The following is a 72,089-nucleotide window of genomic DNA, read 5'->3' as shown; positions in this document are numbered from 1 at the left end:
GGCTTTGGTAACTTTCTAGGACCCTGCCCACAATGTTTTTTGTTTCTCGGACTTCGAGATCACCCCTTCTTTGGAGGAAATGGCTAGATACATTGAGTTTGGCCGAGATTTGAGGAAGCAACAACTTATATTTTCGAGGGCTCCGTCGGTGCACAAGTTCTTTGACCTCCTGAATATCAGTAAATAGATGAAGAAAGCCCATGTAAAAAAGGGTGTTGTGCTTTCCATTTCTTATACTTCAGGTTCGGGCACTCAGCTGGTTTCGAAACGCATGAAAAGGGTTTGAGCAATAAACAGGATAAGGGCCTTTGGCAAATTCATCGCCGGTTTGCATTTATTGTGGCATTCTTGGGGATTATGGTTTTTTCAAATGAGGAAGGGGCAGTGGATATTCATATGGTTAGAATTGCACAAATCCTCACTACCAAGGAAGATCATACACTTGTCTCGTTGGTGCTGGCAGATATTTATCGAGCATTGACATTATGCAAAGCCGGGGCTCAATTCTTTGAAGGTTGCAATGTCCTTCTACAAATGTGGTTGATCGAGCATCTTCGCCATCACCCCAGATTCACGAGTTATGGTTTGAGCCTGGGTAACTTCATCGCTAGTTACGAGGAGAGGGTAAAGGATTACAACGTGCTAGAAGGGTTTGAAGCATGGGTCTCCCACTTGAAAGCTCTCAAAGCAGGTCAGGTCGAGTGGACTATATGATGTCTCCAGAGGACAGAAGCCATATACATGACTACTACCAAGGGCTACCTGAGGTTGATAGGTGTAAAGAGTATCTAGCCATATGCGTCGCAGAGGGTCTTGAGGCAATTGGGAAGATATCAGATTGTGCCCGAAGATGAAGTTCTAAGCACCCAGGTCATAGAGCTGCATCCAGAAGCTGCATTGCCCGAGGCCTTAGTTCAGCAAGATTGGAATAACTGCTGGTATCTGAAAAATGGCACTCAGGTACCAGATGTGGCAAAGAGGAAAGTAGATCCAAACTATGCTGTTTGGTTTGAGAAAAGGTCTTGCGTAAACAATGAGCCTGAGCCTGAGCCCGAGAGGCCTGCCAAAAGACCTCATATTCAAGCTTTTGACGACAAAATCCAAGAAAGGTTGGCATGGGGGGAAAAAGAAAAGACATATCAAGCCGAGATTCACGCCTTGAAAGAAAAGCTGAGAAACATGGAATTCGACAATGATCTCCAAGCACAAGAAGCCGAAGGTGAAAAGAAAAGGTTAGCCAAAGAAAATGAGGCCCTTCGAGCCCAGATTCGGGAAATGAAAATAGCAGTCGAAAACCCCGCCAGAAGTGCAAAAGATGGAAAGCTTATAGATAACCTTAGGTTGAAGGTGAGTGAGTATGGTTTTGATTTGAACAAGGCTGAAGGCGAACTGGCACGAGCTCGAACAAAATTGGCCAAGAATGCGGAGGAACGAGCACGCCTGGTTAAACAATTAAAAGAGAAATACGACAATGAGGTTGCAGGGTTGAAGAAAAGAGTCATCACCGTTGAGAACAAAATGATCAAGCAGGCAAAAGACTTAAGGCTGAAAGAGAACACTGTTATACAGCAATGGCACAGTTAGAAAGAGATTTGCAACAACTTCAAGAACAGAATCATGCAGGCAAACAAACTTTGGGAGCCAGGGCCTAGCAGATTGGATGTTTGTTGCAGGAAAAGTGTGTCATAAGAGAGAGAGTCAGAAGAATCGCCAACTACATCGCGGTGAAGTGCAGTACTTGTGAGGATATGACTAGATCCATGTTCTTTGCCACTGTGATGACCTTTGTCCGCCAGATAATGGAAGATCTCTACCACCTCCAAGGGGATTTAGCGCGTAGGCCCGTGGCGAGACCGAATGATGTCCCGCGGGCCCCAGGAGCATTTGAGGCATTGATATATTCATGATTTTTACTCGAGTCTGTATTTTCTTTCCGTTGGAGTCTGTTAGTTTGTTTTCGAGTCTGTATTTTCATCTTGATGTTCGAGTCCGTTAGTTTCCTTTTTGAGTCTGTTAGTTTTTGAGTCATTGTAATCAAAGCATTTTCTTTTTATGAAAACTTGAAAAATTCCAAAATGTTTTATTATTTATTTTTACACTTATCCCCCAGAACTACGCTCGGTCTGATTCATGCAGGGTCATGATACGTAGGCAATATCCATAGAATTCGACCATAACCAAAAGAGGAAAAGAGAGAGAGAGAGATAGAGAGGAAAAAAAAAGAAAAAAAAAGAAAAACAAGAAAGAAAAGAGAGAAAAATAAGAAACCATGAGGAGGAAACAATGGAAAAACAAGAGAGAGAAATGAGAGGACAAAAACAAAGAGAAATCAAGCATAGAAAGGCATGAGTGAAAAGAAAGGAGAAGAAGTTGCAAATAAAAATAAGGAAAAGTCGGGATGACGCAAGCAGCTGATCAAATGCATAATAGAAATGGTTAATTGCTTAGGTGCATTCACTCCTCAAATGTGCGGTTGCTTAGCTGTTAAAGCCCTAATCGCTAACAAGTTTGTTATTGATGAAATTAAAGTTTAGGCAGGTGGTTAGTTTGATTGGCATTCTGGAAACTCACTCCTACAACACCCGGTCCAAAAACAAGCTGAACATGGCCAACCAGAAACTTGAGGCAAGTATTGTTGATCCATCAAATGAGGTGGAAGAATCGGAGGTCAATCTGAGAGATGAGTTGTATAAGCTGAAGCAGCAGATGGCTGAAATGTACCAAGCACGGGCAAAAGGGCACCCACCGCCAGTTTACCCCGCCAACCATGCTTTTATCCTGCCATTGGCTCAGCCCGAGGAACCTCCCAATGTGAACTCATCTCCGGCCTTTCCCCTCTACCAACAATGCCACGGCACCACTTCCCATACATCACAAGCTTCACCACCCAAACAAGTCTCGTACCCTCCTCCACTAGTCACTCCTATTTTTGTGGCACCCCCACCTGCTGCATTACACCGATCCTCCAGTGAGCCTCTATTCCAAACTCATGACAACCAGTATTACCCCCCAGAGCCCACTTTCAAGGTTCCCGAACCCTATTCCTACACCCCTCATTTTGACCTCCCTGCGGAAACCGAAAAACCATCTAAAAATCCCGAATAGGAGGAGATGTTTAGGAAAGTTAAAAGCCTGGAACAATCATTCAGAGACATGTGAGGGTTGGGAGGTCAAGTAAGTGTGGCCTACAAAGACCTATGTCTGTTTCCAGATGTGCAACTGCCGGCAGGGTTTAAGATGCCCAAGTTTGATTTGTATGATGGGCACGGTGATCCAGTGGCGCATTTGAGAGGTTTTGTAGCAAAATGAGGGGAGCTGGGGGGAAAGACGAGCTGCTAATAGCGTATTTCAGTCAAAGTCTGAGTAGCTCGGCGCTGGAGTGGTACACTCAGGAGGATCACGGAAGATGGTACACATGGGATGATCTAGCCCAGGCATTTGCTTGCCACTTCCAGTACAATATCGAGATTATTCTGGATCGTCTATCTTTGACGAAACTTGAGAAAAAGCACAATGAGAGTTTCAGGGAGTATGGTTTTAGGCGGAGAGAACAGGCAGCAAGGGTTGACCCTCCAATGAAAGAAAGTAAAATGGTGGATTATTTTCTCCAGGCTTTAGAACCTACGTATTACGGTCATCTGGTATCAACTATAGGTAAGTCCTTCAATGAAGTGGTAAAGATGGGCGGTATGGTAGAAGAAGGGCTCAAGACAAACAAAATCATGAGTTATTCGGCTATTAAGGCAACCACCCAGGCCATTCAAAGCGGAACTGGGGGAGTAATTGGAAAGAAGAAGAAAGAGGATGTAGCAACGATTGATTCAGGAGCTTGGTTCGGACCCAGGGGCCCATCACATTACTATAACCAGCCTCGACCTCACCACCAAACCTACCCTCATACCCTATATAGCCCACCACAACACTACTACCCATCACCAGACCCCCATTTTTCTGTCCACCATGCCCAAACATACAGCCAACCTCCAGCCCACGCACAATGGCGTGCGCCAGTCCCACAAAATACATACCCAGCTCCACAAAATGCCTATACACCCCCAAGAGCCTACCGAAACCATCTTGGATCAGGTTTCCGGCCCAACCAAGCATTTAAGAATGAGAGGTTGCAAAAGAAGAAAACCTTTACTCTATTGGGAGAATCCTATACCAGTTTGTTCCACGGGTTGAGATAATTGGGTATGCTAAGTCCGATCGAGCCAAAATTTCCAAACCCTTTCCCGAGGAATGTCGATCACTCTATGAGTTGCGAATACTGTTCTGGTGCTCCGGGTCACGACACAGAGAAGTGCTGGCAATTGAAAACAGTTATTCAAGAGCTCATTGATACTTATCAGATTGAGGTCCAAGCTCCGGAGGCACCCAATATCAACCAGAATCCATTGTCGGCCCATCTTGAGACAAATATGATCGAGATAGTGCATAGGGAAGCCTAAGAAGCCTTCATAGACCGTCATGATGATTTGGTCCAGTGAAGTTAGGCCGGTTGAAAAGCCAACAAGTGAGAAATAAATGATCAGGTTGAGCGGGGCAAACAGTGAACCATCTACGGTAGTCAAGAAAGGGTCTTCAAGTGGCGTTGCAGTAAAACAAGAAAAAGCAAAAGTGGTGGTTCCAGGGGTGGCGAACAAGCCTGTCATAATTGTGGAGGGTGCTCGCACAGATCCTGTAATTATCAAACCTGTCACCCAATTACCAATAGTCAATAGCAAGGTTGTCCCGGGGAATTATGAACGAGTGACAGTGACTTACAAAGGGAAGAAGGTTAAAGAAGAAGCTTGTGAGACCCATGGTTTGGCTCGATCGGGGAGATGCTTTGCCCCCGAAGAGTTGAGAAAAGCTAAGATCTCCAAAGATAACCCAGTGCTGGTGAAGAAAGTTGTGACCGAGGAAGAAGTAGAGGAATTTTTGAGAAAGATGAAAGTGCAGGACTATTCCATTGTGGAGCAGTTGAGGAAGACACCGACTCAGATTTCACTATTGTCATAATTGATCCATTCAGACGAGCACCGTCGGGCTTTGATGAAGATCCTAAATAAGGCCCATGTTCCTAACCAAATCTCAGTAAACCACTTGGAAAAGATAGCTAACAAGATATTTGAGGTAAATAGAGTCACTTTTTCTGATGATGAGTTGCCCGTGGAGGGTACTGAGCACAATAGAGCCCTTTATCTTACGGTGAAATGCGGGTACTGGTCGACAATGGTTCCAGTGCGAACATTTGCCCTCTCTCCACTCTGAACAAATTGAAGGTGGATGATGAAAGAATTCACAAGAACATTATCTACGTTCGGGGATTCGACGGTGGAGGGAAAAATTCAGTCGGAGATATAGTGCTTGAGCTTACAATAGGGCCAGTTGAATTTACCATGGAATTTCAGGTGCTCGATGTGGCTGTTTCTTACAATCTACTGTTAGGTCGACCCTGGATTCATGCTGCCAAAGCGGTCCTGTCTACTCTACATCAAATGGTCAAGTTTGAATGGGATAGACAGAAAATTGTTGTGCACGGTGAAGACAATTTATGTGTCCTCAGTGATGTCATTGTTCCGTTCATAGAGTTTGAAAATGACAAGGGGCCATGGGTTTATCAAGTTTTTGACACGGTATCGGTAGAGAAAATTCCAGAAGGGAAGTGTGTTCCAACTACGAGGGTAGCTGCTACGTTAGTCATTGTAGCCGTTAAAATGTTGAAAAAATGATTTTGTACCAGGCAAAGGGTTGGGTGCATCTCTGCAAGGTATCGTACAACCGGTGACCCTCCCTAAAAACTCGGATACATTTGGTTTGGGGTCCAAGCCCACAGTTGCGGACATAAAAAGAGCCATAAAGTTAAAACAGAGGGCATGGGTCCTCCCGAAGCCCATCCCACGTCTCGCCAGATCATTTGTCAGGCCTGGCACCAAGAAACGCCCAGCAACAACAATTCCCAGTTCTGTGGTTAGTCCTAATAAGGAGTTGCTTGAAAGGTTTGAGAAATTATTCGACGGGGTGAACATGGTGGAAGCTAGAGAGGGTTCTAGCAAGGTGGATGTGCAATTTATCGGGCCCAGTGCAAAGATTAACAATTGGGAAGCTACTCCTCTCCCCACCAGGAAGGAGTTTTGGTAGTTTGCTTTAATTTTCTTTCAGTTTATCTGGATTATTCCAGGGTTGTAATTCAGATTCTATGCTCCGTCCATTTGGATGTATAAACCTTGTTATCTTTCAATTTCAATGAAATGCAATTTCCCTTTTTCATCATTTCTGATAGTTTTATTTTTGCTTTTCTTTTTCTTTCTTGTACAGTTCTTTTTATGCTGGTTTTAATGACATGACATGCATGAGGAATCTTCAGCCCAGTCTTAAAAACCAATCTAATTCTGAAATAGTAATTTATTCCGAGGAAGAGTCCTTTGAAGAGATTAGTAAAGAACTAAGCCATTTTGAAGAAAATCCCAAGCCTAACCTGAGTGATACAAAAGCAATCAATTTAAGGGACCCAGATAATATCAGAGAAACTAAGATAAGTGTCCATCTTGAACCTCAACTCAGGGAGGAGATAATTAAAGCGTTACTTGAGTACAAAGACGTCTTTGCATGGTCATATGACGACATGCCAAGTTTAAGCACTAACTTGGTGGTCCACAAATTGCCCACTGACCCAGCATTCCCTCCTGTCAAGCAGAAGCTGAGGAAATTTAAAGCTGATATGAGTGTGAAGATCAAAGAAGAGGTTACCAAGCAGTTCGATGCAAAAGTCATCCGGGTCACTCAATATTCCACTTGGTTAGCCAATATAGTACCTGTGCCAAAGAAGGATGGCAAGACCAGGGTGTGTGTTGATTACCATGATCTCAACAAGGCCAGCCCCAAGGACAACTTTCCACTGCCAAATATCCACATTCTGATTGACAATTGCGCCAAACATGATATTGGGTCCTTTGTGGATTGCTATGCGGGCTATCATCAGATCCTAATGGATGAGGAAGATGCAGAGAAGACAACATTCATCACGCCATGGGGAACATACTGCTACAGGGTCATGCCTTTCGGTTTGAAAAATATTGGGGCAACTTACATGAGAGCAATGACAACCATATTCCATGACATAATACACAAGGAGATCGAGGTTTATGTGTATGATGTGATCATAAAATCTAGAAAGCAGTCTAACCATGTCAAGGATTTGAGAAAGTTCTTCCAAAGGCTTCGCAGGTATAATCTTAAGCTCAATCCTGCAAAACGCGCATTTGGTGTACCATCTAGAAAATTATTGGGATTCATAGTCAGCTGTCGAGGTATTGAATTGGGCCCGTCAAAGATCAAAGTTATCCAAGAACTGCCACCCCCACGGAACAAAACTGAGGTGATGAGTTTATTAGGGAGGTTGAATTACATCAACAGGTTTATTACTCAACTTACGACTACTTGTGAGCCTATCTTCAAACTGTTGAAGAAGGATGTTGAGGTCAAATGGACAGATGAGTGTCAAGAAGCATTTGATAATATAAAAGGGTACTTGTCAAACCCACCCGTGTTGGTGCCACCAGAACCAGGAAGACCTTTGATTCTGTATTTGACGGTCCTAGACAATTCATTTGGTTGTGTGTTGGGTCAGCTTGACATCACCGGCAGGAAGGAGCAGGCCATTTATTATCTCAGCAAGAAGTTCACATCTTATGAGGTTAAGTACACTCACCTTGATAGGACATGTTGCGCCCTAACTTGGGTTGCACAGAAGTTGAAGCACTATTTGTCATCTTACACTACTTACCTCATCTCTCATTTGGATCTGTTAAAGTATATCTTTCAGAAGCCTATGCCTACAGGGAGGCTCGCAAAGTGGCAGATCTTGCTCACAGAATTTGACATCGTCTATGTGATCAGGATCGCGATGAAAGCCTAGGAATTGGCCGATCATTTGGCTGAGAACCCAGTGGATGAAGAATATGAGCCTTTAAAGACTTACTTCCCTGATGAAGAGGTAATGTATATTGATAAGTTGGAACAAGTTGGAGAGCCAGGTTGGAAACTTTTCTTTGATGGAGTTGCTAACATGAAAGGCGTTGGGATAGGAGCTGTATTGATTTCTGAAACAGGACATCACTACCCTGTTATGGCTCAGCTTCATTTCTACTGTACTAAAAACATGGCTGAATACGAGGCATGCATTTTGGGCTTGAGGTTAGCTACAAACATGGGTGTCCAGGAAGTTTTGGTCTTGGGGGACTTGGACCTTCTGGTGCACCAGATTCAATGGGAATGGGAAACACGAGATTTGAAACTCATACCGTATCGGCAATGTTTGCATGATCTTTGTCAATGGTTTCGATCAGTAGAGTTCAAGCATATTCCAAGGATCCATAACGAAGTTGCTGATGCTTTGGCTACCTTGGCGTCAATGTTACATCATCTGGATAAGGCTTATGTTGACCCGTTGCATATTCAGGTCCATGATCAGCATGCTTACTGTAATGTGGCAGAAGAAGAACTTGATGGAGAGCCTTGGTTTCATGATATCAAGGAATATATCAGGATAGGGGTGTATCCGGTACGAGCCACAGGCGATCAAAAGAGAACAATTCGGCGGTTGGCGAGCGGATTTTTCTTCAGCGGAGGGGTTTTGTACAAAAGGACTCTGGATCTTGGATTGTTGAGATGCATAGATGCTAGACAGGCCACAGCTATCATGACTGAAGTATATTCTGGAGTCTGTGGACCGCATATGAGTGGGTACGTGTTGGCAAAGAAGATCCTCCGAGCAGGTTATTATTGGCTCACTATGGAGCGAGATTGTATCAGTTTCGTGCGCAAGTCTCATCAGTGCCAAGTGCACGGAGATTTGATTCATTCTCTACCATCTAAATTGCACACAATGTCTGCACCATGGCCTTTTGTTGCGTGGGACATGGATGTCATTGGGCCAATTGAACTAGCAACATCCAATGGACACAGGTTCATTCTGGTGGCCATGGATTGTTTCACCAAGTGGGTTGAAGCTAAAACTTTCAAGTCCGTGACCAAGAAAGCAGTGGTCGATTTTGTGCACCCAAATATCATTTGCCGGTTCGGGATCCCGAAGATAACGGTGCTAATCTTAACAGTCATTTGATGAAAGAGGTATGTCAACAGTTTAAGATCACGCATCGCAATTCCACCCCATATCGCCCCAAGGCGAATGGAGCAGTTGAGGCAGCCAACAAGAATATAACGAAGATACTTCGGAAAATGGTAGAGGGTTCTAGACAGTGGCATGAAAAGTTGCCTTTTGCATTGCTGGGTTATCGCACTACTGTTCGTACTTCAGTAGGGGCGACGTCTTATTCGCTGGTGTATGGCACTAAAGCAGTAATACCCGCGGAAGTCGAAATCCCGTCCCTTCGGATTGTCGCTGAGGTCGGAATTGACGATGATTAATGGGTCAAAACCCGCCTGGAACAATTGAGTTTGATCGATGAGAAAAGATTGGCAGCGGTGTGTCATGGTCAGTTGTATCAACTGAGGATGGCAAGAGCATATAACAACAAGGTGCATCCACGGAAGTTTGAAGTGGGTCAGCAAGTGTTGAAACGTATCCTTCCACATCAGGCTGAGGCAAAAGGCAAGTTCGCCCCAAATTGGCAAGGACTGTTCATCGTAAAGAGAGTGTTGTCCAATAGTGCTCTGTATTTAACAGATATAGAAGGCAAGTGCGTAGAAATGGCTATCAATTCAGATGCAATCAAGAGATATTATGTATGATTTCCTTTGGTTAAATTGTGTTAATTTGTACTTGGCATGTTTTGAAGATTGGAATGACGAAGGAATTTCGTTCTGCTATCTAAACACTTTATCCTTTGTTATGCCTTTGAGCCTTGTTTATTTCCTTTCATACCCCTCTTTTGGAATCAGTAGCAAAGATCAGAAATGCAAGCATGAAAGATAAATAAAGAAAAAGAGAGAAAGGAAAAGAATGAAAAGAGAAAGAAAAAGAAGAAAAGAAAAAAAAGAAAAAAAGAGAAAAACAAGAAGAAAAGAAGATAATAAAACAACAAGAAGAACAAAAGAAAGCAAAAAGAGAAAGAAAAGAATGAAAAAAAAAAGAGAAAAGAAGAAAAAACGACAAAAAGAAAAAGAAGAAGAAAAGGAAAAGAAGGAAAAGTCACAACAACAAAGCAACTTCTATGTCATGAACTACGTTTGACCTGATTCCTTTTAAGGATACGTAGGCAGCCTCACGGTTCGGTCCCATCAAAATAAAATCCCAAAAGTCCCCAAGCAAAGAAACTGGGGCAGAAGTTGTGGTTGTTGCTAGAAATCTAATTCCAAAAGTTGTAATTTTGAACCCATTTGAATTGTTTTGAGCCTTTGATACCCTTTCTTTCTAACCCTATCCAAAAGCCCACATTACGGTCCAAAGAAAGACCTTCCGATCAGTCTTCGAGAAATGCCAAGTCAAGCAAGGAAAGGTAATTCATATCAGGGACAACACTCTGATCCAAGCAGAAAAATATTGAAAATGAGAGAGTCTTATTGGTGAAAACCCTCACGGACACTGTAAGGCGACGGAAGCTGGGAAAAATAAAAAATGAGAGAGTTTTATTAGTAAAAACCCTCACGGGCACCGTAAGGCGAAAGTGAGTTGAGAAATGAATAAATGAGAGAGGCTTGTTGGTAAAAACCCTTCAGGGCACCGCAGGCCGAACAAGGTCAAGGTTTTGGTGAAGAAATCAGGTTATGGAAATTTCGGGGAAACAAAATATGGCAACTGAAAGTTGATTGGTTGGATAGACTGGGCCGATTAATCCGAAATGCATGTCATGATCATTAGTACCAGTTGTTCCACTCAGATAAGTCTTTTTTCTTTTTCCTTGTTAGCAAGTCATCCAGTTTTGGATTTTCTTTATCCTTAACTCTCAGGGTCATTGCATTCCAGTTCTTTCAGGTTTCATTTCTCTAAGATGTTTTAATGTCAGTCTCGGTCAAGCAAATAAGAAAGGATTTCAAAGCTCACTACCAACCTCAAAAATTGCAAAGCATAGTGTGGCCAGAACATACCAAAGATAGTATGATATAAAGTGAGATATAAAGTGCCAGCGAAAGTTCCATCGGCGGAACAATTTAGTAATTTCATGGGAGATGCAGAGGTTTAGGTAAAGGGGTCAGAGATGTAAAACAACGGTTCGGGTATAAAACCCTCGGGTCATCCGAGGTCATGTGGGTTGAAAGTCAGTCAGAAAGTCAAGTGGTTCAGGGCAAGTTCGGGGAATCCAGTCAAAACAAAGCACGACAACGGAGAGACCTTCAGCAAGAATTCCATCAACTAACCACCACATTTTAAACTGACAAGATTTTTCTTTGATTGAAACAGGGGCAGAAAGTTTCGTTGGTTCGGAGAAACCCTCCATAAGGAAAGAAAGCACCAGACAGGTTTGACCGTAAACTCTCAGGACCCGCCTGGATAATGGGATTTAATTTGAAGTTCTCAGGACTCGCCTAGATAATGGGATTTAATTTGAAGTTTTCAGGAACCTCCTGGAAAATGGGACCTAGTTTAAAATTCGAAACAATCATGAGTAACATAATCTAGCATAAATGTACCCCAAAGGAATATAAGTTGGCTTCAAAGTTTGTATGTTTAAGATAGGATTCAATTAGGAGTTTTCAGGACCCTCCTAAATAATGAGACCTAGAGTTAAGATTGCTATTAGATAACAAGATTTAGCGTAGGTTCTATTGTAGGGTAGTATAATTCAGCCATAAAAGAATTGTCACTCTTAAGATAAAACTTGACTTTTGATTTTCAGGACCCTCCTGGATAATGGGGTGTAGTTTTAAAACTTGCTTGGATAACAAGACTTAGCATAAGATATACCTTCAGAAGACATAATTTAGCTTTAAAATTGTCATTTAAATAGGAGTTGTCAGGACCCTCTTGTATAACAGGATCTAGCTTTCAAACTCTTGATAATGTTTGGTAACATGATTCAGTTTAACACTCACAGATGTGCCCAGCTACCAAACTGGGGCAGAAAATTTTCTTTGTTTTGTCTATTTTTGTTGAAATCAGGCACCCACTTAGAGAATAGGGAGAAGTAGTTCGAGTTCAGCAATCAGGCGCCCACCTGGAGAGCACGGGAATACAATTCAAGTTCAGCAGTCAGGCGCCCACCTGGAGAGCACGGGAATACAATTCAAGTTCAGCAGTCAGGTGCCCACCTGGAGAGCACGGGAATACAATTCAAGTTCAGCAGTCAGGCGCCCACCTGGAGAGCACGGGAATACAGTTCAACTTTAGCAGCTAGGCGCCCACCTGGAGAGCACGGGAATACAGTTCAAGTTCAGCAGTCAGGCATCCACCAGGAGAAAGGGAAAGCATCTCAGAGTACAATTCGAGTTCAGCAATCAGGCGTCCACCTGGAGAAAAGGGAAAGCATCTCAGATTACAATTCAAGTCAGTAACAAAATAAGCTCATGGCAAGAATGCGAGTCAACAGTCCGAGGGGATCAACAGAAGTTAGTCGCAATAAGGAAAAAGAGGGGAAGGCAGGAAGTTAATCCAAATACAGAAGTTGATGAAAGACGTGGATTGCTCAAGACATGGCCGAGGTTACAAGCACCGCATGCCCGGTTTTGATCCGAAAAGCTGAAGAAGAACGAGCTAGCACCTGCAACTAGCAGGCATCAAGGTTCTAAAAGTCTGCATGAAGAACCATTCAAGACTAAAGATCAAGCTTCAGAAGACTTATATACAGGAATTTTGTAACTCGTAGTTGGTAGGCTTAGCTAGTCTTTTTCATGTTTTGATTTTTGATGTAATATCAGGACTGCGGACCGGAACCTCGGCGGAACGGCACCTCGACCAGCTCTCCACCTCGGTACACTCCATCATCTCACTCACCTTTGAACTACATGTGGCCTAATTCCTTTATAGCCAAGGATATGTAGGCAGCTCAGATACCAGCGCTCGGTCACATTCCCCTCTCTCTTAGTTTTAGTCTCTCCAAATAAGAGTCGGATCAAAAAACTTGTCTAGTCGTTCTTTGTCTGAAAATACTTCGTCTTTCCAGTCAAAGAGGGGCAGCTGTAGACATGTGATTTTTGACCCTCCCCAAGATTTTTTCATATTTAGCACGTAAATATTTAATTTAGGCTTAATATAGCTATTTCAACTCATTTTTACTCTTTTACTTTATTTTATTACAAGAAAAATGAAAATTACAAAAAAAAAATATTTTAGTATGTATCTTTCATAAATTTTTTTTAAAAAAATACAAAAAATCGTACCATATTTTTATCTTTATATAATTTTGAAAATACAAAAAAATATATAATAGTTTCATGTTAGCTTTTGCATTGTGTAGTATTTTTATCTTATTTTAAAATGAGTCAATTAAGGTATTGGATCACCATTTTTAAGAGTTTTAGAGCCCAATTCTTGGCCCAATTCGGATTAGTCCATTAAGCCTAGGGACCCTTCTAGACTCTTCTTTGGAACAAAAACAAATAAAAAAGACCCTAAGAACTTAACACAAAAAGACCTAGGGACCAATTGGCAAAATACACAAAATAATAGCCTAAACCTAGACTCTACACATAGGAACGCATAAAAAGCTGGAAAAAGCAGCCTAAATCTAGGGGATATACACACGGACCCGCCGAATACAAAAAACGAACTCCTCCTCTGTCCTTCATCTTCTTCATCAACCTGTAGGCAACTACCAACTCCAAGTCCAACAACAACATCACAGCAGCCCTTCACCAGTTCAACGAACACAGCCACCCCGCCATTCCCACTTAATCCCTGAACCTTAAAGCCGTTGGAACCTCTGTTTTCTCGACTGAACGGAACTGGCAACACCACCACCTTCTCCAACCAAAGCTCACCGGAATACGCACACACGTCGTCACGTACAAAGAACAAAACGGGGCAGAAATCAAGGGAATAATAGTGAGCCTTGAGGAACCCATTTTGCAAATCTTCATTTGTTCTTTGAAAGCCAAAAAGATACAAAAAAAAACATATTTTCTGTTTCGTTCTTTATTTTTGATTCTGGGTTATGTTCAATGATGGACTCTGATTGAAATGTGGTTTTGAATTCGGGTTTGGGTTGAGCCTTCCGGTGTTAATTCGGATCCCGTCGATTATTTGGTTTTCCGGTGAGGATTCAATCCATCGAGGTTCCGTCGTGGTCTCCGGCTTACGGTCTTTTTGTGTTCAACTACAGTGTCGTGTTTTCTTGTAAACTAGTTGGAAGATCTTTAATATATTGAAAGATTTCAGAGGTCCGTTCTTCTTTCCTTCATTGTTTAGCTCTTAATATCATGTTTTGACAACTTCCCTTAATCTCTTATTGAATGTTTGTGTTAGTTCGTAAAAAACTTAAAAGACTGTGATGACTTATACTTATATTTCTTCAGCAACCCACAGCATGAGGGTTTGGCTTATCTCATTAATTTTTGTCGAGCTTATTGTGTTGTTCTCTTTTTGTGAGTTTAGTTATTGTTGTTATTATCTTGATTTCATGAAAGTTCAAAGAAGAACCAGGCCAGTAGAGTTATATTAATGTCGTAGTCAATTTGGTATCGTGCTAATAATAATGACAATCATATGATGAGGAAAATTAATTGTTAATTAATAAGGATTAAGATCATAGTGCCACTAGTTTTTTGAATCAAACATAAGAAGGACGATTTTATCTTTCTTTAAAGAGTTAAGGTTTCTAGTTGTGATTTATTGAAGTATTCTAATTTATAATTATTCTAATACATGGATAGTGCTGAAATTTCTTTTGGCACACTTGAAAATGCATTAGCATCTTAATAATGGAGAGAGATGATGATTTAGGACGTACAGGTGATAACCATTTTAAAAATGGATTTTTGGCCTATGTACATGTTCGCGTGACATAGTTACGATTCTTTTAAAAATAAAAATCAAGGTATGCGTTGCGCAACTTTGGCCAAGCTTTTCCTAAATATGCGTTCGCGCAAATTTGGCCAAGCTTTTCCTAAATAACTAAGTGCTAGGAATTGTGGACACGTACGCGTGACATGATTTTTGACACACCGAGCGAAATGAGTACATGTACGCGTGACTCATTTCAGGTTAATTTCTTAATTAAAAGCGGTTAAGGGAGGGGATACACATAGGTTCTAAAATGAGTAATTAAACAATTTTAATAAGCCAAGTATGATCAAAGAGACCGTGCTAGAACCACGGAACTCGGAAATGCCTAACACCTTCTCCTGGGTTAACAGAATTCCTTACCCAGACTTCTGTGTTCGCAGACTGTATAACAGAGTCAATCTTTCCTCGATTCGGGATTTTAAACTGGTGACTTGGGACACCATAAATTATCCCAAGTGGCGACTCTGATTTGTTTTAAAAAATAAAATAATTCCGTTTCGATTGTCACTTAAATTGGAAAAAACTCCCTTATACCCTTTTCGGAGGTAGAAAAAAGGAGGTGTGACAATGTGTACTTGTTTCTTATTTCCTTATCTTTTGCTGGTAATTTATTTATGGTGTTCTTTACATTTCTCTACTATTATTTTGTTGTTATCAGTTACTCCCCGCAACATGTTTCCCCGCCCAACTTTAGCTGTAATTTATCAATTTTTATTTCCATTGTATATGATTTAACTGTACAGATTTTTTGATAGTCTGGTCTTAGCCTCGTCACTACCTCGCCGAGGTTAGGCTAGGCACTTACCAGCACATGGGGTCGATTGTGCTGATACTACACTCTGCACTGTGTGCAGATACTGATACCGGAGCGTTTGGACCACAGTGAGGGTGCTGCCCACTCAAGCGACCCGAGGTAGTCCTGCAGACGTTCGCGGGCCTTGGCGTCTCCTGCTATCACTTCTCTTTCTGTTTTTACTGATTCAGATACAGATTTGTGTAATTTCATTCAAACCTTATTTGTAGTATTCTTAAACAGTCCGTGACTTGTGACACCAAATTCTGGGTAGTATTGTACTTCAAAGTATATAGCAGTGTTTGATTGAATTATTAAGTTTTCGTCTTCTACATTTCCGGTTATTTAATTTATTCCGTTGTTTAATCACTTATTATTCTAAATTGTTGAATATTTTTAATAAAAAGGGTAATGATTTTATAATATTTGGCTTGCCTAGCTTTCATGATAAGGAGCCATCACGACTCCCAAGGGTGAAAATCCGGGTCGTGATAGTATGTTGCTTTTTTGGATAATTTTTTTTGATTACAATTTATAATAAAACTTGGATAGAACTACGTTATTTAGACTAAATTTTTTTATTTGGCTAAAAATAATAAAGTTTTAGTTAATGTTTTTTTGAATTTGACCTGAAAATAAAGATTTATACAGTTGAAATAAATAGTCAAGGTATCTAAAAAGTTATGAAAAATACATAGTTCGAAATTAATTATTTTGGCTATAATTTTTTATATAGCTCTAAATTATTGTGCTCTAAAAATATATATTTTTACATATTTTACCTAAAAAAGTAAAAATACACAGTTAAAATAAATAACAACAACAACAACAACATCATCAACAACAACAACAAAAAAAAAATCTAATTTGATCCCAATAGGTGGGGTCTGGGGAGGGTAGTCTGTACACAAACCTTACCCCTACCTAATGCAGGTAGAGAGGTTGTTTCCAATAGACCCTCAGCTCAGGACAGTATTTCAACTGTGTATTTTTTAATTTCTTTTTTTATGCAATAAAAAGAAATCACTTGCATTATACACTCTTTTTATTTCTTCTTTTGATGCAATGACTATTTATTTCAACTGTGTATTTTAATTTTTCAGGTAAAATCTGTAAAAATATATATGTTTAGAGTACCATAATTTAGAGCTATATAAAAAATTATAGCCAAAATAATTAATTTCGAACTGTATATTTGTTATAATTTTTTAGGTGCCTTGACTATTTATTTCAATTGTATAAATCTTTATTTTTATGTCAAACTCAAAAAAATATTAATTAAAACTTTAGTATTTCAAATAAAAAATTAGCCTAAATAATGTAGTTCTATCCAAGTTTTATTATAAATTATATTCGAAAAAATTATCCTTAACATACTTAAAAAGGTAAAAATATATTTTATTTTTAGAAAAAAACATATATACAGAAAAATTCACGTAGCAGGCGAGTGCACTCACACTCTTTGCCACATCATCGTCCAGGGGAATAGTGACTCTCAAAAGGCCAAGTTGAAGGGTAACTAAAACTACAAATAATTTAAGGCGTAACTAATAATCTGTGTCAAGTTTAGGGGAGTGTTAAGGCATTTTGCCTTCTTATTATATACAATTAGTCAATTTACACGTGCTTCGCGCGATATATTGGTAAATTTAGAAATGATCTTCTCATAAATTTAGCCAAGATTGAAGAGAAAAATTATGAAAATATTATAAGAAAAGGAAAGAAAAAAAGCTCTCAAGGACACTTGTGCCTAACAATGTGCATAAAGATTTATAAAGAAATGTACATACCTCAATTGAAAAATGGCCATAGATTCAATTTAGCAAATAATTGACAAAAAATGACCGACACAAAAAAGGGTCATCATATATATGAGGCAATAATAGGAATTGCACAATATCAAGTAGGGGTGTACAAATCGAACCGAAAAATCGCACCAAACAGAAAAGTCAAACCAAACCGACTAAAAAACCCGATTAGGTTTGGTTTGATTTGGTTTGGTATTGAGTAAAAAAATCCGAATCAAACCGACATATAAATATATAACTTTTATATATACTTTTAAGATTTTATATAGAGTTTTCTTTAAAAAAATGTCTAGAAATATTTAGGATTATCTTGCGGGATATAATATTTAATAGTATATGAAGTGTTCCATATTTATTTACCTTAAATAATGGATTGTGTGATCACTTTCTCATCAAGTGTTACTGAAATGCGTCAATCTCTTTGTTCTTCCATATTCGTATCATATGTTAAGATCTACTAAATTGTTATATCTTTTTCGAATGTAAAGTGATTATTATTATTATAATTGTTTAGGTATCATATTGATTTTTATGTTTAATTACTAAATTCGGTTAACCTTGAAAGTGTATATCAACGAAACATTATTATCAGACGACTAAAAAAAATAACTAATATATGTTACTAAGAAAATTCTCTCATAAAATATTTTAATAGATAATTTTTGTCAATTTATTATATTTTTACTAAACATATATTTACTTAACTATTATTTCAATCCGAAAAATCCGAACCAATCCAAACCGATATAGTTGGTTTGGTTTGGTTTTAATAAAAACTGAACCAACCCGGTCCATGTACACCCCTAATACCAAGTATAACACTTTACTTATCACGTCAGTTAATTATTTTGTTTTTTCATTTTACTACGTACCATATTTGATAAACTCTAATGAGATTTCTCATGGTCATCTATCTCAGAAGTCAGGATAAACAAAAAGATAAATAGGTTGATTATATGAGTTTAAATATGAAATTTGGATAAATAAAAAGCATGTCATATTTCTCAACATAAGTTTCGTAAAAGAAACTCAATTAGCCTTTCTTGAAGTAGAGACATATTACACAAAAATGAATTAAATAAATGATACCACCTCCATTAGTAGTAGGAGAGGATTCTAGTGTTCACCTGAGGCAAAATTCAAAAAGAACCAAGTTAATATTCATTACCCTGAAGAAAAACAAATTTTACCAAATTAAGCACAGACTAAATATTTCATACTTATCCACTAAAAGTTAGACCACAGTATATTTACTTTGTGCAGTAATAAATCCTACTGACTTGCAATATGTGTTACTATAAAGTAGCAGTGCTATTACTAAAAATCAAATCTACACTTTTTTCAAATATAACAATGGTTTCCCAAAGTGCAAATATAATTTCAGCAAAAAATATATAATCTGAAAACCCTTAGCACTATGTACTTCTACTATGTTGGTCACATTAACTTCCTCATGGATACTGGCATCACCAGCATTGTCCAACAAAGAAGGAAGTCTGAATCGAAAATTATGATCTTACTTCCTCTCTAGGGAATTGATTAATCTCTCCTAATTGATCAATCATATAGATGTTTATTGCAGGAAGTGAGGAAGAATATTTTTTCCCCTTGATATAAATTGATCAATAATTAAATAAGCAAGAGAAATATAATGTATAACGTTATGGTCCTTGTCTTATTGAACCAATTTTGTTTCTTGTCAACCAGAACAGGTCCGCCAAAGAAAGCATATGCAAGAAATCTCTTCTTCTTCTTTTTTTTTGCAAAAAATATAAACTTCACCGAGCATAATATGAATTAAACCAATTCTTTTTTATTTAATAGGAGTATGAACCAATTTTTATAAATAGATAAACACATTCTTTTATTATCAAATATAATACCTTCCGAATTACACCATATGTAGCTTTTGTATTTCAAGAAGAAGAAGAAAATAACCAAAAAAACAAAAGGGGAAAAAGGAAGTATTGAAGGAAAGCTCCTTATATTTTCTCACAAAAATTAAGAAAATTTGACAAACAACTGAAATAAACCCTAATAACCTCAAATAAGATTCATCTTGCATTCCTCAACTTTTAAGAATATTATATCCTCCGGTACCTCCAAAATCACCATATTCTCTATTCCATTAACACATCCTTACACTTTTCCTTAATCTATTGCAGTTATCTGCCTCATCTTACAAAGAAATGTATTAAGCATAGATAAGAGTAAGCATGAGAATGTTTCAATGAAAAAAGTGAGTTGCTAATTACAAACTGATAATGGATCAAGGGGACAATGAGATAAAAGGAGTTCCAGCAAGTGAAATGAAAAACTAAAAATACACATGAAATCAATGCTACATTAACCTATAAGCAATAAAAGGACAAGAAGAGAAAAATTAACCTTTTTGGGAAGGGGGCGGATCAATGGACAATAGAGAACTCATCAAGATGAGAAAAATATGAATGAAATAGGAGACAAACACTAATAATAACTAAACCAAATAAGATTGGATACACGAGGAAAATAACACGAAGAAAGAGGTGGAAATAGTTGAGACTTGAGACTCACCATAGATCGGCTGTTTTTTTCTAAAAAGAAAATTGGAGAAAGTGATTACTTTCCTACGGACCAGTTACGTGCGTTTGGAATTTTATGTTCACCGTAACTGTTTTCGTAATAGCAATTTTAAATGTACCACAATTATTGATGTGGGAAGTGACTTTTGATTTTCTTAAACAAGTGACTTTTAGATTTTCTAAAATAGTAGTATATAAATAGGAAAAATAGGGTAAAAGGCAAAAAATTAAAAAAAAAAAAAGAAAAAAAAGAAAATTGAATTTCTTGGTAGGTGCCAGATCAACTGTGGCCCTCTTTTATATAGATATATAGATTGGAGGAGCCCGTGCGGTGGGCGCATCTAGCGCACATATGTCCAAACACTTAAAAGCATAAGTAGACAAGTGTCTCACATGATTTCTTATTTTTCAAGTTCTTCACCCCTAGAGGAGTCTCATTTTTACATGTTGACCTTAGAGTACAACTAATTTAAAGCGCTCCCCTCCCCTAAAACTTCAATCGTAAAATTACTTTTACTTGGTGTTAAGCTTATTTGGTTATGTTCGTCAGGAATAAAAACTTTATATCCTTGAGTGTATCTTCCCAGATTAAAAAAAGATAATCATATTTATGTTCTTCATTTGGGTTGCTCTGATGATAATCATACACACGTGGTAAGGTTGTTGTTGTTGTTCTTCATTTGCTAAATTTTTTTAACATTTTCAATAGATATTTGCAATCTTTAATAATAGTTGTAAGAGGGTGAATACTTTGATAAGTTACTTGGAGTTAAACATGTGGTAGTTCCAAATCCGAGGGGAATTTATCATTTAAAGAACAATTGTGGAGGAATTTGGTAACTGTTATTTATCAGTTGCAGTCTGAAGTTGAACGTTTAGAATTGGAGCAAGTGATGGAACCAAGAAACGAGAATAAGAGCTCAATTCTCCTACTCCACAATGCTATGATCGTGACCATGGATTCTCAGAGCCGCGTTTACCAAGATGGCGCAATTGCTATACAAAACAACTCAATCATAGCCGTCGGCAAATCCGCCGAAATTCTCCCCCAATTTTCTTCTCTCTCTCCTCAAATACTCGACCTCAGCGGACAAATTCTCCTCCCAGGTATATAGTGGAGTATATAGGAAATTGTGATTTGCCATACTCTCTAGGAGCATATATTATTTTAACAATTGCAAAATGAAGTTAAAAATGAGTACAAAATTAGATATTTTGCTCCATTATAATCCTCGGTGGGTCTATTGGCCTACGATTAAGCTGGACATAACCTTTATTTAAATTATGGAAAGTGATATGAATATCTTAGTTTACTGTATTATAGCGCTTGGTACTTACGAAAATGTTGGACAGGGTTCATAAACACTCATGTTCATACGTCTCAGCAATTAGGGAGAGGAATAGCTGATGATGTGGATTTGTTGACATGGTTACATAAACGCATTTGGCCTTATGAGTCCAACATGACTGAACAAGATTCCTTCATTTCCACTTTACTCTGCGGAATCGAACTTATTCACTCTGGTGTAAGTGCTATTGAAATCATATAGGCTAAACTATATACACATTGCATATAAATATTTACTAAATTGGGTCACTTAGCAGGTAATTCCCAATGATAAGCATTTAACTGTTACCTACAAAAATTGGCAAGTTACATGTTATAACAGATTAAAATTACAATGAGAGTGTAAAAAAGTTTACACTGTTAGTGCAAATAACTTAAATCCGAATAGTTTATGTTTGTTTCAGGATTATAAGCATATTTGGTTGTTATTGGAAACAGGTGACATGCTTTGCAGAAGCAGGAGGGCAGCATTTGTCTGGAATGGCAAGTGCAGTTGAAGTATTAGGCTTGCGTGCTTGTTTGACCGAGTCTATTATGGATTGGGGTGAAGGTTTGCCAGCTTCATGGGCCGCTAGGACTACTGAGGAGTGTATTAAGGTTGGCTAAAAGTTCTAAATAAACCAGCCTTGTGTTGAATTTCAGTTGAAGATATTGTATAGTTTTCATAACTTTTACTGCACAATCTCTCATGTTTGCTCTTTACCAAAATTTGAAGTTTCACTTTTGAAGTGTGTTTGGTCAGATCTTCAAGCATTTAATTAACAGGTTATGTTGCCTTCCAACATTCCTGGAATTTATTCCTTTCTTGATTCTTGTATTGAAGTCATTTTGCTTGGAATTTATTTCAAAGGTGCTAATTTGAAAATTAACCGTGTACCTACAAGTTGTAGCCTAGAGATGTGAATGTAATGTTATTTCAAGTGTGCAGTTGCAGGAGGATCTGTTTATGAAACACCACAATACAGCAGATGGGCGTATCAAAGTATGGCTTGGGATAAGACAAATTATGAATTCAACCGATCGGTTACTTGCTGAGACAAGAGACACAGCAAAAAAACTAGAAACGGGGATTCACATGGTCTCTCTCTCTGTCTCTCTCTCTCTCTCTCACACACACACACACACAACTACGATGTAGAATAAGCTTTCTATTTATACAAGGTAGCAATTGATGAAATAAAGAGAAATTGGAATCTTTAGTCACAATCAGACTTAATTATGTTGATGCATTTGACCACATCATAATATGAGAGATTAAAAAAATGAAAACTAGTATACTGGACGAACGTGTTCAGCTTTACTGATCCTGTATGTTCTTCTCTGCTACTAATGATATTAAGGAGTTCCCAAAAATAGATATAATAATTTTTAGCTTGAGAGTTTAGCTAGTCCTTCTGCTATGGTAATGGTCGTTATTAATGGCCTTATTCTTTTTCATTTACTATCCTTTGGTATTCTGGAAATCCAAATTAATATGTTATTTCTTGTATCAAAGAGGACGAATTCCTTTTTTTATTGGGGTCATATATATATATATAAGAAACTAGGTATTACATTGCAGACTTTATAAGAGGGCGCATTCCATTACAGTTGAATGATAGCCATTTGTCCAAAGCCAACCTCAACCCCTCACCCCTGAGATTCCACTGCCCTTAAAAGGGGAAAAGAAAAAGAATGTTGTGTGCAAGGGGAATAAAGTCTTAAAAGGATTTATCAACACCACTGGAGCCTTAATTTCTCAACTATTCAGCATATTGCAGAGATTCCCCTCGAAAACCAATTGATTGTTGAAACTCGAGGAGTTGATCATGGAACTGTTACATATCTCGAGAAAATCAAGTTCCTGCAGAACAATTTGCTGGCAGCACATACTGTTTGGGTCAACGAGGAAGAGGTAAGCTTCTTCTCTTCTTCTGAGATATCTGTCTGTACTAGTTGGCCTGCTTAATTTGTGTATCTTTTTCAAGTTTGTTTATTGGTAACATGTCTGGTGAAAAGCGAGAGGAAAAAAAAAGGAATGAAAGAGAGAACAGATTGAGGGGGCCGAAACGACCACCTGCCATGTATACCAGCTTATAGGATGGACTAACATTAAAAGTAAAAACGCCAGGAACACACGCTCATAATTGATATGGTTGTATTGAGCCATATGAAGTTGCAGTAGCATAAACAATGGTTAGCTGCCTTTGAAAAAATCTGGTGAAATAGAAAAAATTTTAAGTTTAGTTTCAAAGACTGTATCACTAGACGACTTTGCCATCAACACATCCCGCCTGCATTTCATTTCTGCTAGTGCTACTAAACTGATGTACCCGATTCCTGACCTCATCAAAACTGCCACCGTCATCCCTGACAATGGTCCTGATTCAACCACCCATGATCTCTACATTTTTCCTGCCAACTCTTTGAGACTGAAGTTCCTCAATTATGGCTGCTGTAAGCTGACTTAATAAGCCTTATTTGGTTCATTTCCTGCGCAAGAGAAGTACTTAAATTACGCTAATTCAGATTTGGCTTCCGTCTTGGTTCAATGTAAAGAAGGAGAGTGAATTCTCTACTTTGCGAGCATGCCTCATTACTATATGAGAGATCTAACAAAGAAAATGATTGATGAAACACTTAATTTTAGAGTAACAAAAGCAAATTCTCAGAGCCCTTTTTTGTGAATGATTATACACTCATTAAAGATTGCTTAGCCGAACTCTATTAGAGCTCAAGAAAACTTAGAAATTTTTTACTTAGCCTGTATCCAACTGTCACGGGAAATAACTTTTATCTGACTTTTGTATGTTTGAGCTGCATTTTTTTTTTTTTTGCTGATTTTTTTTCTTCAAAAATGTTTACTGCTGATTTTCTTTCAAATAATTATATTGGATTGCTACTATAATAAGCCATTTTTTCAAATTTCTGTATGTCCGCTGCTGTTCTGTCAGGTTGATTGTCTCTCAAAGGCTGGAGTGAAAGTATCACATTGTCCTGCTGCTGCAATGAGAATGCTTGGATTTGCCCCCATCAGGGAAATGCTCAGTGCTGGTGTTTGTGTATCCTTGGGTACAGATGGTGCACCATCAAACAATAGAATGAGCATTGGTACTAATGTGGTGCAACTCTTAATATGTTTCTATTCTTCACTTCTTTATTGTAGTTATCTATACTCCCTATGGTACTGTGTTAATGCCACCTTTCAGTTTTTGATTTTCATTTGCTTTGTAATGTATAGAAATATCAACCATTTATGACTTTTCTCAGCACATCCTTCTATTAGTGAGTTTAGCAGCTTCCTGATATTCTCATTTATCTTGCGTCTCTTTAGCAGAATTCACATGCTCACTGTTATCCATCTCTTGAGCTACTACATTTGTTGAGATGCTCCATTGTTATTTTTGTGCAGTTGATGAGATGTACCTGGCTTCTTTGGTAAGCAAAGGTCGTGAAGTATTTTCCAAGGGAACCACTGATCCTACAGCTTTGCCTGCCGAAACAATCCTCAGAATGGCCACAATAAATGGTGCCAAGTCTATACTTTGGGACAAGGAAATAGGTTCCCTTGAGGTTGGGAAGAAGGTTGGACACCTTGCTTCCGCCTCGGTGTTATTTATTTGCTATATTTTCTTTTGCTCCTGGTTCTGGAAGCATGACGAGATTTTGCTTCTGTTGGATCTCTTCGTACAGGTTTACTTATAGTGAACTACTTTGCAGGCTGATATCGTTGTGGTCAATCCTTCTTCCTGGTCCATGATGCCAATTCATGACTGGTATGAGATCATTTTAATGGAGAATAAGCACAATGTGGAGAGACATTATTTCCTGTGATTCATCCATATGTACTTCTATTTTGTGATATGCATTCTGGTGGAAAGTTGCATCAATATCAGACTATTTAGATCACTCCATTATCCTCCTTAACAAGTTGACCATCTTTGATCTGATTGACACAGTTCCTCAGTTGCCACTCGTATTAATTTTTTAGGTCCTCTAGCACAAGTGCTCTTTAAGTACAGGCCTCTTTTCACGTAAAGTTGTGCCACTAAGCTAGCTTAGCCAGTGCATAAAGTTTCATCTTCCTATGTATTTTTCATCCAAGCCTATACATCAATAGCCCTTCAGGTCAGTTTTAGAAAGCTCTGATTCCAATCGTGTTGCTATTACTCTCTCTCTCTCTCTCTCTCTCTCTCTCTCTCTCTCTCTCTCTCTCTCTCTTTCTAATCTAGCTGTCAGTGGTCCTTTTTCCCTGTTATACTTTCTGTCTAGATGACTTCTCTTCAAACGCTTCCCTCTCAACCATTATGAGAATTTGTCCATATTCATAAGGATCAATTAAACATGATGTTGCATTCAAATCCTAATCATAGTTAGCTACTGTATTTTAATAAAACCCCTTCGTTTTTTGGTCTTTTTTACTTTTCCTTTCTTCACTATTGGAGAATCAAACCCCTTAGAACTTTTACCTGCAACTCTGACTAGGTTCCCTTGTGGTATTTTAAATTAAATGAAACTGATACAAGAACAATTGTGCTTGGAAAAGAACTGGCTTAGTATGAAAATCCTGGAATTGTTTTCTCATTGTCGGCTCATAAATATGAGAGCAACAAGAACTCTCCAGTGTGTGATATGTGGTTTATGTAGTAATTTGATTTTCTTTTGGGTGTCACTTCATTGACTGTCATTTCAAAACCATTTATCCCTTCTGTATTTACAATCGGATGGAATTGTACTGCAATTGGGTGAACTTGAGGTTTCTTGAACTATTGCTTTGGAATCCAGGATTCACTATTTTTATAGGTTTTTTCTTCCACTTCCTTTTTCCGTTTTCTATTTTTCTTGTTGGGGAAAGTGGGGGAGGGGTTACATAACTTCCTTCGGTATGTGAAATCGAGGTTTCTTGAACTGTTACCTTTGAAATGAAGGTTTGGCTATATTAAAAATGTTACGTTTTCACTTTCTTTTGAGGGTTCATAACGTCACCTGTGTGATAATTTTATCTTTTCCTCAACTTCTTCTTTTGAGGGTTTCATTACTTCCCTCGTCTAATAATAACATCTTTATTTCTATTTTCTTATTTTTGCTTTCTAGTTTACTTGTAGCTCTGCTAGCAATAACTGGAATATGGTTGAACTACATATATTGACTATTTTTAACTCTATCATGCTAAACTAAGCTGTCAGCAATCAGTGGATAATATTACCTTGAAAATTACTATGCAGTCTGTATGCTTGTTCTCTATTCTTGGTTTCATTTAACATAGTGTAGTTTCAATTATTCCTGTTTGATCATATCATCCTTTTTAGTGATCACCAGAATGTTACACTAGTTTCTTTTGATGACTTTGCAGCATTTCCAGCCTTGTTTATTGCATGAGAACTGAGAATATTGTCTCTGTTATGTGCAACGGCTGTTGGATTATGAAAGATAAGAAAATTATAACCATAGACGAGGTATTGATAACAACCCCTTTTAGATGCTTAATCATACTCTTTCATTTACTTTGTTAGGTTAGTTATCATTCTGTGTCAATAAGTTTGACATAGGTATTTTTTATGCACAGGAAAAAGTTCTATCGATGGCCAAGCATGCCTCTGCAGAACTTTTAAAGAGAGCAGGCATCCAGGTTCCAAGCAGAATGAATTTTCTGTAATCGCCTCATCTTGGATGAACTGCCCTCAAGATAAATGTCAGTATCTATTTCTGTTGCGACTTCCTGTGTAAAGTTGTTGTATAAATAAGAATTGCTTTGTAATTGTGTTCTGCAACTTCTAGCTGATTCCAAGGTCACTCTACTGCTTGTTAGTGCTGCAGTTGTGTCTGTGGGTAGATAAATACGAATACAAGGTTCGAACAGAAAATATGGTTGTGGTTATTAACAATTTAGCTCCGGCTCCCTTAATAGTTATGGCAATAATTAATAACGTTAAGTGTCACATTGGTTGAGGAATTTGTTGTATGGTTTTCTTATATCATATTGGGCAATCCTCCTCTCGTGATTGAGTTAAACTAAATGTCTTTCTTTTAGTTAGACTAATGTCACGTCCTTAGTAATTAACTAAGTACACGTGTGGCACTTGATAACTCGCTCACGATCTTGCACAGCTTGCTCACGTGCTTGCTATGCCAAGTCAGTCTTACTACACTCAAGATCGCTAAGAGAATGGTAGAAAGAACACAAGAGAATTGTTAAAGGAAGCTTTGTATTAGAGAGAACTTGAATTGTTTGTTTGGTGAATTACAAACGAATGGTCCCCTTTATATACTAGTCTCCTAGGGGCTAGTGTGTAAATGTCGATACTTCTCTAGAATCTTCTCACAAATGCTAGCATTCTTCTTATGTAAGCTTCCACATGGCATTAATATATGCCAAATGGCACCTATGTGGCATGATGATGTGGCGGGTCATCACATCCCCCACCTAATATTGCGACGACCGCGGCGCAATGCTGCTACATAAACTCTTGGATCTTATCTTTGAATTGCCATAAGTCTTCATATCGTTCCTATGTGGCCTCTTCCGGTGATTGCCTCTTCCAATGGACGAGGAACATAGCGGTGGCTTTTTGCCCTTGTTTTCGCCTGGCCTTGTAATCCATAATAGCCTCAACCTTCCGATTATACGAGGCGGTGATAGTGATAGGTGCTCGACTTGATTGGCCCCTACTTGGATCATCTTTATCTTCATGATATGGCTTAAACATGCTAGCACGGAAGACAGGGTAGATCTTAAGATACGATGGCATGTCAAGCTTGTATGAGATCTTGTCTACCTTAGAAACGATCTTAAATGGCCCCTCATACTTGCGAATCAGATTCTGATGCATCCCCCATAGTGCCTTGAACTGTCTTGGGTTAAACTTCACCATGACCATGTCCCCAACTCTATAGTTCGTGGGACGGCGCCTTACAGTCCGCAAACTTCTTCATCTTCTTAGTGGCCCTATCCAAGTAGGACTTAGCAGTGTCAAGCTGCTCCTCCCATCCTTTGGCCATATGATAAGCCCCCAAACTATTTCCCTCGAACGCAGCTGGTAATGAATGTGGAGTTTATGGTCGTTGGCCTGTGGCTAGCTCAAATGGTGTCTGCCCCGTGGACTCACTCCGCTGCAAGTTATAAGAGAATTGGGCGATGTCTAAGTGCCTTGCCCAATCTTTCTGATGCGCGCTTACATAATGCCTCAAGTAGCATTCTAGTAAGGCATTGACCCGTTCCGTTTGTCCATCTGTCTGTGGGTGGAAACTAGTGGAAAAGTGCAGTTACGTGCCAAGTATGTTGAATAACTCTCTCCAAAAGTTTCCAGTAAAGCGGAGGTCTCGATCACTGATAATATGTCTGGGTAAGCCCCAATACTTCACCACATTCTTAAAGAATAGCTTGGCGGCTTCCTTGGCAGTGCAACCTGGTGAGGCGGGCATGAAGGTGGTATATTTAGAAAATCTATCCACGACCACCATAATAGTACCATAACCATCGGACTTTGGTAGACAAGTGATAAAGTCCATAGTAACGCTCTCCCATGGACGCTCTGCAACTGGCAGTGGCTCCAAAAGTCCTCCGGGTTGTTGTTGTTCAACCTTGTCCTATTGACAGACAAGACAAGTCTGCACATAGCACTCTATGTCATCTCGCATGTGTGGCAATAGTAGACTGACTCAACCAAGGCCCTAGTGCGACGTTGACCTGGATGATTAGCCAACATTGTGTCATGACTCTCCCTTATGATCCCTCGTCTAATGTCTCCAAACTTAGGCACGTAGACCCGCCGACCTGTGGTAAGTAGTAGGTCGTCTTCTATCCAAAACCGTCTCGTCATGCCTTTGTTGGCTAACTCGATAAGTTGTTTGGCTGCTGGATCATGCTGCATGCCTTCTTTTATAGCCTCCTGAATGTCCCATCTTGCTGAAATGATTGCAGCAAGCTCAGCTTTCCGGCTCAAGGCATTGGCTACAACGTTACCTTTGCCCGGCTTATACTCCAGCGCATAATCAAACTCGGCCAAGAAATCCTGCCACCTAGCCTGTTTTGGTGTGAGCTTCTTCTGCATCTGAAAGTAGCTAGTAGCCACATTGTCGGTCTTGACCACGAACCTCGACCCGAGCAAATAATGTCGCTATGTACAAAGGCAATGCACAATGGCAGTCATTTCCTTCTCCTGCACCGTGTAACGCCACTCCGTCTCATTTAACTTGCGGCTCTCAAACGCTATGGGATGCTTATCCTGCATCAGGACACCCCCAATGGCGAAGTCTGGGGCATCTGTCTGCACCTCAAATGTCTTGGCAAAGTCAGGTAACGCCAAGATTGGCTCCTCTATTACAGTTGCCTTAAGGCCTTCAAACGCCTTTTGACAATGCTCTGTCCATGCCCATGGCTTGTTCTTTTTCAGCAGCTCAAGTCAATGGTGCGGCGTTTGCTGAGTAGCCACTGATGAACCAACAATAGTAGTTAACAAGGCCAAGGAAGGATCTCAACTCTGTTACCTTTGTAGGTGCCTCCCACTCCTGGATAGCACGTACCTTAGCCTCGTCCATGCGTAGCTCACCATTGCTAATGACATGGCCCAAGAAGTGCACCTTTGATTGTGCGAACTCACATTTCTCCCTCTTGATGTATAGCTCGTTCTCCCGCAAGACTTGAAAAACCTTCCGTAAGTGCTCTATGTGCTCCTCCAAGGTGTTGTTGTAGATGACTATGTTGTCTAGGTAGACTACCACGAACTGATCAAGGTAGGGATGGAAAATCTTGTTCATAAGGGTGCAAAATGTGGCTGGTGCATTGGTTAATCCGAAGGGCATCACCAACCACTCAAAGGCTCCATATCTCGTCACGCATGCTGTCTTTGGCTCATCCCCTTCCGCAATGCGAACCTGGTAGTAGCCCTTTCGAAGATCCACCTTGGTAAAGTACATGGCTTGCCCAAGTCTATCGAACAAGTCATCAAAGAGCGGGATCAGGTATTTATTCTTCACTGTGACCTTATTAAGTGCTCGGTAGTCTACGCACAAATGCAACGATCCATCCTTCTTCTTCTGGAACAATACTGGTGCCCCAAAAGGTGCCTTTGATGGGCGAATGTGATAAGTATCTAGCAGTTCTTTCAATTGTTTCCTGAGCTCCTCTAGCTCAGGCGGTGCCATACGATATGGGGCAAATACGGGTGGCTTAGCCCCTGGCTCCAACTCAATCTTGTGGTCCACCTCTCGCCTAGGCGGCAAGTGCTTAGGCAACTCCTCAGGCATGACATCTTTGTTTTCCTCAAGCAACTTCTCTATGCAAGGCGGCAATGTCTCTTGAAAACTCTTGTCTTCCTCTAGACTTGCAATGGTTGCCACGAACGTTGGATCCACCTTCTTGATCCCCTTGACAAACTGCATAGTTGAGAGTTGTGCTTGGATCTGTCCGTGTGGCATAGTCACTGTAGGTACCATGCAAGCTCCTTCTTGCTCCATAACTAAGAGACGCTGGAGGTAGGGGTCGATCAAAGTATGACAATGTATAAAGAACTCTTGCCCCAGTATGATGTCAAAGATATCCATAGCGGTTACGGTAAAGTTTGTCATACCTTTCCAAGTTCCCAATTTGACACCAACTCCATTAGCTACCCCACGAGCATTTTGTACCTCGGCATTCACGGTCTTGACACGAGAGTTGGTTGGAGCAAGCTTCAATTCTAGTCTTTTTGCGGCAGCCTCAGTCACGAAATTATGAGTTGCTCCAGTATCCACCATTGCACGAGCGGGCTTGTTGTTGATGGTGAGATCCACGTACTGATTGCCATTCTCGGTAGGTTGGATAGCTTTCTTCGTGACAGCACCACATAATCCGATCATACCCAATTGTGTGGTTTCCGAACTCTCTCCTTGCGGCTGCTCCTTCTGTTCACGGACCATGGCACTGAGGCTCTTGAGGTCGGGACAATTCCTGAAGTCGTGCGGCCCTCCGCATATATAGAATCCCTTCTTCTCGGCCTACGCCTTCTTCTCAGCGTAGCCCTGACGGCCACTCGACTTTTTGGAATCTTGAGTCTTGAAGTATTGTTGTTGTATCTTCTTGCCTTTGCCACTGTTTCCCCCACCTTTGACATTGTTAATCTTTGACTCCTTGAATTTGCCTTTGTCGTGCTTGAAATCCATCAATGATTCGGCCTCCATTATAGCTTGGTCTATATCTGCGATTTACCGGCGTTGCAACTCCTGTTTAGCCCAATTTTGCAACCCGTCCATGAAGTGGGACAACAAGTTATCATTGGTCAGGTTAGGGATTTGAAGCATAAGGATAGTGAACTCTTTGACATAGTCACGTATGCTCCTTATTTACTTCAACTCCCTAAGCTTGCGCCTTGCCTCGTACAAGACATTGTTTGGAAAGAACTGTCGCTTGAACTCGACTGTGAACTGGTCCCACGTGCTAATAGTACATAAACCTTTATCCACGTCGGCCATCTTCCTTCTCCACCATAGCATGGCAGTCTCTGAGAGATACAACACGGCAGTGTTGATCTTGGTCTCGTCGTCCCTCACTTTCCCATGCCTAAAGTAGTTCTCCAAGTGCCAAAGGAAGTTTTCCACTTCTTGTGCATCACAAACACCTTTGAACACTGGGGGTTTGGGAGCCTCGATCTTGGTCTCCCTCGTCGCCGCAACATTGTTGGCTGCCTCGGTCACGCTAGCATCGACATGCTCCTCGAGTGACTCCATCTTTGCCTTCATAGCATCGATAGTACTCAAAGCCTCCATGAGTTTGCACTCTAAGGCAGTGATAGTTTGCCTTAGTTCCATCTCGGTCTGTGTACGTCCCTCCAAGTCATTTCGGATACTCTCATTCTCTTCAAGAGTGTGCCCCTCAAGAACGCTAAGGGTGCCTTCCACCTTCCCCAAACGTTGGCCAAAGATCTCCATGGCATCCATCCCCGCGTTCATCTTCATCACCCACTCTTTACCGAGCGAGACGTCCTCGGGCAGGACCTCCACTTCATCCTCACTTGCCTCAATGGCAGATGGTTCTTGGGACGTAAGTCCCTCGTTTGGCACAATCTCGGGCGGCACCTCCTGGCTCTTGTTGGTGGCATTCCTCTTTTTGTTGCGGCCCTTCCTGTCAGCAACATCCTGGATGATGTTGGCTTGTGTGTTGGCAGCGTTAATTTCTCCGTCGTTCGCCATTCCCTTAGTTGAAACCTTCGCTCTAATATCACGTGTCACGTCCTTAGTAATTAACTAAGTACACGTGTGACACTTGACAACTCGCTCACGATCTTGCACAGCTTGCTCACGTTCTTGCTATGCCAAGTCAGCCTTACTACACTCAAGATCGCTAAGAGAATGGTAGAAAGAACACAAGAGAATTGTTAAAGGAAGCTTTGTATTAGAGAGAACTTGAATTGTTTGCTTGGTGAATTACAAACGAACGGTCCCCTTTATATACTAGTCTCCTATGGGCTAGTGTGTAAATATTAATTATTACACAAGTCCTTAATATTTACTAGATAAGGGGTTTCTCTAGAATTCTCTACAAGCCTAGAAGATTCCAAGGACTTTCCTAGCAAATCCATAAGAATCTAGGTTCTTCCAAAGGAAATGTTCATACTTCTTTAGAATCTTCTCACAAATACTAGCTTTTTTCTTATGTAAGCTTCCACATGGTATTAATATATGCCAAATGGAGCTTATGTGGCATGATGACGTGGCGGGTCATCACACTAAAGATCTATTTCTTCACATGGTAATAAAACTAGACCCCTCGATCCTTGTTCTTGTGATTGGGAGCCCAAAAGGTCATTTCTCCACAAATAATATTAGTTATCAAGTACGGTGCATATTTGATGCCTTAAGAAAATTATTATTAATTGGTGCACATTTCCTTGTGGCAATTTGAAATCACAGTCGAGAAAGATGTATACGAAAGTGCTATGATGGAGTTAAAACATAAAAATGAAGTATACTTGAAATTTCTCTTCTTAATCATTGATCAATTCAAATATCTAATTAGTATTAATACTCGCGCGATGTGTGGACACAAATATCAAATTATAATTTGTATTATATGCGAATTACTTTAAAATTTAAACCTTCCAAATAAAATTACATATAATCATTAGATGTCAATTAAGAAGCAGGACATGAAATTATTTCTCACATCTCGTAGTGGATAACATATTTTTCTTAATATCTGTAACAGCCAAACCCCTTGATCTTAGTACTTACATTTTATTTTGTGGTCAATATTAAAGAATAATAAACATATCACATTGTAATATGTCTTGTGCATGTTATTTTAATAAAATTCTGATTACTACTTTATGTTTTAAGTCAAAGTCGAATAAATCTTACCCTTCTCATTTTCACAAAAAAAAAAAAAAATCTCTTTAATCTTTGCTTATAATAATTGCATTATTCATTACTTAATATTGTTATATTATCATGTGATCATTTATTAGCTTATTAATTGATGTAATAATTTGCTTATTATCCATCTGATAATCATATATAAATAAAAATGTTTTATTCCTAATATTTAATGTAGTTTTATACTTTTATCCTCTTACTCAGAACTATTTCGTTATTTAACTCTATTAATAATATATATGAGTATTATTTAATATACTTATCCTTAATTCAAAATATATTCTGACGGTATCTTTATTTTTCTCTTTATATATTTTTACTGCTATTATGAAATTTTAATTAGTTTTTTTCTATTAATATTTTACCAAAACAAATATGTAATATCACATTTTACACTTACTATGTTTACAATGGATTTTAAATTTGTTATCGTGAGGTTTTTTTTTTTTTTAATGTGTTATCGTGGGTTGAAATCTAATTTTAAGTTTTTGAAGTTTTTATTTCTAATGTATTCTATATATGGGCTTTTCTTGTTATGCCATATGGCTGAATTAGTTATTAGTTAATACGTTATATGTGGCTAATTTTAAGGCTGTCACTTGGTTTAAGGAGAGGGTCTTTTTTTCTTTCATTTTAATAATAGATAGATGAGTGGCAAGGAATTAGTATTAAAAACAAATTATTGCCTCCTATAGCAAAGGCATACACCCTATTTATTATAAATTAAAATTATTTTAAAATATTATTTTCTGTAACTACCTTTATATTTTATAGCAAAATAAGTATTTATGGTATATACTACCATTGAGGCATAAAATAAGGCATGAAATACGCTATTTATGTTTTTTCTCTCTCTTAGACAGCTGAAAATACCTATTTTTAAGGTGATTGTCGTTACTGTATTCATGAATACATGGCGCAAATACATGTGAATACATGCGCGTACAGTTGGACTGCCCTAGTTTTAGGCACTTTTTACTGTTGTATTCATGAATACAACATCGCAAATACGTGTGAATACAAGCGCGTACAACTGGACTTCCCTTATTTTAGGCGCTTTTTGATGTTGTATTCATGAATACATGGCGCGAATACATGCACGTACAACTAGACTGCCCTGCTTTTTTGCTACTGTATTCATGAATACAGCAGCGCGACAACATGTGAATACATGCGTGTACAGTTGGACTGCCCTGATTTTAGGCATTTTTTACAACTATATTCATGAATACATGGCGCGAATACATGTGAATACATGTGCGTACAGTTGGACTGCCCTGATTTTAGGCGCTTTTTGTTGTTGTATTCATGAATACAGCAGCGCAAATACAACGAATATACTACTGTAACAACTAAATAGTAGCTATAAAAAGTAACTATGTATATAATAGCTATAGAGAGTTAATAGCCACTAAACAATAATGGTTTCTGAAAATTCCTCTATTAAAAATAGTGTTAACTTTAGGAATGAACCATATAGATTCATGGGTTTCGTCCACAACCCAATTTTGGGATTTGAGTTGATTTATGTGTTGGTTGACTTGACCATGTTTGACCTGTTTGATCAAGGATTTGACTTTGACCTAAAACACAAATTTGGGCAATGATTTCCTTTTTATTGCATTAATATCATGGACTATCATCAACCGTTTTGTTCTTGTAGTTTTTTCCCCTATTGCTTTTAGTATATAAGAAATATCAAGAAATCTAGCCTAAATAACATTTTCTTTCTTGGGAAACTTACACAAATGTCCCAAATAAGTTTCAACTTATCAACCTCCAGCCATTAGTCGTAGACTTACCAAAACTAGTCAAACGTATATAAAAATTAAAAAACCAAATAAATAAGGTTCTTTCTCTCAAAGAATCATATGCAAAAATCACTTTTAAGCATGATTAGTAACATTAGATACAAGACGGAAAGGAAATTTCATGGATGAGGTAGCAAATAAGGTGATGAAATACAAAAATAAAAATAAAAAAACATACAATATTCCAAAAATCTAAGCAAAAAAGATTTTTTTTAATGGGTATAGTTGAAATTCATTGAAAACATATAGATAAGTCAATATACAAAATTTGAGGGAGATTGGAGGTGATTTGGACTGGTTTTGTATCAAAATTCGTAATTAAATCGAGTTCAAAAAATTCTTCTGCGACACATGTATCAAACATATATCACGCATATATCTCACATACAGGTATACAGGGATATACTTGTGATACACAATCGATACAATATGATACATATGTGATACACAAATGATACACAGTGTGATACACCTATCATGTTTTTTCATATTTAGTTTTTACTTCGAATTTTCAATTCAAACCACCTCAAAACTTCACCAAATCATCCCAAAACTGAGATTCAAGCTCCTTAAGATATACTCAATCTATTTTAATAGCACTCACTCAAAAGAAAGCAAAAATTTGATATTTTTTGGCTACAAATAGCTAATTGGTTAATATTAATAATATTTTAGGAATTGACTAATTTTTGTAATGAGCTACTTATAAATGGACATAGCTGGTAGTTTCACTTTTTTATTCTTCGTTTTTTGGTTAGGGAAAGTAAGTGCTATAAAAGCTTGCGTCTAATTTAAATTACAAAAGGTCATCCTTGAAAGTGTTATAAATATATTATATTATGGATGTTCATTTAGTACTCCGTTATAAATAAGCTTCATGAAGAAGCTTATCCATATTGGACTCCATCGTAAATATGTTTATCTATTTAAGTACTCTATTGGAAATAAGTTTCCTGAAGAAGCTTATCACTTCGATACCCGGTTATGGATAAACATTACCCCCGGTAGAAGATTATCCATACCGGGTATAATAAGCTTATCCTTTCAGTACCCAGTTATGGATAAATATTATCCCCGGTAGAAGATTATCCATACCGGGTATAATAAGCTTATCCTTTCAGTACCCAGTTATGGATAAACATTACCCCCGGTAGAAGATTATCCATACCGGGTATAATAAGCTTATCCTTTCAGTACCCAGTTATGGATAAATATTATCCCCGGTAGAAGATTATCCATACCGGGTATAATAAGCTTATCCTTTCAGTACCCAGTTATGGATAAACATTACCCCCGGTAGAAGATTATCCATATCGGGTATAATAAGCTTATCCTTTCAGTACTCCGTTATGGATAAACATTGCTCTCAGTAGAAGATTATCCATATCTGGTATAGTAGCAGCTTACACAACAGCTTCCTTTCTTCTATAAATAGAAGAGATTTCAGTTCATTATGTACATCAGTTTGAATTCGAATAATATATCAGTTTCTCTCTATACTTGTCTTTACTTTATAGTCTTTATTTTATAACACGTTATCAGCACGAGACTCTGCCATCTCGAGCAAATATTTTGAAAGTATCTGAGGTAAGAACTTTCTTTTCCTAAATAATGTCAAATCTTTCTAAACTTGAATTTGTAGCCCTGGATATATCGGGCAAAAGCTACATGTCTTGGGTGCTTGATGCTGAAATTCATCTTGATGCGATGGGTCTGGCAGACACCATCAAAGACAAAAATCAGGCATCAAACCAAGACCGTGCCAAAGCAATGATATTCCTACGCCATCACCTTGATGAGGGCCTGAAAATGGAATATCTTACTGTTAAAGATCCAGTCATACTGTGGAATAATTTGAAAGATAGATATGACCACCTGAAGATGGTCGTTCTTCCACAGGCACGATATGATTGGACTCATCTAAGGCTACAAGATTTTAAATCTATCAGTGAGTATAATTCTGCTATGTTCAGAATTATTTCCCAATTGAAGTTATGTGGTGATAATATTACTGATCATGATATGTTGGAGAAAACTTTCACCACTTTTCATGCCTCGAATATACTCCTGCAGCAGCAATATCGAGAGATGAGATTTAAAAAGTATTCTGAACTTATCTCACATCTTCTTATAGCCGAGCAACATAATGGGCTATTAATGAAAAATCATGAAAGCCGACCTACTGGTTCTTGTCCATTCCCTGAAGTGAATGAGACGAACTTCCACCAGGCTAAACGTGGAAAAGGTCGTAGCCCCAGTCGTGGTCATGGTCGTGGTCGGAAAAGAAACTCTAATCATGGTAATAATAATGCACCAAAGAACACTCCTCACCACCAGTAGTGGAAAATGAAGGAACAAAAGCATGAAGCGGTGCAAGCACCAAATGCAGAAAATGCATGTTATAGATGTGGAGATAAAGGGCACTGCTCACGTACCTGTCGTACGCCAAAGCACCTGGTTGAGCTTTATCAAGCCTCCCTAAAGAAGACAGAGAAAAATGCTGAAGCAAATTTTATTTCTGAAGATAATTTAGACTTCATGCATTTGGATGTAACTGATTACCTTGCACTCCCAGAAGGAGAAACAAGTCATGTAATCGGTGGTGAATCTGTAGAAATGTAAATATTTTAATTTTTGTTATTTGTAATAGATAGTATGGTTATGTAATTGTTGTACATAAAGAAAAATTATGATTTGATAATGATGTTTACTATAATATATCTTGTTTATGTCATTTTGAAGAATATGGATAACATTATTAGATCAACTTAAACTCTAGCAGAGTTTGCAAGAAATATACAACCACAAGAAGTGGTTATATTTCGTATATCTCATTGTAATTATATTTTGTTAACTACCAGAAGTGGTATATGCCTATGATCACCAGAAGTGATAATTTAGGCTTTCTATGGTTACAATTGAAGATAAGCTACATAAATATTCTCTATATTAAATGCACGCCTCGATTTGCTCCTGAAGTAGTAAATATTTTAAAAGAGGTTGAGGCATCACAATTTGATGTGATTAATGCGCATTCAGATAATTATGTTCGATTTCCTGAAGGATGAGAACTTTTGATAATATTAATCCATTCCCTGAAGTGAATGTGACAATACTAATAAGTCGGGTAAATATGAACGCGCTCTTGATGTGAATACATTACAATTCACCTCCAGAAGAGTTAATATAATTGAGAGAATATATACTCAATATTTCGTATTTTAAATTTGCTCCTGAAGAAGTAACACAATTGAAATTGCCTCCTGAAGTGGAAAAATATTATGAAGAGGAGTTTTCGTGTGCTTAAACAATTGTTTTACATTGTTTATTTGATTGTGATTTTCTCTCATGACACCAGCAGTGTCTGAGCAATATTTGATAGTACAAAATGTATCAACAACTCCTGAAGAGCTAAATGTTTGCCTAAAGAATACATGACACCAGTAGTGCCAGATAAATATTAGATTGTGGATAATAAATGAAGGCTCTCGAAGAGCTTATATACAAATATGTCATTCATATTATATGATTATGGTCAAAACATATGTTGTAGTAAACCTGAAGTTTACTAATACAAATGGCTATCATATTGAGACTACAAATGATTGGAAGATTGATAATCTTCATGTTTCCACAATCATAGGGGGTAAAATAATATGTATGTGAGAAGTTACCCGCCTTATTCTTTAATTTGTACTATATCATGTATCACAGTAAACCAGAAGTTTACTAAAGCAAAAGTTTATGCCATAGTAAACCAGAAGTTTACTAAGAGATAGCACATGACATGATAAACTTGAAGTTTTCATTTGCCATTTTTAAATGAGCTATTTGAGAATTCAGATAAGCATATACTAAAGAACTAGAAGATTCTTCAGGAATTCTCATGTGTTGCTTGTTCTCATAATGAATTGATTATACCAGCTAAAGTTGGGACTAAGACCCCTGATTCTGAAATATATAAAAGGTGAATATGGGCCCGTTCACCTATCATGTGAACCACTTATAGGTGCATATATGAGATGGTTACATGTGTAATTATTGTCAACCTGCAGTTTGACATTTGGAATTGCTTTTCTCGATTAAGAGCATAATTTTCTGATTATGAAATCAAGACAGTTCATCTTGATAATGCTGGTTTATATCCAAGCTGGTTTAGCATTGAATTCCTCCTATTAATGGCTAAACCATTGCTTATGAGAATAAAGCTTCATGTGTTGGTCTAAGATTTTCTAAATTGCATATAGCATCATTTGTATGCATCAGATCAACAATATATGATAAGTCCTCCCTTTACAATTGGTTTAGGATCAGAAACCAAATATTTTTACTATCTTTTGTTGCGTGGTATATGATTAATTTCTCTACCATAATACACAAAGATATGTTTTCCAAAGATGATTGGGGATATATGTTAGTTTTTCTAACATTTGGGGGATGGAATAAACAGTTGAAAAATATGCTATATGAATCGAATTATCATGATCCTCACTTAGAAGATAATTCAAGTCGAATGCCAGAAGCATTTGCTGATCCAAAATTAAATATCATATTTCAGCTGCAAATGCTCCTATTAAAATTAAAGTCCCTGAAGGATAGAGTTTACTGTACGCATGAAGCGTGGTAGACCAATCGGTTCCAAAGGTAACAATCCTTGAAAAATAGTAGGAGCTAATGATCAAAATGAGGAGGAAATAAGCTCTAGAAGAGCCCACGACATAACATTTCATGAAACTCCCGAAAAAGTTCAGGTACCTGAAAATAAAGAAAGTGATGAGATCTCCACAAGTTATGTCGCTTCGGAACTGACACAAAATGATCGTCGACGATATATTTAATACAATATAGTGCACAATATTGTAAAAGATTGTGAGGATCGGACTAGCAGTCCAGACACTTGAAGATGTCATACCATTTAGATACAAGTCTTAACCTATATGACTTATTTGGCTAAATCTATATGAAGATCCTTGAAGGATTGAAAATGCCCGAAGCATATAATTCAAAGTCTTGAGAAATGTACTCGATCAAATTATAAAGATCTTTGTACGGTTTAAAGCAATCTGTGCGCGTGTGGTATAATCGCCTCAGTAAATATTTGCTGAAAGAAAGTTACATAAATTATGTTATTTGTCCATGTATTTTTATAAAGAAAATGTCATCAAAATTTGTTACACTTGCTATTTATGTTGGTGACATAAATCTTATTGGAACTCCGGAAGAGCTCCAAGAGGGTCTTAAAAATACTTTTACATGGACAAAGTGTACCCATTAAGTACACCAATGAATATTCAATCACTTGAAGTGAATAAGGATCCGTTCCAACCTCTAGAAGAGGATGAGGAGCTCCTTGGTCCTGAAATACTCTATCTCGGTGTAGATGGTGCACTTATTTATCTTGCTAATGCTAACAAAAGTGGTGCAGATCGTATTGGTAATGCAGATGCAGGTTATTTATCCGATACCCATAAAGCTCGATTTCAAACCGGCAAGCAGGGAGTGCATATGATTGAGATCAGTGATTCATTCGAGAAACATGTGGGTTGGAATGTGATAAAAGACCCACAATATTATACGGAGACAATGTTTCATGCATAACACTATTAAAAGGAGGATTTATAAAAGGAGATAGAACGAAGAACATTTCACCAGAATTATTCTACATACATGATCTTCAGGAAAATTGTGACATTGATGTGCATCAAATTAGTTCAAATGACAATCCAGCAGATTGTCTTTACCAACATCAATTTTTGAGAATATGGTATAGAAGATTGGAATGCAGAGACTCAAATATTTGAAATAAGGTTTTCTTCAGGGGGAGTAAAATGCGCGTTGTACTCTTTTTCCCTTACTAAGGTTTTTCCCACACGGTTTTCCTTATAAGGTTTTTAATAAGGCAGTCAGCAATGCGTATTACTAAATATGTGTACTCTTTTTCCTTCACTAGGATTTTTTCCTACGTGGTTTTTCCTAGTAAGGTTTTAATGAGCCACATTATCTTTTAATGAACATCCAAGGGAGTGTTATAAATATATTATATTATGGATGTTCATTTAGTACTCCGTTGTAAATAAGCTTCCTGAAGAAACTTATCCATATGGGACTCCACCGTAAATATGTTTATCTATTTAAGTACTCTATTGGAAATAAACTTCCTGAAGAAGCTTATCACTTCGATACCCGGTTATGGATAAACATTACCCCCGGTAGAAGATTATTCATACCGGGTATAATAAGCTTATCCTTTCAGTACCCAGTTATGGATAAATATTATCCCCGATAGAAGATTATCCATACCGGGTATAATAAGTTTATCCTTTCAGCACCCAGTTATGGATAAACATTACCCCCGGTAGAAGATTATCCATACCGGGTATAATAAGCTTATCCTTTCAGTACCCAGTTATGGATAAATATTATCCCCTGTAGAAGATTATCCATACAGGGTATAATAAGCTTATCCTTTCAGTACCCAGTTATGGATAAATATTACCCCCGGTAGAAGATTATCCATATCGGGTATAATAAGCTTATCCTTTCAGTACTCCGTTATGGATAAACATTGCTCTCAGTAGAAGATTATCCATATCTGGTATAGTAGCAGCTTACACAACAGCTTCCTTTCTTCTATAAATAGAAGAGATTTCAGTTCATTATGTACATCAGTTTGAATTCGAATAATATATCAGTTTCTCTCTATACTTGTCTTTACTTTATAGTCTTTATTTTATAACATAAAGCTAGTTTTTATCCCTTTTTATTAAAAATCAAGCTAAGAGAGATAAATACAATATTTTAAACCTCAATAGAGGTAAGTATTACAAAGGCAAACTTAAAAGTAGGTCTATGTAATTATACTTTTTAAAAAGAGGCACACAAGGGTTGCAACGATACTAAGGTGACTCATTTCTGTTATATAAAACAACAAAAAAGATATTCTAAAGGACAAAAATTGTTATAGTATTAATTTTCATTATAAAATCAATAAAACTTAGCATGAACCTTACTGTTAAAAGATTTTTTTTTTTGGGTAGATATTAAAAGATAGTCGAGGTCTCGAGGATACATGCTTTCGACATACTTTTATGATTTACCATTGGTATATGACATTCTTTTCTCTTCCATGAGAACACTATTTTAATTTTGAACATTAAATATACTTTGTTAAGACAAAGGGAGTACTAATCTAAGGGGACATTTAAATGGAAAACTGGAAAAAATATAGTAAAGTAATAGATTCTGATATATTAATTAAATTTACTCGTTGTGTCTTTCTTGAAAAAATCACATACAACTTGAAAAGTATAAGATGATGAATAAGAGATGTAGAACTCGTAATGGCATAGAGTAAATTTTGTAACATAATATATGTAACATGAATTGTGAATAAATCTCTTATATTTCTCATAACAAATTCTAAATTATAATTGAAAAAGTTCCAAATTTTAACATTTTGATAAATCGTGAACATTTCATCCTTTTACAGTCTCTCACCAACATTGGAAAAAAAAATAAGAAAATGTAGGAGGAGGAAACAACTACATAATTGGCTCAAACTAGCATATTTATATGGTCATTTAATCAATCCATCTCTCCGAGTTCAAACCATCGTACTTAAAATTTTCATATACCATATGTTAAGTTATTTCATTGTTAGTTCTAGAGGTGTCAATGGTTCGGGTCGGCCAGTTATTTTATAAAATTTGTACCATACCAATTTTTCGGTTATTCTATTATGTATATACAAAATTAGACTTTTCGAAACCGTCCCAATTATGTCAGTTTCTCTTCGGTATCGGTGCGGTTCGGTAAATTTTTGGTAATTTTTTTAATGTCATGTAAAAGTCACTAGTAGAAGTAGAATGCAATAACGTACGTACTTTTATAGGACTTAGTAAAACTCTCTAGGCATTTTTACAGTTTAAAAGATGATGAGTTAAGAAAATATGAAAGATGGCTAGAATATAAATCCATCAACTATTCTATATCAGCGTAAAAGAAACTAAGCAAATATAAAAATAATATAAATCACACGAGTGAAAAAATATTAACTAAGTTGGGATTCAAGAATAAAGTATAGAAAATTAAATATTCAAAAAGATAAATCAAAATCATACGAAAGAAAACATATTCAATACATTGTAGTTTGCTACTCATAGTCACTACAATACCTTGTTTCTTGCTAGTGAACATGCTGGAAATAATATAGTTTCAATAGGAGTAGCATAATAGGTTTGGGAATTAGGATTTTGAGTTTAATTACTTTTTGGCTTGTAACTGTTTCATAATTCCAAGGCCCAAGAAAAAAATTAATGCTTTATTATTTTTATCTTAATATATAGATATATTGTTCACATTATAAATATATTGTTCACATTATAAAACTATTTGGTACGGTTCGGTATTTTTTCGATTTATTTTCATAAAATAAAAAACCTACCCTAATTATCGGTACAATTATAGATTTATACAAATACCTACGATTTTATTAAAAGAAACCTAAAATTCGATTCGGTGCGGTATAGTTCGGTCGGTTTAGTCGGTTTTTAAATATCCATTGACACCCTTAGTTAGTTCAATATGGTAATATATGATTGGTCTAGGATTAAAGTAATCCCAATTGCTATGTATGACAGTGAATTATATTTGATAAATCCAATATAGATTAAGAGTCGAGGCGGATCTAGGATTTTAAGTTTATGGGTTTTTATCGAAATTTCAACTTAATATACAATAATAACTGGATTAACGGACTGAGTTTCAAGCTAAATACTCTTATACTATTAATGAATTCTTCAATACAAATACAAATTTAGACAAAAGTTACTGGGTTCACTGGAACCCGAAATTAATGCACTCGATCTGACCCTGATTAAGAGCCTATTTGGCCAAGCTTCTTTTTAACTAAATGTATTTTTTTTTGTGCCAAAAGTATTTTTTTCCTCCAAAGTTAAGGTGTTTGGCCAAATTTTTAACAGGAAAAAAAGTTGCTTTTGAATAGAAGCAAATAAAAGTAATTTTTTCCCAAAAATACTTTTTTGAAAAATACTTTTGAGAAAAATACACTTTGAAGCATTTTTTAAAAAACTTGGCCAAATACTAAATGTTGCTCAAAAACTAGTATTAGTATCCGCGCGATGCGCAGACACAAATATTAAATTATAATTTGAGCTATTGGAACTAACTTAAAATTTAAAATTTCCAGATAACATGTTTCTTTTTATTTATATTTTTATTTTATATCTGTAACAATCTAACTCCTTGATTTAATACTTGTATTTTATTTTATAGCCAGTATTAAATAATACTAAACACATCACGTTTGTGATATGTCTTGTTAAAGCATATTATTTAACAAAATTCTTACTACCACTTTATGTTTCACCGCAAATACGAGTAAGTCTTATCCTTCTACATTTTCACCCAAAACAACTCTCTCTTTAATCTTTGCTTATAGTTATTGCATTATCTATTACTTAATAATGTTATATTCATGTGATCTTTTATTAGCTTACCAATTGACTTGATATCTTGCTTATTACCCTTTTGATAAACATATATAAATATAATTTTTTTATTCCTAAAATTTAATTTATTTTTGTACTTTTATCCTCTTACTTGGAACTCTATTTTCATTTAAATCTTTCAATAATATTTTTGAGTATTATTTAATTATTTAATATACTTATATTTAATTAATTCAAAGTATAAATATTCTCACACTATCTCTATTTTCCTCTTTATACATCATCTTCCCTACTATGAATTTTTAATTAGTTTTTACATTAATATTTTACCAATAAACAAAATATATAATATCATATTTTATTTTAAGTTATAACTTTGAATTAGTTTAAAATATTAATAGATAAATTTTTTATTATTATATTTTAAATCTATTGAATTTTCTTATAATTATTTTTTCTATCACGTGTAATTAAATTTTCTTTCTCTTTTAACTTTAGGATACAAATAGACTTTAATTTTCGTTCATAAAATTACCCACACAAGATATTTATTTTGTATTTCCTTAGTTTTAATTTGTTATCCAATTTTTAGTTTTTTTATCTAATAAAACTTTAATTTTGTAGTCCTATCCATAGTTTGAGCGTTTCACCATAATTTTAATCTAAATCTCAAGTTCGAATCGTCTTTCCCTTCTATTTTTAATATTAAATATTTTTAAATTTTTGATTATTGCTATTAAGTTACCTAATATATAGTATTTTATTTTCTTATGTGGATTTCATTAACATGCCTCTTTATTTAATATCATAGTCTATTTATCCTTTAATATTATTATATAAATTGATGTATGATTTTTTAATCTTAAAATAAATATTTATTTTATTTAAAATTAATACCCAAACTTATCAAATTGTTTAAATTTATTAATAATATTTTTAATCATTATATATTTACTTTATTTTATTTTTTAAACTAATTTTTAGTATAAATAACCTCACATTATCTCTAATTTATTAATATTTTAATTTTTTAAATTTTTTTAATCTATTAAAATTCAGTTATGTGGCCTTATCCACATCATGACCATTTTTTATGATACTTAAAAAAACTTTTTTATATCAAATTTAAATAAGTTTTATCCTTTTTTGTTCTTTATGATAGAAATTTTAATTTTTTCTCTGTTTGTTTCTCATTTTGCTATTGAATACTTAATAGTATTAACGTTGTCATATGTTTTTTATTAGTTTTCTTGAATTTAATATCCACTTTTATCACATTCATTTAATTTTAATACAAATAATAAATAAAAATTATTTCAATAGTAACTTTGACTCTATTGCTCATATTCTTAAATATGAATTTTCTTATCATATTAAAAAGTCCCATCTCAAATTCAAATATATCTTATTCTTCTATGTTCTCCATTGGACCACATTTCCAAAAATCATCTTATACTTGCAAACTTAACCTAGCAATACTCAATTGAAATATTAATCGTAAAACTCTAATTGTTGCAACAATATTTTCACTATTATTTTTAAGAAATATTTATTTATGTATAAAATATTTATTGTCCGAATTGTCAACATTAATATATATATATATTAATGTTTAATTATTTTTCCTACCATAATTGAAATATACACAAAATTTAATTAAAGATACCTACAACAATGTATATTGCACCCATATAAGGTTAGATACAAAGTTTATACTAAATAAAGAATTACTATTTCAACTTAAAATTAATATGTAAGATACAAAACGAAAATTTAATTGATTCTTTCTCAGAAAAGGATACCTATCATATCTGAATTATGCACAAAATTTTAATTAAAGATACCTACAGTAATGTATATTGTACCAAAATAAGGTCAGTTACAAAACTTGATCAATTAATTAAAATTCGTCTCTACCATAATTTATTTTTCCCTACCATAATTATATAAAAAAATGTTAATTAAATTATACTACTAATAGAGATTTGTATCATAATTAAAAAATAATTCTTATTGAACTACTACTTCCATTAATTATGTTTCTATTTATAATTCAAAATTTTAATGTTGTATTAAAATTACCAAGTGATTTTTTTAATTTGGCACTTGGCTTAAGGTTATGCTTCACTGCTTTCATTTTAATATACTCAAGATAGATATAAGATATAGATTGTAAAGGGGAAAAAGCAAAAGAGAAAAGGATAACATAATTGTTCGGAATTACGCTGATTTGGCCCCTTCTGACCACCCAACACAAACCCTCACCCCTTTCTCTCTCTCTCTGCTCTCTCTCTCTCTCTCTGCAACAGTCTGTTGTTGTTCATAGCTTTGTATTCGAACCCTAAATCTCTCTCTCTCTCTTCGGCATTCAAATCCACATTAACTTCACTTCTCTCTTGTTTGCTCTTATCGATCTTGTTCTTATTCAATGGCCAAAAGCAAGCTCGATCTCCCGGACGATCTCCTTTCTTCCAAAGGTACTGCTCTTTATTGTCTATTTTTTGTTTTTAATTTTCATTTGTTTCGATTCAAAATGTCATTAATGCTATATATTAGGGTTTTATTGATCTGAGTTTAGTTGTACTTACTTTGCCGTTTGATTCTAGGGTTTCAGATCAGAATCAGACCCCCTTTTGCTGTGGTCTTTTAGGCTATCCTTCTGTAGTTATTTATTTATTTTGATTTGCTGCGTTAGATATTGAATCAATTTCTCTCTGTCAAATTAATTGCCTTGTTGAAATGAAGCGGACTTTTAACTAGTCCGGGGTTGAAGTATAGTTCGTTCATTGATGAAATCAATTTCTTTGCTTCTATTGGATTTTTGAATTCAAAGTATTGTGTTTTGCCTTAAAATATGGAGAATTCGGCAAAACTATGGGGAAGCAAGTGTGCTCAAATTGTACTCAGACCTTTTTGTTTGACTTACATTTGACTGTTTGGACGAGGCATTAGAAGATAAATGGATTTGAATTATAGTGTATATTCTTTTGTAGGACCCTGTTTGTTATCCCTTTTGCATTTTCTCACATCTGTGTCATGTTTCTCATTTTTGGTATGATTTGGCGCACAAGCTGGAAATTTATGTTCATTTTCATCTTGCCTTCTCTTCTTTTTTCTTTCTTTATTGGTGCCGGGAGGGGGGGTTGTTTTATTTCATTTTGTGGTTTCATGCTTTACATTTCTTAAGACACATCTGCAGGTAATTATGATGACAAGTCATTCTTGGTGTCGATTGACGATTCGAAAGGTAGTTCATTTCCCTTTTTAATTGTCTTTGCATGTGGGTTATGTATCTTTATCTGGGACTGTTGAATAGCTTCTTAGCTGCTTTACCATTCATGAGTTTGACCTTTTAATATGTACACGATATGCTGCTTATGTTGGTTGGCCTTTTCTTTAGATCAAGCAGTGGTGGACAGTAACATTCCTTTGTCTCCCCAGTGGCTTTATGTGAAACCAAGTGACTCTAAGATGGTGAGTTTGCATTTAAGATACTAATTATTCTTCTAGTTAACTGTTGGTCCTCTTGCTATGTAATACCTAATCACATGACACCAATCTTCAAAGGAGATCACTGTTGAGTCTAGATTTTTTTTTTTTTTTTGGAATTCTTTGGTGTCTTATAGTTGCCTCGGGCACTTTGCCTTTCCAAGAATTATTTTTGTAGTAACCTATTTTTTGGTAAATTAAGTATGTGAAGCTTAATATTATCCATTCTCAGGAAATTTTAAATTATTATTCTTTTATTATCAGTGTATATTATTCTCGGCAGATGGTTTAAAATTGGAGAAGTCAACACTTTGTGAGACCATGGAAAGAATTTGGTAGCATCTCAAGTAATGAAAACATCAACTTGGACCTAACTGTATGTGTAAGGTGTGATGAATATTAGAATGTGCTATAAAATAAGTTTTCCTTTCCCTTAGACACTCTCTAACTTTCAAAAGAAAAGGTAATCGGATACCCACTGTCCAAGTTAGTCTGAAAGCCCCTTGGATAATGAATTACTGTATTGTCAAGGTCGATAGCAGCCTGACTGGTGTGGAGATAATATTAAAGAAGCGAAGACACTGCCCACTAACCCTGCAATTTCAAGATGTCCGATCAATTTGTAAATTGTGTTTTTTGTGCTATATATTATGTAGTGGGTCTTTGGGAAGTGAATTACTTTGTTATTATGGTGCACACTCTGTGTGTCATCTTGTTTGATGCAGAGCGATATGTTATTACTGATAACCTAGCAGACTGAGGCATATACTTCAATCTTGCTATTAAAACATATATACTCGGTCTATTCAAGATGGAAGTGTTACACCTGTAATGGAGCACACGTGGGGTAAAATAGTGGCCTAGGCTTTTGATGACTTATTGATTTTGTGATATATATTATTTACAATCCATGGACTATAATAGGAATTGCTTTCTTCATGAATGTTCCTTCTTGACAGTGCTAACTTATTAAAAATTACATTTGGATATCTCACCATTGATTCTGCTCTTCAGACTATTGTATACAATAACTCGAAACTACCCCTTAAAATATTTCACAATTTAACTTTTGCTGTATTTTGCATTCCATGTTTCAGGGTTATGTTGGGTTGGTTACTGTCACTTATTTCCTTCTAGATCATTTTTGAGAAAATTCTCAATTACCATGTTGTGGCAGCTTCGGTTGTCTTAAACATATGGAGTTCTAACAATGTTCTCCACCTTCATGAACGATATTAGTCTACTTAAATATTTAAATTATTATCTTACTGCATTTGGATTTTCCATCTTCATTCTCTAGGTATTTCAAGTTTTGTTGGTTATACTTGTCCATGCTAGCTTCTCTACTGCTATTAGTTCTTCAACCGTAATCCTTTTTTTTTTGGGGTCAAACTCTATTTTGCACCACAGGAAATGCGTGCACCAAGTTCTCTCTCACTTGGAAGTTCTGCTGATTCAAATCAGAAGGATGCTTGGCGTTCAGATGTGCCTGATGAAAAAAAAGATTGGAGAAGACCCACAGCAGAGACGGAGAGTGGTCGCCGATGGCGTGAAGAAGAGAGGGAAACTGGCTTGCTTGGTAGAAGAGATCGTAGGAAACCAGATCGCCGTGCTGAAAATGCTCCTGCCAAAGAAACCACAGACGCTAGAGCTTTACCTGCTTCTGACAGATGGCACGATGTTAATAATCGCAATTTGGGGCATGACACAAGACGTGATACCAAGTGGTCCTCTAGGTGGGGTCCTGAAGACAAAGAAAAGGAAGCACGGAATGAGAGGAGGATAGATGTAGATAAGGACGAAGTTCATAATGAGGTTCAAACATTTGGTGCTAACCGTACTGTGTCCGAGCGGGAGTCGGATACTCGAGATAAGTGGAGACCACGGCATAGATTGGAGGGTAGCTCTGGTGCTCTTGGTTCCTATCGTGCTGCTCCAGGATTTGGAGGGGAGAAAGGAAGAGTCGAGGGGTCAAATGTGGGATTTACCATGGGGCGTGGGAGATCTAGCGTGGCCATTTTAAAACCTTCTGGGTGTGCAATTGGGGCTGCACAATTTGACAATTCTGTCCCTGGAAAACCAAGCATCTCAACTCACACATATTGTTATCCGCGGGGGAAGATTTTGGATATATACCGCAGGCAAAAGCTGGAGCAATCTTTTTGTAGCTTGCCTGTAAATATGGAAGAAGCACCCCCTATCACTCAACTAAGTATCACTGAACCATTAGCTTTTGTTGTTCCTGATTCTGCGGAGGAGGTGAGCTATGTGAATTACATTATTATTGGCACTCTTGCCTGCAGTTAATGATGAAGTTATTGATATTGATAACTTTAGCTTGTTAAATCTATCTTACAGGCCATCCTTAATGATATATGGCAAGGTAAAATTACTAGTAGTGGTGTGATGTACAATTCTTACAGAAAGGGCCGATCAACGGATAATGTTACAGGTAATTTTTCTTGATCGCTCTCATGTGGTGCTGCGTTGAGTGGAAGTCGTCCTTTCTGAATTTGTGTGTGTATTTTCCAGAAATAGGGGATGGCGAGTTTTCCGATGGAAAACAGGGCATTCTCTCTGCAGACATCATTGAGGAGACAGGGGATATGTTTCCAAAAACGTTAAACGATGTAGAAGAGTCAAATGTCAATAGCCTTTTCTGTGGAAATGATGTCAATGTCATATTGGGTGGTAAGTAAAGTATTTCACTTCATGTGTTTTAGAATTCTTTTAAGTGTTGCTTATCTGGATTGCTTTTCTTGTTGATCTGACAAAGCAATTTGTTGTCTCTCTAGAAGGGGATGCAAATCATGAAGTACAAAAAGAGAAAGTTTTTGAAGATATTGCTAGGGATGACACTTTGTTGACCAATAAGAGAGCTGACAACATAGGCAGCTTGAAAGATAGTAGTACTCAACTTGATCATTCTGAAATCAAGTTACCTGATTATGCAGCAACTAGGCACCCTCTCTTTGAGAGCATTGAACAGAATGTTGCTTTTGATGTCAATGCAAAGCTTCCCGATAATTCAAATTCTATATATATCATGCCCTCTGATATCAACAACTCAAGACACAGTGGTATTGAAAACCAATTAGAGAGGGATATCCCACCTGAGGAATTGAGTTTGTATTATTGTGATCCTCAGGGAGAAATTCAGGGACCATTTCTTGGAGTTGACATCATATCATGGTTTGAGCAAGGATTTTTTGGAACTGACTTACTGGTTCGTGTGGAAGGTGCTCCTGAGGATTCACCTTTCTACGAATTGGGTGACGTAATGCCGCATTTAAAATTTGGACATATGTATGCCAGTAATATGGATCTCCCTAAGGTTGATCAACCTGCTGTATTAGAGGGGAAGCTGGAGTCTGGTTTACGCAGTTCTGTTAGTGAGCTTTTTTCTTCAGCTCCCCTTGATGGATTAAGCTGGCCATCATCTGATTTTGATGGTCTTTCTGCACAGCGTTTTCAGTCAAAAGTACCTGATCTGTCATATTCTCAAAGTGAAGACTTTAATGAATTCGTTGGTCAAAATGAAGGTTTGTCAGCATTTTATCATTGAATTCCTGTTTTATTCCAGTAGAGGATTACTTCTTATAGAAAGAGGGCATCTCAATCCTTTTCCTCCCTATACAGTGCTAAGTTTTTGACGGTTGATATTTTTTGTGGATGACATCGTTTTCATAGCTGATTCTTTAAATATTCTTCTTCATTTGCAGAATCTTCGTTTCCAGGTAGACCCGGAAGTAGAGGCAATCCTATTGGAAAAACTTTGAGGGGCCCCACTGATCTTTCGAATACCAATCATCCCATTCCTAGTGAATTAATGGAGCCCGGGGCTCCGAGTCAGAAAGATAAAATGCACCCACTTGGTTTGTTATGGTCCGAGCTCGAAGGCACTTCAAGAAGGAATGATCAAATTCCAAATGTTCCTTTTAGCGGAGGTGGTCAGGATCAAATTCTAAACCCTGTAGCTGCAAGGGTTGCCCCTTTTGGTTCAAGGACCGAGTCAACTTCTACTGCAGAAATGTGGGATGCTTATAGAAGAAATGCTCCTTCTGACTTGAACTTATATCAAGATGCCATGGATGCTCACCGCTTGTCGCACATGGACCGGGAACCAAATCATTTTGAATTGGCAGAAAAGCTGTTCTCTCAGCAACTTCAACAACATCCACATAGTTTACTGTCTGCTCATAACAGCCACTTGAATGAAGCAATGCTGGAAAGAGGGGCAAGCCATAATTCAGTACACCACCCACAGGTTGCCAGTCAAATTGAGCAGGATTTGGAACGCGTTATGGCCCTTCAGCTGCAGCACCAGAGACAGCTGCAGCTTCAACAACATCAGCAAATGCAGCAACAGCAACAGTTCCATCAACAGCAGATGCTACTGAAAGAACAACAACAGTCTCATGCTAGACAGTTGCTTCTTGAACAATTGTTGCAGAGTCAAATGTCTGATACTAACCGTGCACAGTCACGTCTTGATGCTACAAGGCCTAACAATGCCCTGGAACAGGTTTTGATGAAGCAGCAAATTCTAACTGAACTACAACGCTCTCACCTTCATCCAAGACATACTGAACCATCAATTGAGCATCTCATTCAGGCTAAACTTGGTCAAATGCCACATCAAGGGCATCAAAATGATTTAATGGAGCTCGTATCACGAGCAAAACATGGACAGATGCACCCTTTGGCTCATCAAATTCTTCAGCAAGAACAATTGCATAGCAGGCAGTTGCCTGTTGGATTAAGGCAACAATTGGAAATGGAGGAAGACAGGCATTCTGGTTCTGTATGGCCTGTAGATGAAGCTGGTCAGTTTCTCCGAATCCCAACTGATGCTCATCGATCCAACTCTGGATTTGGACCATTAGATTTTTACCAACAGCAACAGGTGCCATCTCCCGAAGAACATTTAAGTCACCTTGAAAGGAATTTGTCTGTACAAGATAGATTCGCACATGGTCTCTATGACTCTGGATTATTGCCGTTTGAACGATCAATGTCATTACCAGTTGGTGGTCCTGGAGTAAAAATGGATGTTGCAAATCCACTTGTGCAGCAACAAAGTTTAGAAATGCAAGATCTGAATTCAAGAATGCATTCAGGTGCTCAGATGGCTGGGTTCTCAAATGATGTCTACTCGCAATCTCCTCACCAGCATTTGGTTCCGAACCAGTTTCATGCTTTGCATCCAGATACCATTGAAAAACATTGGTCTAAAAGCAACGGTCAGATACCTATGGATTGGATGGAATCTCGAATGAAGCAACTGAATCTCAATAGTGAAAGGGAAAAAAAGGATTTTGATGTCAAACAGGTTTCTGAAGATCCTAGTATGTGGATGTCAGCTGGTATGAATGATGACAGTTCAAAGCGATTGCTTTTGGAACTGCTTCATCCTAAATATGGCCAGCAGTCAACTGAGCAAGCAGAAATGCCCAATGGAATTTCACATGAGATACCGTCTGGTCATGTTCTTGGGACAAATTCAGCAAACCGCTCAATTAATCCCCTATTGAATCAGGATATGAGTCAAAACCAAACCTTCTCTGTAGGGTCGTTCGGTTCTACTTCAGGTATGCTACCACAGAGAGATCTTGTGGATGAGAGGTCCCATGTTCTTGCTGGTGGTGAAAGATTGTCCCACAAATCTCATTCTGGAGCGTTGGCTGAAGCTAATCCTCTCTTTTCTAGCATCAGTGATGCCTCCCAGGTATGATACCTGACTAGATGTGTTTAAATGTTGAGGTGATACAGCTGTGCTTAAATTTCAAGATGGTTTATGCAGAGGCACTCAGAGGCTCGAGAAAACACTGTCGAGCAAGCTGGTCTGACGGCTATAACAGGGGACATCCCAGTAAACATTCTCCGCAGGCCTACTTCACTTGGGACTGGAGGTTAGTGTTAGTCTGTCTTGTGCTCTATTTTCCTGGTTGGATTTTTTGTTTTTGTGGAGAAATGACAACTGTTTCAATCCGACTTCAGGTGGTAATGTTGGCTTGTATGATGACAAGATAGGTACAGGTGACTCTTTGCCAGAGGAACCTGCTAAGGAACGGTAAGGATTATCTCCTGCTTCTATCCGAGTAAAGGTCTAATTTTATTTTTGGCTTACCGTTTCCATGGTTAAACTTCTTTTAATTCTATTTGTATCAGGAATATGGTTATTTTTGTAAGCTTGTAACATAAGGGACACCAATGATCAATGGTTATTTATCCATTCTAGTAGTTTCTTCCTCTCCCATTAATAAAAAAATAAAAGAAAAAAGGTTTCCTCCTCTCATGAAATATGACATTCTTGTGTATGTATGCATTGGTGGACTACCAATCAGGTCTGTCTGGTATTGCTATATGAGATTATGTATGTGATATCATGAAGATTACCTTGGTAATGTTTGCATAATGCATCTGTTTGGTTCTTTTTTTTTTTTTTTTGGATAGAGTGTCTGCAATGACATCAAAAAGGCCAGAAAACATTTTGCTGAAGCGTCCACCTGTCTCGCGAGTGTCATCTAACCTGGAAGGGTTTTCTGAATTGACTTCTGATTCACTTGTTAGAGGGAAAAATCCTTCGAATGCCATGGTTTCTGAAGGTAGTTTATCTTTCTGCTTTTGTTGTTATTTATCTCTTGTATGGTCTGGATTTTTACTGTGGTCCCAACCTGTATTGCACCTTGAAGATGTGGGCGGAATATACTAGTAGTATTGGTCTGCTTTTCCATCATGCCTCTAGTTCTTTCCACCAGCAGTTGCTAATGCCTTTCATTTTAACACCTTTAATTTTTTCCATTAGGGGGGAAAGTAGAAGTTGGAGGTAACACAGCAAATCAAGCCGCTGACATAGTGACACCTGGAAAGAAAGATGTGCGCTTTCGGCGAACTGCCTCATGTAGTGATTCTGATGTTTCTGAGACATCATTCAGTGACATGGTTAAGAGTAGTGCGAAGAAGCCAACAGCCCAGGAGGCTCATGCTTCAGAATCATCAGATGGAACACAGGGTGCCCGTAGCGGCAGCAAGAAAAAAGGGAAGAAAGGAAGACAAATCGATCCAGCTCTTCTTGGATTCAAGGTCACAAGCAATCGCATCATGATGGGTGAGATACAGCGGATAGAAGATTAGTGGCTGTACAGTTGTAACTTATTTTTTGTCCCAATTAATTCTCTTGCTGTACAGATTTTTTAAGTCCCTGTAAAGTTCTCTCTCACCATTCTTTAGTTTTTTTTCTTCCCCTTTTTCACCAATCTGCATCCCATTAGAGTAGGGTTGACTGGATGTAGCTTGTGTCAGAAATGATAACCAGTTGGTTGGGATAAGGTAGGAAAAAGCTTGTATAGATTGTATCTTTACGGATCAAATGTAACATAATGTGTCCTAAATCCTAGTAAGTGTATATTGTTTCCAGCCTGTTAGTTTTGTTGCCTTGTTCATTTTAAATACTCAGCCGTGAATTGTGATATAAAATCTTCCTGGCCCACAGTGAGGCATGTTAAGGTTGATTTGTGCCGTAAAAGCAAGTGAAGTTGTAGCAAAGCTAATGCTAACCCTGGCGCATGCATACTACTATAGTACTATGTATCATTGAAAACGATTTGAAGCATGAAATGCAATTAGAGCCAACCCTGGCGCATGCATACTACTATAGTAAAGTACAATAACATATCGCTGGCTTAGTTTAACTAAAAAAAATGAGGCATCCAGGCTGCATTTTGGGGGGGGGGGGAGTCCAATCGGCATGAAAGGCTTTTTCTGATTTTTAAGGAACTTGTTTTCCTAGAGAAAATGTTGTGGACCAAACATGGGAAAGCTGAAACTGCTTATGCATTTAATGAGTTGGTTATACTATATACCATAGATGTATTGTTTGTGCCTCCAAGAAAAGAGGTTATAGCAGTAATGCTTACAAAGCTAGTCTTCTTTGCTCTGCTAAAGTACAACTAAGGTTTCCATGACGCGTTTGGAACTCATCAACCTGTTATTTCCAGTTATGTTTGTAGTCAACAAGTTACTACAGAACTCCATTTTCCATCAAAGAGCTGCATAATTGTTTTACCCAAGATCCACTCAGTGGCAACAGGAGGTAAATGTCCCTGCTTAGCAAGAAGATGAACTGCTTCTCTTGCTTCTTTATACCCGCACTCGGGAACAACATAGGGAAAGTCACTGTAGCATGTAAATAGATTCGGATTCAGATACACCCGATAACATTTAGCAATCTATTTAGAAGTTCTAAGGTTGATGTGCAATGAACAATTATGATGGTGATTTATTACCTTCCCCACATAACACGGTGTGCACCATAACTGGAGACTAGTTGGGCTAGAACTTGAGACAAGTCCTCATATGGATACCGATTTCTTGACACTCTGAACAGAGCACTGAATTTTACGTATACCTGTCACGCACAATGCAAATACTATCTCAGATACTAGGAAGAGATTTGTCAATAATACTTCAGAATAATGTTAAAAACAGTCAAATTATCTTCCAGCTCTTATTTTTGGTATGGAAAAGATCAGAACTAGAGAATAAATGCTGTGTGCAATGTATCTTAAAAAAGGATGATTACTGATTAGGCAGGTATCAGGCTAAAGTCAAAAAGAGAGTTTCAGTGCCTTGAGCCCAACTATAAAGGTTTAAAATCTTGAGAATGTTGCGAGCAAAGAACATCTTAATTGGTTAGTTTTTGTTTAGACAGATTTAGTTGTCTTCTGCAGGATCCAGAGCAGATGCTAAATATTCAACTAAGTGTAGACTAAAGAAATCCAGTATGACTTTCAGCAAAAGTTACCTGTGGGAATCTTGAAAGCTTTAACAGTTCTGAGAAACTTGGACTTTCTTCATCATTGCTACAAGACATTCAGGCAAATCACCTAACGTTATTCTCTATTCTCACCAACGAATGACAATTCAGAAAAAAACTTCAGCGATGACTTACTTTGGGGGCTTACAGAAAGCCAGATGATCAAGCAGAACAACAGTGGAGGGAAATTCTGTGCACAGTTCCTCAATTTCTTGCAAATGCAAATCCAGACCCTGAAAGAATCCATCTTAGTGTCATCTCATAGTCTACTATTCATTATTGTAGACGCAGAATGAGAACTTCATGGGAAAACATTGAGTTGAACAATGCTCTCCTCAACTGAAGAGCTTGTAATAGTACCACGGATACACAGTTTATGGCACATTATTACTTCAGAGTTTTATGTATTTCCTGAAGAGTTGAATGCTAGTAGTACCTTCATACACATGAAACCAACTGGAACTCCAAGCTCTCCAGCCTTAGAGAATAATGCCTTTCCGATTTCATTTGTCATCTGCTAAAAGACTCAACATGGTTAGTGGCAATTACCAAAAACAAGTCCACCCAGTTCAGCGTTACATCACTCTTAGAATTTGAAGGTATAACCAAGTACAAGACTTATCAGGTATGTATCTGATTTTCTTCTAATTTCTGGTTGGATATGTGTTCTCTTTGCATCTAGTTAACCATAAAGGAAGGAACGTATGGTTAAAAGAAAACTTCATAGGTTCTTCCAACATAATGAATCTTTTAAAGAGTTTAATGCCTCATACTCTGATAAACTTCATTGGCAATACTAAGGTCCACGGCAAAGTAAACTCTGAGATCAATATTACGGAAGGAAAGATTCTGAAACTCTGAGATCAATATTACGGAAGGAAAGATTCTGCATCAAGATTGATACCTTTTCACCAGTAGGCCAAAGATACGGATTAAAGCGAACAGCACGATAACCATCCTAGAATGAGTGGTATCTTTTGTCAACATAATACCCAAATAATGAAAACACTAATATCTATAAATATGAGTTACCAAACCTTTAAAACCAGATCTTCAAGCTGCTTTATTCCGCTCCCATCTTTTGCTGGATTTGCGAGGCAACAACCGACGAATTTTGATGGAAACTTCTTCAGCACACTGGATAAAAGTAATTATGCATAAGGCAGACAATCTCTCAAGTCAATATGACTGCTACCAAGTACCAACAGAAGATAATTAACCAACTAGAAGACCGAAGAATACACAAATAATACATTTGTACTCGCAGTTTAAGGGAAGGAGAAAAAAGAGGGTAAATAACATCTGGTGCAATATCCTCGATAGTTGAAAGACATATGTACAGATGTTAGTTTGGAATAGCCATTTGCTACTATTAGTAATGTATTGAAAACAAGCATCTTAGTGAAGACAATTGACAAATCTTCTATTATATACTACTTAAGGAACAACTTCATTCGCCGAAACCTGGAAATCTACTTCTTATACATAAAAGAAAAAGCTGAAAATTCAATATAGTGAAGAGAGAAATGAAATGACCTGGTAACATAAGAATGATCAAACTTGTGATTAATGGGTTGAACAATAAGTGCTCCATCCACACCTGCTTCTTCCATACGCTGCTAGAAACATAAACATTTGAAGGGATTTCAAATGTTGGTACAATGAAAGCATTGTGACAATCAACACTCAACAGTGACAACAAGAGAAGCATCTTTGGTATGTCGGAAGTATTTTCAACGGAAATGTTTTGCCTTAGAAAGTCATTTTCTGGATCACTTTCAAATGCTTCGTTGGATACTAAAATAGGTGATATATTATGATCATCCAAGGTGAGGAATGATATTTTTGAGCATTAAAAGTTGACACCGATTACCAAGTGTTGGATATGAAATAACCATTAGGCGTTTGATATTTATAAAAGGAAGAATTTGAAGCCATTTTTCCTCTTTCCATAAATATTATTCTTAAAGAATACATTTTAACAATTCAAGATAACCAAACCTAGAAAATGATATATCAAGGAAATCATTTTTAAAGGAAATACTTTTCCCCACACCAAACCATGTAGAAGTAACTTTCAATTTGGTAATCTTGGAGAAAACATTTGCAACAATGAAAAACTAGAACATGATTTATCACGGATAATACTAATCTAAAGATAAAAATTGCATTCGTACCAAACAAACCCAAAAGAAGAAAAACATAAAGAGGCATCTACAACATTAACAGTTGATCATTCATAATATGAAAAAAGTGAAGCCTTTAGGAGGTACCTCCAGCAGGTAATCGACATGACCAGGCAAACTAGGCACTTGGCCAGGAAAATAAGGGTACTTTTCTGCAGCCTAACAAATTCCAAAGAAACACACATTAATTAATTAATTCCTCATACTTCAACGAAATCTGCCAAACAAAAAAAGTATAAAATCTGGTGGTATGTACCTCTTGTGGGGATGCCCAGACATGCAAATGTGAGTCAATGATTTTGCTCATTATTTGTGTCTCTCTCTGATCACCTTGACTGCTTGTTAAGGGTCTTACTCTTGAATGTTTTCTTTGGCTTGATACAAAAACCCAAGGCCAGTTGAAGCTATTTAGAGAAGGAAATGGAGTCCATATCAATGCCAAAGGCTTTAGTGAGTCCACTCTCACTACTCCCATTTCTCTTGCTTCTCTGGTTCTCAATCCTAGCCGAGACCGCATGGAAATTATTGCCTCAACTGTAATATTAATTTATATAAATCTGCTGACAAGCATTTTCCATAATGGTGTCGTGGTGTAGTTGGTTATCACGTCAGTCTAACACACTGAAGGTCTCCGGTTCGAGTCCGGGCGATGCCATGATTTTTGGTTGCTTACCTTTCTTTCCTGTATCTTTATTTTTCTATTCGGATATACAATAGTTATACGATGCAATTGTATAACATAATTTTTTTTAGCTTCTATACATATTAGCTTAATTGCAATGCCGACGGTAACTTTTGAAAAAAAATAATAATGTACAAGCACGCATTAATTATAATACTAACAAAGTATTAACTTATAAAAAGATAAATGACATATTACAATACGTTAAAGTGTTAGATAATGAGCTAAGAAAAATTATTTCTACTACCCCTATTAAGTTACTAAAAGGTACTGCAAGTAAACATGTGTAATTTTCTTTTGTGAAAATGTTTCACAAGTTATTAAAAGTGTAATAATTATTCCTTCAAAGTTTACTAGAGTTCCCGAGTTCAAACTCTAAGGGTCTGTTTGGAAAGCCACCAGCTAATTGGAAATAGTGTAATTATTAGGGTAGTAATTATACAACTGTAACGATCCGACCGATCGCTTTGAGTGTTGTAGCACCGTTCCCCCATTTACTGCTTATTCCATGCTCAATTGTTGTTAGGTGACTTGCCGGGGTGGTTGGTTTGGTTCCGGAAATGTTTCAGAATGGATTGGGATACTTATTCCCAAGGTTGGAAGCCTAAATTGAAAGAGTTGACCGGATGTTGACTTATGTGTAAATGGCTTCGGAATGGAGTTTTGACGGTTCCGATAGCCCCGTAGGGTGATTTTAGAGTGTGTCCGAATAGTGATTTGGAGTTCCGTAAGTGATTTTGGCTTGAAATGGTGAAAGTTGAAAAAATGGAAGTTTGGAGAATTGAGAAACTTGGCTGAGAGTTGACTTTGTGGTTACCGAGCTCGAATTTGGTTCCGGAAGTTGAAATAGGTCTGCTGTATCATTTATGAACTGTGTACAAAATTTGAGGTCAATCGGAGTTGATTTGATAGATTTCGGCATTGATTGTAGAAGTTGGAATTTCTTAGTTTTCATTAGTTTTGAATTGGAGTGCGATTCGTGTTTTTGATGTTGTTTGATGTGATTTGAGGCCTCGACTAAGTTTGTATTGTATTTTAGAACTTGTTGTTATGTTTGGTTGAGGTCCCGGGGGCCTTGGGTGGATTCCGGATGGTTAACGGATCAAAAGTTAGACTTGAAGTATTGTTGAGATTTTTGCCTTCTGTTGTGATCGCACCTGTGAGGGGATTAACCGCAGGTGCGACGCCGCAGGTGCGGCTGAAGTGGCATAGAAGCGGAGCTGGGGCTTCCCTGGGGTGTGTCGCAGGTGCGAGGAAACTTCCGCATCTATGAGCCCGCAGATGCGAGCAAGGCTCCGCAGATGCGGAGAATGTGGAAGTGAAGCTGTCTTCGCAGAAGCAGTCTGCTGGTCGCAGAAGCGCCTCTGCAGGTGCGGATCTTGGAGCGTAGGTGCAAACCTTGTGGACTTAAGTGAATTTCTGCAGAAGTGGAGTTTTTATCACAAAAGCGATTCTGCATGTGCGTAGTTTGAGGCCGCAGAAGCGGAAGGACCTGGGCAGTGTTTAAATTCAAGGGTTCAGAGATTTTTAATCATTTTGGACTTTGCAAGCTCGGATAAGGCAATTTTTGAGAGCAGTTTCGAGTGATTTCATGAGGTAAGCCATTTTTAATTATTTTTATTCAATATTATTGATTATATATTGAATTTCTCACCTAGTTTATATGTTTTTAAGGTGGAATTTTGGGAGTTTTGGTCTAGGGATTGGGTATCATCAGCTGAATATTCGTGCTTTGGATGTTCCAAAGACGACTTTTTGGACTAAATATGGCCACTATGAGTTTCTAGTGATGTCCTTCGTTTGAAAAATACCCCGACGGATTTCATGTCCGTACAAGGATTCCAGGAGGCCATGGACCGTATGCTGTGGTTCATGGACTTTATGACGCAGGGTGGTTTATTTCCAGTAGACCCATCCACATCTCAGGTGGGAGGGGGAGCACAGACCCGTACCACTCAAACTCTAGGGCATGCTGCTGTCGTATATCAGACCCCAGGTACACTACCCGTAGGTAGGGCTCAATCAGTTGCAGCGGCTATACCAAAGCCTAGACCAGTAGCGATCAGCGAGCTGCAGAAGCTATTGGATGGATGGACTAGGCTACATCCTCCTGCCTTTAGCGGTGAGCGACAAGAGGACCCCAGGACTTTATTGATCATTGCAGGGACAGACTGCACAACATGAGAGTATTGGAGTCCTACGAGGTGGACTTTACCACATTCCAGCTGGACGGCAGGGCCCGTAGATGGTGGTAGTCCTATCTTTTCAGCAGACCAGCAGATTATCCTCCCTTGACTTGGGACCGGTTCATACGTCTCTTTCTTGAGAGTTATATCCCACCCTCTCAAAGGGATGAGTTACGGGGTCAGTTCGAACGGCTCCAGTAGGGTCAGATGTCTGTGACCGATTACGAGGAGAGATTCTCTGAGTTATCTCGCCATACATTTATGATACTCCCCACCGATGCAGAGCGAGTGCAAAGGCTTATTGTGGGGTTGCACTACGATATTCAGGTCACTATGGCCCGAGAGAATGAGATAGGGACTCTTTACGAATAGGTTGTGGAGATAGCTCGGCTGATCGAGAGTATACGTTAGCATGGTCGAGAACAGGCGCTGAAGGACAAGCAGTCTCGATATTCTAGAGGGTTCAGTGGTGCTCCGTTTGGGGGCAAAAGTCAGTTTGTGAGGGGCCAGATTACCATGCCCACGTATCTAGCACCACTGCCTTCTCGGGGTGCTCTAGTGCGGCCCTATTTCAGCGCTATTTCAGAGAGCTCCTTCCATCTACCAGCTATTCAAGGTTCTTCTAGTGGGTGTTCAGGTCCCCAAGGTCAGACTCAGGGTCAGTAATCTTCCACATCGAGAGGTTGCTTTGAGTGTAGGGAGCTTGGTCATGTAAGGAAATTCTTCCCCAGGCTTCAGGGCAAGGTAGTACAGCAGGGCTATCAGCCCATGATTACAGCACCAACTACTGTACCAACCGTCCGGCTGCCTAGAGGCAGAGGGCAAGAGGGAAGGGGTCGCCCTAGAGGTGGAGGCCAGTCAAGTGGCGCTTCAGCTAGGTTCTATGCCTTTCCAGTCATACCAGACGCAATAGCCTCAGACGCCGTGATCACATGTATTTTTTTGTCTGCGGTAGGGATGCTTCGGTACTATTTGATCCAGGGTCTACGTATTCATATGTTTTATCTTTGTTTTCTCATTTTCTAGGTGTTTCTCATGAATTCTTGGGTGCTCCTATATGTGTCCACGCTAGTGGGCAATTCTGTTATTGTGTATCGGATTTATCAATCATGTATTGTGACTTTCTGTGGTTATGAGACCAGATGGGATCTTTTGTTGCTTGGCATGACTTACTTTGAGGTTATCCTGGGCATGGACTAGTTGTCTTCGTACCATGCCGTTCTTAATTGCCATGCCAAGATTGTTACCTTGGCGATGCCAGAGTTACCTAGATTAGAATGGAAGGGTTCATCTATTAGTTCATTTAGCCAGGATATCTCTTTCTTGAAGGCTCGATATGTGGTCGAGAAGGGTTGTTTGGCTTATCTAGCTTATGTTCAGGATACCACTGTAGAGACTCCTACGATTAATTCAGTGCCCGTGGTGCGGGAGTTCTCCGATGTGTTTCGTTCTGATCTACTAGGCATTCTACCAGACCGTGATATCGATTTCTGTATTGATTTGGCACCAGGTACCCAGCCTATCTCTATTTTACAATACTGCATGACTCCGAAAGAGTTGAAGAAATTGAAATAATAGCTTGAGGAGTTGCTAGCGATGGGGTTCGTCAGACCGAGTGTGTCGCCTCGGAGTGCACCGGTGTTGTTCGTGAAAAAGAAGGATAGGACTATGTGGATATGCATTGGTTACCGCCAGTTGAACAAAGTTACCATTAAGAAAAAGTAGTCGTTGTCACGTATTGATGATTTATTTGGCCAGTTGCAGGGTGCCAGGGTATTCTCCAAGATCGACTAGAGATTTGGGTATCATCACATGAAGATTTGTGCTTCGGATGTTCCGAAGACGGCTTTCTGGACTAAATATGGCCACTATGAGTTTCTCGTGATGTCCTTCGGTTTGACCAATGCCCCGACATTTATGGATTTGATGAATCGGTTGTTCAGGCCATATATTAACTCATTCGTCATTGTCTTCTTTGATGACATATTGATATACTCGCGTAGCATGGAGGAGCACGAGCAACATTTGAGAGTTGTGCTTCAGACCTTGCGGGAACAGAAATTATATGATAAGTTCTCCAAGTGCGAGTTCTTGCTAGATCCTATGGCATTCTTGGGGCATGTTGTGTCAGGTGAGGGTATTAAGGTAGATCCTAGGAAGATCGAGGCAGTCTAGAGTTGGCCTCGTCCTACCACAGTGATCGAGATCAAGAGCTTCTTGGGGTTAGCAGGTTATTATCATCGGTTCGTGAAGGGCTTCTCATCTATTGCAGCACTTTTGACCAAACTGACCCAGAAAGGTGCTCCTTTTTATGGTCTAATGATTGCGATGTGCGCTTTCAGAAGCTTAAGACTTTAGATTCCGAGGCGAGTTTTCAGAAGATCAAGACTGCATTGACTACATCACGGTGTTAGTATTGCCTTCCGGTTTAGGGTTGTATACTGTGTGTTGCGATGCTTCATGCATTGGTCTGGGTTGTGTATTGATGTAGGAGGAGACGTTATTGCATATTCTTCACGTCAGTTGAAGCCCCACATGAAGAATTACCCCGTACATGATTTAGAGTTGGCCGCGATAGTTCATGCTCTCAAGATCTGGAGGCATTATCTTCATGGGGTATCTTGTGAGGTTTACACCGATCATCGCAGCTTGCAGCATTTGTTCAAGCAGAAAGGCCGAATGTATGGGTAGTTTGACATTCATTTCTGTAGAGGAGAGACCATTGGCTTTGGACATTCAGTCCTTGGCTAACAGACTTGTGAGGTTGGATATTTTGGATCCCAGTCGAGTTCTTTCATGCATTGTGGGTCAGTCTTTATTATTTGAGCGGATCAAGGCTCGTCAGTATGATGATCCACACTTGCTAGTTCTTAGGGAGACAGTACTACAAGGTGGGGCCAAGGATGTTACTATTGGTAAGGATGGTGTTCTGCGACTCTAGGGTCGTCTATGTATTCCTAAAGTTGATGGATTAAGGGAGAAGATTCTAGAAGAGGCACACAATTCTTGGTATTCTATTCATCCAGGTTCTACGAAGATGTATCACGACTAGAGGCAACATTATTGGTGACGGCGAATGAAAAAAGACATAGTTGAGTATGTAGCGATATGCCAAAATTGCCAGCAGGTTAAGTATAAGCACCAGAGGCCAAGTGGCCTACTTTAGCATATGGTTATACTGGAGTGGAAATGGGAGCACATCACTATGGATTTCGTAGTTGGGTTGCCGCAAACGTTGAGGAAGTTTGATTATGTTTGGGTCATTGTCGACAGGCTGACTAAGTTGACACACTTTATTCCAGTGATGACTACGTACTCGTCGGAGAGGTTGGCCTTGATTTATATTCAGGATATTTTTCAGTTGCATGATGTGCTTATTTCCATCATTTCAGATAGAGGCCCTCAGTTCACTTCGCACTTCTAGAGAGCAGTACAGAGTGAGTTGGGTACCCGGGTAGAGCTCAATATAGCCTTTCATCCACAGACCAACGGATAGTCGAAGCGGATAGTTCAGATCTTGGAGGATATGCTAAGAGCATGTGTGATTGACTTCAAAGGGCAGTTGGATCGATTCTTTCCTTTGGCCGAATTTTTTTATTACAACAGTTATCAGTCCAGTATTGAGATGGCTCCATTTGAGGCTTTATATGGTCGGCAATGTGGTTCGCCCATCGGATGGCTTAAGCCTGGCGTGGCTAGGTTATATGGCACTGATTTAGTGAAGGATGCCTTGAAGTAGGTAAAGTTGATTCAGGAGAGACTTCGCACAGTACATTCTAGACAGAAGAGTTACGTGGATCAGAAGGTACGTGATTTATCATTTATGGTGGGCGAAAATGTTCTCTTGAGGTCTCACCGATGAAGGGAATCATGAGGTTCGGGAAGAAGGGCAAGCTGAGCCCAAGGTTTATTGGCCCATTTGAGGTGTTGAGGCGAGTTGGGGAGGTTTCTTTTGAGCTTGTGTTGCCTCACAGTTTATTGGAAGTTCATCCAGTTTTCCACGTGTCTATTCTCCGGAGGTATCATTCCGACAGGTCACATGTTTTAGATTACAACACGGTTTAGCTAGATGAGATCTTGGATTATGAGGAGGAGCCAGTTGCCATTGTTGATAGGCAGGTTCGCCAATTGAGGTCCAAGAAGATTTTTGTGGTAAAGGTCCAGTGGAGGGTTCAACCAGTCAAGGAAGTGACTTGGGAGACCGAGGAGGACATGCGGCACGAGTATCCACACATATTCAGCACTCTAGGGATGATTCTAGACCCGTTCGAGGATGAACATTTATTTAAGAGGTAGAGAATGTAACAACCCGACTGACTGTTTTGCTTTCTAGATCCCTATTCCGCTAGTTAAGACTCCCCGTATATGACTTTACTATTTTATGACTTACGGGGATGGTTGACTAGGTTTGAAGAGTTTGGATTGAGATCGAAACACTTGGTTCCTTAATAGCGACCTAAGATGGCCAAGTTTGACTTGATTAAACATTTTTAGTAAACTACCTCAGAACCAAAATTTAACGGTTCCAATAGGTTTGTATGATGATTTTGGACTTGGGCGTATGTTCGGATCGGGTTACGGTTGAACCAGGAGCATTTCGGCGCTTAATGTCAAAAGTTGGTTCATTGAAGGTTTTCAAGTTCTTTAAATTTGTTTTGGAGTAGACTTTGGTATTATCGAGGTCCATTTAGGATTTCGAGCCTGGAGTAGGTCCTTCGTATCATTTATGACTTGTGTTCAAAATTTGAGGTCAATCGGAGTTATTTTGGTATGATTCGACGTTAGTTTTGGAAGTCGGATATTCATTATTTTGATAGGCTTGAATTGAGTTGTGATTAGTAAAATCGACGTTGTTTGATGTGATTTTTGGCTCAGAGGTGAATTTTAAGAATCTTCCAATTTGGGTTGGGTAATTACTCTAATGTTATATTATAAACTTATGAGCATATATTGCGTGGCATCGGTTTGAGGCTTTAGTGTGAATTGTGGACCGGGAAGAGAACTTGAAAATGATGTAAGTCTCTTGCCTAACCTTGTAAGAGAAAATTCTCCCATAAGTACTATAAATGATTGTTTTGTTAATAATTGTGGGTGCTACGTGCACGCGATGTGACGAGAGTGCTTATGTCCAGGTAGTTTTAGGACTCTACCATATATTACATGTATTATTTGTACTTAACTTGTTAGTCTAATTACTTTAATTATATTTGGTATTTGATAAAGGATTTGTAAAGACCGAACTTCATTACTTTGAGTTTTGGCAGGTTAATTGACTGTGGTGGAAACTATACCTCCCTTGAGTATTATTTTACATAGTAGCTATTAATCGGAGTTCGTTGAGTATTCTCCATTCCTGTGGATCGGGACGAACGCCTCGGCAGTATAATAGATGCATCTATGGTTCACACCGGTCGACCCTCGATAGTATACACATTATTCTGGATGGGGCCATACGACCTTGGCATAAATCGTGCATGATATTGCTTGGAGTCCGATTATACTTGATATTTATTCCAAGATTTGAGAATTTGTAAATGCTTGGTGGCTCTTACTTGTTGAAATTAGTATGTGATAGTTGGAGACTCTAACCGATATTTAGTTAAAGAACCACTTATTTATTGTTCATTAATTCGTTATTATTGATGTATTCCCTGCCTATTTATAATTTGTGCACTTTATTTATTGACCCTTAGTAAGTGTCGATGTCGACCCCTCGTTACTATTTCCTTGAGGTTGGACTAGATACTTACTGGGTACATGTTATTTATGTACTCACGCTACACTTCTGCAATAATCGTGCAGGATCTGAGGCATTTGCATCCGGTGACTATTCCGGCGCGTTTCCCCGTTACCTATAGGCTTAGTGGTGAGCTGCTCCCTATGCCCGTTCTGTAATGCCCTAAGTCTCTTCTTATTATATTTATTTTCTTTCTATCTTACTCCAGACAGTAGTATAGGAGGTTTTGTATGTTCTACTAATTTGCTTATGCACTTGTGATACCAATTTTTTTGGAATATTCTAGTAGACATTTCATAGTTTTGGGTATTAAATTCGCTGTTTTACTCTTTTATTATTTTATGCTTTACATTACTGCAATCACTTATTAATCACCATCTTGTTTATTAAAATCAATTACTTTAAAAATATTAAAATGATCAATTACATGGACAATTTATCGTTGGCTTGCCTAGCGGCGACGTTGGGCACCATCACGGCCTATAGTGGAAATTTGGACCGTGAAAAAATAATTTAAGGTTACTCCACTCAATTTCTCACTAAAGTAAGCTATGTATTTTTGGTCTTGCATAAGAACCGTACCTATACCTACCCCAGAAGTATCACACTCAACCTCAAAAGTCTTACTAAAATCGGGTAGTTGTAGCAAATGGACTGAACTAAGCGTCTTCTTCAATAATTCAAAAGCCTTATCTTGATATTTACCTCATTTAAATCATTATCCTTCCTAATTAGTGTAGTCAAAGGAGTAGCTACTGCACTAAAACATTTAACAAATCTCCAATAAAAACTAGTGAGACCATGAAAACTCCTAACCTGTGACATACTCTTTGGAACTGGCACTCTCTAATGGCTTTCACTTTCGTTTCATCAACCTCTATGCCCTTCCCACTCACAACAAATCCCAAGAAAATCACCCTATCAACACAAAAATCATACTTCTTAGAATTTGCAAAGAGTTTCTCTTTCCTAAGTATACCAAGCACGCTTTTAACATGCAAAGGATGATTATCCAAAGAATAATTATAAATAAGTATATCATCAAAATAGACAGTAACAAAATTACCTCTAAATGGCTTTAAAATATGGAGGGTGTTTACAGTGTTTGACAAAAAAAAAGCTGCTTAAGAAAAGCTAAAAAGTGCTTTAAAAGGCTGAAAACAACAAGTTGGTTGAACCTAACTTCTCCGTTTTTGGTTTAAAAGCTATTTTAGTTTGACTAATAAAATTACTTTCTAGTCCATTATAAGTTTTTATAATGCCAAAATTGCCCTCAACCAAATAAACTCTAAAACCTCGTACTTGTCCTCTTTTCTTCACTTCTGAAGACAGCGGTCATCTCCTTTCCTCTTTCTCTCCGCTTCATCTTCATTTTTTCCGTATTTTTTCCTCAAACATTTCAGTGGAAATCAATCTTCGTTGTAAGTTCTTCTCGATTTTTATTGTAATCGTGATAATTTATTGATATTGCGGCGGTAACAAGGAGTAGATGCTGCATGATTTGTGTTTCCTCATCATTTGTTCAGTATTTGTGAAAAACCTATTTGGAAATGCTAGAATTTATGTTGTTGGGCATATTTATCTGCTTAGAAGCATGAAGAACATAATTTATGAACAAAAATATTTAGAGTTTGAATTCTAGTTGAGTTAACCTTTCTTAAATTATTATTTTTCACATAATCCAATTGAAGTAGGCTCTACTGCAATATGAGAAATTAACAACCTATATACTTCCTTGTCTATCCCAGATTATGTTGTTTTCTCATAAACTTGTGTATATGAGAAATCATTTTAATTCTTGTCAAATGAGTAACTAAGTGCCTTTATAATTTATTCAAAATCTTTATTATCTAATTAGTAGCATTTTCAATCGACTTTTCTGAGAAAGTACTAACACAATATATTGTTAGAGACCAATTTTAACTTATTGTAATAATGTATTTCTTCCGAACATGTTATACAGCTAGCATAAATAAGTTCAATGAGCTACCAAGCATAATCATAGGGAAGATAAATTTCAAAAGGGTGTTAATAACTCCTATCAAGATAAGTTTGCCATAAACTTTAAGCAAAGAAAGATAAGGTTCAAGAGGATAGCCAAGTTAAGTGAATCAGCAACCTCTTGCATTTGTGTAGTGTCTGAACTAATAAGATAATCATCTGCACCAAGATGTTCCAATGCCTCTTGTCTCTTCTTATTTGAAGAGCTAATGACAATAACATGATGTCCTATTGCCTTTGCTATTTTCAATCCCATGTGTCCTACTCCTCCTAATAAAATTCCTCCTCTAAATCCACTCTGTTTGAAACCAAAATGGTTCAATGGACTGTATATTATTATGCCAGCATATAATAGTGGTGCTGCCGGTTCAAGTGCCATGCCATCTAAAATTTTCACCACAAACTTATACAAGACAGAAAGAAAATAATTTGGTTTTTGCTTTTACTCAATCTTCTAATAATACATTTTACTGAGAAGAATATTCCTACTTATATACTGTTTTTATAGTTAAGATATTTTAACAAACGTGTCTATCTACTAGCTGCATCTTTTTGAATAAATATTGTGTTGTGTTTAAGTCTTTGATGTTTTAGCAGTGACATAGTTGATAACATAAACTCTCTTTTATGAATATTCTGTTGCTATATAATTGTTTGAATCTCTCTATTTGGATGGAAACTAGATTACCCTATAACTATGTAATTACATAAATCTTTCTTTTTGAATGGAAACATGATTTGATCTGGAAACTTAAACATATTAAAAAAGAGTACATTCATGTGCTCATTTCTCAAGGGTTACTCAAAAACTCTAGTTAAGGCAGATAACATAAACTCTTGTTGTGATGACTCAAAAGGTCATCACTTATTTTAAAAGTAAATTCTGCATTCTGAGGCCTTAAAAACCTCTTTCGGCATCACCTCAATTTGCGTGCGCAGTCCGGGCGCGTAGGCGGAAAGTCCTTTTGTGAAAATCTGTGAAAAATAATGAATTTTGCATTTAAAATGAGTTTGAGTGACTTCGGTCAATATTTTGGGTAAACATACCCGGACCCATGATTTGACGGTCCCGGAGGGTTCGTAGGAAAATATGGGACTTAGGCGTATGCCCGGAATCGAATTCCGAGGTCCCAAGTCCAAGAAATGAATTTTTGAAAGAAATTATTTTGCTGAATTAATTATGAAGTAAAGAAGAGAATTTATGTTTGAAACCATTGGTATCGGGCATGTATTTTGGTTCCGGTACCCGGTAATGTCTTATATGTGATTTAAGATAAGTCTGTGAAATTTGGTAAGAAACAGACTTGAAACGACGTGAATTAGATCGTTTTTGAGAAGATTTGGAAAATTTGAAGTTCTTAAGAAATTTCATGATTTTGATGCTAAATTTATAGTTGTTGATGTTATTTTAGTGATTTGAATGCACGAGCGAGTATGTATGATGTTTTTAATTTGGTGTGCATATTTGGTTTGGAGCCCTACGGGCTCAGGTGAGTTTTGGATAGGCCATGGGGTGGATTTTAGACTTGGAAAATTGCAGGTTTTCAGGTGGTGTGATCAGGTCTGCAGGCTTCGCAAATGCGAAGCCTGGCTCTCAAATGCGATGAACCTTCGCAAATGCGAAGAATGGACCTGGCAGCCTGAGTCACAAATGCGACTGTTTTCTCGCAAATGCGATGATGACTAGAAATCCAAGTGGATCGCAAATGCAAAAGTCCAATTTCTGAGGGGTTCGCAATTGCGAACCCTGGTCGCAATTACGACATCAGAGACCTGTAAGTTCATAACTTAGACGCATTTCAACCATTTTTCACACTCTTTCAAAACCAAAACACTCTTGGGCGATTTTTCAAAGACAACTCTTCTTCCAAATTGATTGTAAGTCAATTTTAACTCGTTTCCTTCAATCATTAACATCTTTTCACATGATTTCAACTCAAAATCAATGATTTTTATTGGGGAAATTGGGTGTTTTGGCCAGA

At 37.7% G+C, this 72,089-nt stretch overlaps 3 protein-coding genes and 1 non-coding gene across 8 annotated transcripts; 3 read left to right on the top strand and 1 right to left on the bottom strand.

The window, feature by feature from the left end:
- Positions 1-20,457: 20,457 nt before the first annotated feature.
- On the top strand, positions 20,458-27,318 carry LOC104230178 (uncharacterized). Of its 2 annotated transcripts, none has more exons than XM_009782916.2 (11): positions 20,458-20,706; positions 20,907-21,159; positions 21,406-21,578; positions 21,839-21,997; positions 22,329-22,478; positions 23,151-23,294; positions 24,334-24,490; positions 24,792-24,964; positions 25,100-25,155; positions 26,733-26,835; positions 26,946-27,318. In XM_009782916.2, exons 2-11 carry the CDS (start codon positions 20,946-20,948, stop codon positions 27,033-27,035), a joined length of 1,419 nt encoding a protein of 472 aa, XP_009781218.1. In that variant the 5' UTR covers positions 20,458-20,706; positions 20,907-20,945; the 3' UTR covers positions 27,036-27,318. The 2 variants fall into 2 exon arrangements, with proteins under 2 accessions (XP_009781218.1, XP_009781219.1); XM_009782917.2 differs by having other exon boundaries at positions 20,574-20,706; positions 20,913-21,159.
- A 19,862-nt stretch (positions 27,319-47,180) lies between these two features.
- On the top strand, positions 47,181-55,924 carry LOC104239698 (protein ESSENTIAL FOR POTEXVIRUS ACCUMULATION 1-like). 4 transcript variants are annotated; one of them, XM_009794409.2, is made up of 12 exons: positions 47,181-47,485; positions 48,208-48,255; positions 48,409-48,482; positions 49,908-50,756; positions 50,856-50,949; positions 51,030-51,188; positions 51,293-52,039; positions 52,220-54,225; positions 54,301-54,409; positions 54,498-54,570; positions 54,954-55,105; positions 55,306-55,924. In XM_009794409.2, the coding sequence occupies exons 1-12, from the start codon at positions 47,437-47,439 to the stop codon at positions 55,632-55,634; spliced, it is 4,689 nt and encodes a 1,562-aa protein (XP_009792711.1). In that variant the 5' UTR covers positions 47,181-47,436; the 3' UTR covers positions 55,635-55,924. The 4 variants fall into 4 exon arrangements, with proteins under 4 accessions (XP_009792711.1, XP_009792709.1, XP_070018918.1 ...); XM_009794407.2 differs by having other exon boundaries at positions 47,241-47,485; positions 48,196-48,255; XM_070162817.1 differs by having other exon boundaries at positions 47,276-47,485; positions 51,296-52,039.
- A 387-nt stretch (positions 55,925-56,311) lies between these two features.
- On the bottom strand, positions 56,312-60,005 carry LOC104239697 (uncharacterized). Its single transcript, XM_009794406.2, has 10 exons — positions 59,758-60,005; positions 59,589-59,660; positions 58,852-58,931; positions 58,353-58,452; positions 58,220-58,273; positions 57,752-57,829; positions 57,451-57,548; positions 57,304-57,361; positions 56,786-56,907; positions 56,312-56,675 (listed from the first exon to the last, which is right to left on the bottom strand). Exons 1-10 carry the CDS (start codon positions 59,974-59,976, stop codon positions 56,510-56,512), a joined length of 1,047 nt encoding a protein of 348 aa, XP_009792708.1. The 5' UTR covers positions 59,977-60,005; the 3' UTR covers positions 56,312-56,509.
- A 77-nt stretch (positions 60,006-60,082) lies between these two features.
- On the top strand, positions 60,083-60,156 carry TRNAV-AAC (transfer RNA valine (anticodon AAC)). The gene has a single exon. It is a non-coding gene; the product is annotated as a tRNA-Val (tRNA).
- Positions 60,157-72,089: the final 11,933 nt, after the last annotated feature.

This window comes from Nicotiana sylvestris, chromosome 11 (assembly GCF_000393655.2).
Source record: "Nicotiana sylvestris chromosome 11, ASM39365v2, whole genome shotgun sequence".
Taxonomy (NCBI): Eukaryota; Viridiplantae; Streptophyta; class Magnoliopsida; order Solanales; family Solanaceae; genus Nicotiana; species Nicotiana sylvestris.
This window is presented reverse-complemented; position numbering and strand designations above follow the sequence as displayed.

Bases quoted from the DNA above. Each gene is read 5' to 3' on its own strand.
- LOC104230178 (XM_009782916.2), top strand. From the start codon at position 20,946: ATGGAACCAAGAAACGAGAATAAGAGCTCAATTCTCCTACTCCACAAT. The intron at 21,160-21,405 runs GTATATAGTGGA...AATGTTGGACAG, and splicing joins CGGACAAATTCTCCTCCCAG to GGTTCATAAACACTCATGTT. The intron at 21,579-21,838 runs GTAAGTGCTATT...TATTGGAAACAG, and splicing joins TCGAACTTATTCACTCTGGT to GTGACATGCTTTGCAGAAGC.
- LOC104239698 (XM_009794407.2), top strand. From the start codon at position 47,437: ATGGCCAAAAGCAAGCTCGATCTCCCGGACGATCTCCTTTCTTCCAAA. The intron at 51,189-51,292 runs GTAAGTAAAGTA...TTGTCTCTCTAG, and splicing joins TGTCAATGTCATATTGGGTG to AAGGGGATGCAAATCATGAA. The intron at 54,410-54,497 runs GTTAGTGTTAGT...ATCCGACTTCAG, and splicing joins TACTTCACTTGGGACTGGAG to GTGGTAATGTTGGCTTGTAT.
- LOC104239697 (XM_009794406.2), bottom strand. From the start codon at position 59,976: ATGGGAGTAGTGAGAGTGGACTCACTAAAGCCTTTGGCATTGATATGG. The intron at 58,932-59,588 runs GTACCTCCTAAA...TGTTTCTAGCAG, and splicing joins ATGTCGATTACCTGCTGGAG to CGTATGGAAGAAGCAGGTGT. The intron at 57,362-57,450 runs GTAAGTCATCGC...AATGTCTTGTAG, and splicing joins GCTTTCTGTAAGCCCCCAAA to CAATGATGAAGAAAGTCCAA.